Genomic DNA, 60,948 nt, shown 5'->3' on the forward strand with positions numbered 1-60,948 from the left:
ATGGACAGACCCTAACTTCCCCCAGGTTTCAAGGGAGAGCTCAAACTTCCAAGTGTAACAACCTTGGAGGGTAACGCAAGCTATGGACACTTGAGCCTGGGTTGACTGACATTTTTGACATAATTTACCGAGTGGGTGATGAATTACTGAATACAATGCCACTTTTCACCTGTTCTCTCTCCCCTTTTTTCCCTGACCATATACATTCATTCTGGCACCATAGGCATCATTGCTGACTAATTCTCTACCCTTTCTCCAAATTGTGTTTCCTAAATATCTGTGTTTGGGGGAGGAAGCAGAGATAGTTCAGTCAGAGATGATAGGATCACATTTAACACAAAAAGGAAAAGAAAACCCTAGTTTTTTAAGGTTAGAGAACATAATTTTAGATAATATGTTTCAAATTTTTCTGATCTGTCACCCTTATTTGAAAATAACACTCCGGGGTGCCTGGGTGGCTCAGTTGTTAAGCGTCTGCCTTCGGCTCAGGTCATGATCCCAGGGTCCTGGGATCGAGTCCCACATTGGGCTCCCTGCTCGGCAAGAAGCCTGCTTCTCCCTCTCCCATTCCCCCTGCTTGTGTTCCTGCTCTCGCTATTTCTCTCTCTGTCAAATAAATAAATAAAATCTTAAAAAAAAAAAAAATAACACTCCATATTTCTATATAATCACCTTTTGGCTTGTATAATAATTTTAGGCCACTTTAGACTTTAAAATATATTTCCACCTCCATATTTGAGAAGCATCTCACATAAGAGGTGGAATAGCTGAGTAAGATTATCATACGTATGTATCTAAAACTAAGTCAAGGAGCAGACCCCATATGTCAGAATTTATGATCAGCTGCTAGTAACAAAAATCTGAAAAATTCACACGGTGTATTTCTCATGTAAAAGAAGTCTAAAAGCAGATCATTTATGGTTGGTGGTTTATTTGTAGGGTCATCGGGGATCCAGGTTCCTCTCACGTCATCTTCTGCATGCAGCTTCTTCTCTTCCTGTGGCTGCTGAAGCACCAGCCATCAACTCTGCATTCCAGTCAGCAGGAAGGGCATAAAAGGGATTCTCTCAGCTAACTCGGGGTCTTTCATGGAGCCTTCTCAGAATGCACACATTTCCTCTTATATTTAATTAGCCAGAATTGAGTCACATGACCACACGTAGCTGCAAGAGTAGCTAGGAAAAAGGGGCGTGTGGGTGGCTCAGTCCGTGAAGCATCTGCCTTCAGCTCAGATCATGATCCCTGAGTCCTGGGATCAAGCCCCCACATTGGGCTCGCTGCTACTGGGGAATCTCCTTCCCCCTGCTCCTTTTCTTTCTCAATCTCTCAAATAAATAAATAAAAAAGTAGCTAGGAAATGTAATTCCAGGGGCCATTGTACACATAAAAATTGGAGTCCTGTCATCTAATAAAAAAGAATACTTATTTGGTAGGCAAACAATCTGTGCCAACAGTCCTAAATATTTTGAGCTCTGAATTGTTAAATGTGTGCTAAAAAACTGATCTACATATGAATGAATGAATGGTAAAGGGTGCAAGAAACAAAATTAGAACTAGGAGATACAGTGGTGTATGGATATTAAGAGATTAGGAGAATAGAGCAAGAAGAAAAAGCGGGAAGTGGGGAATGAGAATATGTAAAACTCCTGAGTTGGAGATCCCTTAAACTTAACAGGCTTCTTTTAATGATATTAAAAAGACTTGTGAAAAAAATACAGTTTAAATCCATTTTAATTTGGTAATAAGGGATATTTTTAAAGATTTGATTTATTTGAGAGAGAGCACAAGCAGGCAGAGAAGCGGAGCGAGAGGGAGAAGCAGACTCGCCGCTGAGTTGGATGCCCTATGTGGGGCTTGATTCCAGGTTTCTGAGATCATGACCTGAGCCTAAGGCAGACACTTAACACACACCCAATCAAGCGCCCCTAAAGGATATTTTTTAAAGAAAAAAAATTCCTCTAGATTCCTACCTCCCTAATTTGAGAATTATTTTCACTTATTTATATTGTCTATTTGGAGAGATTAATGTATATACACACACACATAAAACATATATAGAGGGAGAGAGAGAACATAATTTTAGATGTGTTCCAAATTTTTCTGATCTGTTCTATTTTATAAATCACCTTATTTAAATAAAACACTCCATATTTCTATATAATGACCTTAGAGCTTGTATAATAATTTTAGGTCTCTTTCGACTTTAAAATATCTATATCTCCGGGATGCCTGGGTGACTGAGTTGGTGAAGCGTCTGCCTTTAGCTCAGGTCATGTTCCCAGGTTCCTGGGATTGAGTCCCACATCAGGCTCCTTGCTCAGTGGGGAGCCTGCTTCCCCCTCCGCCTGCTGCTCCCTCTGCTTGTGCGCTCTCTCTCTGACAAATAAATACATAAAATCTTAAAAAAAAATTATATATATATATATATATTTTTATATATATATCTCCACTTCTATTTGAGAAGCATTTGTGGGATAGCCAAGTAAGAAGATTATCATACATATGTATCTAAGTATTACTATTTAGTAACTATATTTTTGTCTAATGAACACTGTGTTAAGCTTGCAACAAAAGAATGGCCCCTTTAAGACCCATATGCAAAGATTCCTAGCTAAAGGATCCTTCAGGGCTAAGGAAGCTACCTGATCAGGAAACCTGGATTTAAGTCCCAGCTCCGCTGAGCTCAGCAGCATACTTTATTTCTCTGAACCTTGGTTTCTTCAACTGTAAAATGGTTTGATTTTAAAAAAACATTCACGAGGGGCGCCTGGGTGGCTCAGTCGTTAAGCATCTGCCTTCGGCTCCGGTCATGATCTCAAGGTCCTGGGATCGAGTCTCACATCGGGCTCCCTGCTCGGCGGGAAGCCTGCTTCTCCCTCTCCCACTCCCCCTGCTTGTGTTCCCTCTCTCGCTGCCTCTCTCTCTGTCAAATAAATAAATAAAATCTTTAAAAAAAAATACACAAGTTATAGCGTACGGGTAAATGAAATTCATAAAGTGAAACCACCCACATAAGCACCACCAAAGTCCAGAAATACATTACCCATTCCCAGGAAGCCCCACTTGTGCTCCATCCTCCTTCCTGTTGTGACTTTCAACAGCAGATATTAGTTTTCCCAGTTTGAAGTTTATGTAAATGGAGTCATGAAGTATGTATCTTTTTGTGTCTGCCTTCTTTCACTATTATGTTTGTGAAAATTATCACTGTGGCTTATAGCTGTAGTTCATTTTTATTGTTGCATAGTATTCTATTGTATGGATAAACTTTACTTTTTGTATCTATCCTACTGTTAATGGACATTTGGGTTGTTTCCACTTTAGAGCTATGAAAATGCTGCTCAGACATGTCTTTAGATGCAAATATATATTCATTTCTGGTAGCTATCTCTAAAAGTAAAACTCCTGGGTCATAGAATGTGTATGTGTTCAGCTTAAGAGATATGCCAAAGAGTTTCCCCAAAATAGTATTACAATTTACACTCTCATCAAGAGCGTATGAAAGTTCTCATTGCTCCAATAATCTTTGCTAACATGTGGCACTGTGAATCCATTTTTTTTTATATCTATGAATAAACACTTGGGCTGCTTCCATATCTTGGCTATTGTAAATAATGTCACAATAAACATATGGTGCATATATCTTTTTGAATTACTGTTTTTGTTTTCTTTGGGCAGATACCCAAATGTGGAAGTACTGGATCATAAGGTAATTCTATTAATTTTTTGAGGAACTTCCATAGTGTTTTCCACAGTGGTGACACCAAATTACATTCCCACCAACAATGCATGGAGAGTTCCTCTTCCTCCACATCCTCACCAACACGTGTTATTTCTTGTCTTTTTGGTCTTGGCCATTCTGACAGATGTGAAGTGATAGTGTGGTTTTGATATGCATTTTCCCGATGATTAATGATGTTAAGCATCTTTTCATGTGTCTGTTGGCCATCTGTATGTCTTCTGTGGAAAAATGTCTATTCATGTCTTCTGCCCATTTTTCACTTGGATTATTTGGGGGCTCTGGTGCTGAGTTGCATAAATTATATATTTTGGATATTAACCCCTTATTGGATATGTCACTTGCAAATATCTTCTACCATTCTGTATTTTGCCTTGCTATTTTGTTGATGTTTTCCTTTGCTGTGCAAAAGCTGATTATTTTGGTGTAGTCTTGATAGTTTAATTTTGCTTTTGTTTCCCTTGCCTGAGGAGATATATCTAGAAAAATGTTGCTCGGTCCAATGTCAAGAAATTACTGTCTATGTTTTCTCCTAGGAGTTTTATGGTACTGGGTCTCACATTTAGGTCTTTAATCCATTAGTTTATTTTTGTGTATGGTGTAAGAAAGTGGTCCAGTTTCATTCTTTTGCATGTAGCTGTTCAATTTTCCCAGCACCATTCATTGAAGAGACTGTCTTTTCCCCCATTGGATGTTCTTGTCTCCTTTGTCAAAGGTTAATTGACCACATATGTGTGGGTTTATTTCTGGGTTGTGTATTCTGTCAGTTGATCTATGTGTCTATTTTTGTGCCAGTGCCATACTGTTTTGATTACTAGAAGTTTGTAGTATACCTTGAAATCTGGGATTGTGATACCTCCAGCTTTGTTCTTTTTCAAGATTGCTTTGGCTATTCAAGGTCATTTGTGGTCCCATACAAATATTATTTGTTCTAGTTCTGTGAAAAATGTTGTTGGTATTTTGATAGAGATTGCATTAAATCAGTAGATCACATGGACATTTTAACAATATTTGTTCTTCCAATTCATGAGCATGGAATCTCTTTGCATTTGTTTGTGTCATCTTCAATTCTTTCCTCAATGTTTTATAGTTTTTGGAGTATACTATGAATCCATTTTTAACAGGGTTTTCAGCATTGGGGTTGTGGTTGCTTAAGAAATACCCAATGACCTGTCATATTGACAAAATTCAAAAACCTGAAAACATACAGTTGGGGAGGCTATGTGAAAACAGGCACTCTCACACTTTGCTGTTGAGTGCAAAATAATACAATGCTTGCAAAGACACTCCCCTTTCTCTCTCCTCCCTCCTCTTTCTTCATTTTTCATTGTAGCATTATTTGTTAAAGCAAAATATTGGAAACAATCCAAATACCCATCCCTTACAGACTGGTTGGAAAAATTATGGTACGGCCGCATGATGGAGTATTGTGCCACTGCAAAAAATAAATAAATAAAAAGAGGGTTATTTCAGTGAACAAATAATTTCCAGGTTATTTTAGTAAGCAATAAAGCAAGATGCAAAAGAATGTATTTAATATGATAATTCATAGCGGTAAAGAAGGTAAGTGATTATTTTTGTAAGAGAAAGGAGAGTAGAGGAAAGAAGAAGGGAAAGAGGAAGGAAAGACAGGATAAATTAAAACTAATGAAAATGGGGCATGAGTATACAGTTGACTCTTGAACAATGCAGGAGACAGGATAAATTAAAACTAATGAAAATGGGGCATGAGTATACAGTTGACTCTTGAACAATGCAGGGGTTGGAGTACTGACCCCCATGCAGTCAAAAATCCATGTATAACTATTGACTCCCCCAAAGTTAACTACTAACAGCCTACTCTTGACCAGAAGTCTTACCAGTAACATAATTAGTAGATTTACACATACTTTGTATGTTATATGTATAATACACTGTATTCTTATAATACAGTAAGCTAGGGAAAATAAATGTTAAGGAAATTATAAGGAAAACACATTTATAGAACTGTACTGTATTTATTGAAAAAAATCTGTGTATAAGTGAACCCACACATTTCAAACCCATGTTGTTCAAGGGTCAACTGTATATGGAGTAAAGGAGTTAGGGACGGAAGCAAAACTCTGGACATATCCTTTTATATCATTTAGATTTTGAACTAAATGTTTTGCATGTTCAGAAAAGAAATGAAAAGGGATGAAAGGAAAACAAACCATGAAATGGAAAAACAAACAGAAACAAATGATCCTAACTGTATATCAAGTTTATAACAACTATAAAGAGAAAAGAATTCAAATTAATATATGTATTCAGTACTCTGACTATACTCCCCCTAATGGGATATAGTTCAAGAACCAATAAACAAGCAAAGCAAGCAAAGAAATTTTGAACTCCACACATCAGGTATATTGTTGCTAGTGATACGGCACTGTAAATGTGAAACTATTTTGTTTATACTTTAAGATAGAGCAAATTGGATGAATATATATGGATGCTGTTGGGAACCAGGTTTTCCGTGGGGAAAAACAGAAAGGAAAAGGAAAAACAAACGTGCAATGGTGTAAATGAAAACAAACAAACTGTGGACTTGTATTTGAATTGGAGACATTCTATAAAATCCTGAAGAAAATATAATCATTGATAGGGCCTAGAAGCAATGATACATCCCAGTGCCAATGAGCTTACCTACTGGTTTCCGCATACCATTCTCCACTGAAAGGAATCAGAGCTTCATGGAACAATGGTGGATTCTAGGTCTAGAGCAGGAAAAGTATAAAAGGAGCCTGGAATATCTTGTGCAATTAAGTAAAGTGCACAAAAAACTATTTCTTTTCAGGAATGACAACAAATGCGGAAGGAATGCACGTCAGTTTCCTCATTTGTTAAATGGGGATAATTGCACCTAACTTACAGAGTTGCTATTCAGAATGAATGAGGTAACAGGTGCAAAACGCCAAGTTGGCGTTATTGCAATTGCCCCCCTGCGGCCTCCCCGCGCCTCACGCCACCTGGAGAGGAGATTCCGCGAGGCGATCACAGAGGCGCGAGACCTCCGGGCTTGCTAGAAGGAACGCGGCCGGAAGCGTCGTCCCCGGGAGGCGGCCCGCGTGACGCACTTCCGGCCTTTGTAGCGGGGCTCTCCTCGGTTGCGGTTGTCAAGGACTCGGAGGTGGTGCCGTCTGGCCCGGTGGCCTCTCCTCCCGCGGATGCCCGGTGAGCTTCGGCGTCGGGCTCCGCCGAGGGCCTTCGAAGGGGCCGGCGTGTGCGCCGCGCCGCCGGGCTCAGTGTGGGAGGCGGGGCGGCGGCCCGGCCCCGGCCCCGCCCCGGGGTCTCTTCCCCGCGGTCCGCCGCCTGTCCGGGGCCCGGGCGGCTCGGTGCTCACCCTGTCGGCCGCCTCGGATATTTTCCCGCGTCCGGGGCTCTCTGCTGGGGCCCGACTTTAAGCTCTGAGCAGGGGTCGTTTTATATTCCGCCGCGGCCTCTCGTGGTCTGGTCCACCGACGGCAGAGGCTCCTGTGTTGATTTTCCTTTTTTGTAGCGAATGTTTAAACGGCAGTTGTCATGTTCCAGGCAGGCATCGTTGAAAGCACTTCACGAGTATCAGTCACTTCTCGTAACTCCAGGTGGTAGGCGCTGCTATTAGGTCAGCTCCCCCATCTGCCCCCTTTTTTAACGTCGAGGGAGAAAATGAGGTCAAGTCAGTCCCCCGGGGTCATGCAGCTGCTGTCGTCGGCGTGCACGTCCGGGCTGTCTGGCTCCAGAGTCTGTTCGCCGCGCTGACCCTGCGTTAGCGTTACAGCCGCCACCCAGGGGGTTACTTCTCCCACTTGAATCTGATCCTGCACCTTTGGGACCTCAGTAGTCCTGAGCTTCCAGTTAGGGTTTAAGATTGGAGAAGAAGAATCCGAAGACGGATCTGTCTTCGCGAGTATGTCTGCAAACTTGATGAAACAGCGATTTTATTTGTGTGTTCACCGTATAGTGCACGTTTCCGCACCCACTTACCACGCTGTGCTTTGGGCCGCGGAAAACATGACCTTGGCCCCAAGGGGAGGTAGCTGCGATTGATTAAGCCACCTTAAACCAAAAATTGCACATTATTTCTTTAGAAGGTGGTTGATTTGCAAGCTTATTATGTGCCAGCCTGTGTGCAAAACCAGTTTATGTGCATTATCTCATTTACTACCCTTGACAGCTTTACAGAGTAGTTGTCCTCATTTTGTACATGAGATTGAGGGTCAGAAAAATCACTCAGGTAACTTGCCCAAGATCACATTGTTGGTAAGTCAGGATTCACAACTAGATCTGCTACCTCACAGTACCTTCTACTTATTGCAGATAAATAAGAAAAATAAGAGCTGTGTTGTGTGTGTGTGCACTCAAAGATGGACAGAGAAAGTCTGAAAGGATCCATTCTAATCTTTGTGTCTACTTCTGATGAAGGAATTCTTTATTCTGTATGTTTTGGGTTTTTTTTTTTTTAAATATGAGAAGTAACTGCAGGATAGATTGTGACTGAGGGTGAAAGGTGGGGCTTATGATCTAAGAGCCGGAAGGAGGAAGAGGGTGGATGGAATGGGTGAGGAAGACCTCAGAGGATGTGAGATTCAAATCAAGGTGCAGAAATTGGGTAGGGTTTGGATAAGTGCAGAAGGGAAGACCATGGGCATAGACCAGGGATGAGGAAAGCCTGATGAAAGAATAGTGAGAAGAAAAGCCTAAGTGGAGCTGCCAGATTTTGCATGTGGAATAGAGAAAAACAAGAGTGGGGCCCCACAAGTGGGGCTAGAGATGTGACTAGTCTTGAGCCAGGCTTAGGAATGTGGGGATGCATCCAGTAAGTAGTGGGGGGCCTTAGATGGTGACATCAGAGGGGAGAGCGTGGGGATACGTTATGATAAAGACACATTTGTATTGCATGCTGCTTGGTCTTCACCTACATGCCTATCCTTGGTAAAGAGCATTTCGCCCTGAGAGTCATCGTAGATTTGGGAGAATTGAGCTTGCTGGGGCTCTAGGAGAAACCAGCTTTAAAATGCAGATGTGTTTTTTTTAAGTGCGAGAGATTATTATGCTAATTACATACCTGGCATGTACAGATGGTCCCCAATGATGAAGAATGATTTTTCAACTTAACGATGATGGGAAAGTGATTCACGTTCACTACTATGAATTTTGAGTTTTGATCTTTTCTTGAGAAAAAATTATGAGAAACAACTGATATATACATACAACCATTCTGTACCCATACAACCATTCTGTTTCTCACTTTCAGTACAATATTCAATAAAGTACATGAGATTTTCAACACTTAATTACGAAATAGGATTTGTGTTAGACGATTTTGCCCGATGTAGGCTAACATAAATGTTCTGAGCACATTTAAGGTAGGTGAGGCTAAGCTATGATGTTTGGTAGATTAGGTGTATTCGGTACACTTTCAACGTGTGATATTTTCAACTTTTGATGGGTTCATGAGGACATAACCCCATTTTAAGTCGAGGAAGACCTGTACAATGGGGTGGTGAACCTAAAAGAGATTAAGAACTGTTTGTGACCAGGAGGGCAGGGTTATAAAACAATTGGGAAGCCTTTTAGAGGCACTGGGTTGAAAGAGGAGCTACGATGTGCTGTGTGAGGCCGTGGGATTTTAGGCCACCCCACAGAAGCAAAATCAAGAAAGGAAAGCAAAAGGGAGCCTAGACTATACAGAGAATAGAGAGGATTGATCATAGTGAAACTGAGTAAAAATCTGAAACACCATATAGCAGAAATGATTTTCTATGAGCAGAGCTCAAAGCTTCAGCTGCATTTTCTGTGAATAGAAAATCTGTGACTTAAAACCAAAGTGGATGGGCAGCAAATAAGAAAAAGACATTTTTCAGGGCCTAGAAAGTTGACAGAGCAAGAGGGCAGAAGTAGGTGTTTAATCCTTTGAAGGCATGCTCGGTTAATTGAGAGCACATATTCTTCATTGACCTATTTGATATTTGCACCCCAGAACTTCCATACCCTAGAACAAACTCTGCAGACCATGCTTTAAGCCCCCTCATTGCTCCCTAGATTATTAGATAGCTTCTCTCCCTGCTTCCACTTTTCCCAAAGTCTGTTGTCACATCAGCCAGTGAAACTTTTATAGTAAATGTAAGTAAAATTTGGTCATCCCTGTGCTGAAAACCTCTGATGGCTTTCCACATGTCGTAGACTAGAGCAGAGTCCTTACGGTAGCATCTCAGTCTGTTCCCAAAGCCTGCTTTTATCTCTCATGACTGTACCTTTTGTTTCTCTGTGTAGCCATGTTGGTGGTCCAACTGGCCGTTCCTGGAAGAATCCAGGCATGCTCCTACCTCCAAGGACTCAACCTTCCCTTTGCACGGAACAGGTCTTCTCCAGATAGTCACGTGACTGCTGCTCTCGTCCCTTGGGTTTCTGCTCAAACTTTACCTTATCAGCAAGGTAAAGTTTCCTGACTCCTCCATACAGAGACCTTTCTTCCCCCTGCTCCCCATCTCCTTTACCTTTATTTTTCTCTATAGCATTTATCACTGTTTGACATCTATTTCATTACTGTCTGTGCCCGTCGGCTCCTTCCTTCATCCTGTTCCCTTCTTCCTGCCCACATACAGGAGAGATAGTGGGGTAGTGGTTGAGACTATGAATTCTGAAGTAGATTTGCTGAGTTGGAAATGCAGCTTCACCACTAACTGCATGTGAGACCCTGGGCAAGCGACTCAAACTGTTTGGGTCTCGGTTTTCTCATCTGTCAACATGTGGGTAATAACAAAACCTTACGGTTGTTTCAAGGAGTCAGTGAGTTAAAATATGTAAAACATCTAGTACAATGCCTGGTACCTTAAAAGCAATATAAATGTCAGCTGTTACTAATATTGTAATTAGAGTGTAAATTCCATCAAAGTAGGGACTTTGTTTTGTTGGCCATTTCTAGTGCCTAGAACAATACCTGGAATATAATGGGCTCTGAATAAATATTTGCTAAATGAATGAGTTGTGTGAGAAGTTTTGAAAGAAAAAGATAATGTGGAACTCAAAGTGATAGTGAGTCAGCACCAAGAAAAGTTGGGGGAAAAAATAAGAGCTCAGGAATCCTGTCTTTGGAGGGAAAAACCCTCTTGACTTTTCCTGGGGTGGTGACTGTAGACGTCAATGAAGTCAGACGTGTTAGAAATTTGTGGAGGGGATTATGTTTGCAGATTACTCAGAAGGATGCTTCCCCACCCCAGTGGTTTTTCCCTCCTTAATAAGTATAACTAATAGTGGGAATATGGATTTAACTTTTCTTGTAGTGTGAGCTGTGTTCAATAATAAATACACTGTCCTTAGTTTTTTTTTTATTTTGCCATGTGTGCCAGTACCTAAGAATAGTGTTGGATTATATTTACAGTGAATTATAATCATTTTACTTAAATTTGGAAACTTTTTAAAGCTCTGGGTCATGACTCATGGGGATCACGAAGTCTATGTGGTAGGCTGTGACCAGGGTGTTTTGTTTTGGGGTTTAAAAAAAAAAAAAGCAAGATTTAAGAAATAGGAGTATGTGTCACATAATTCAGGATACATAGTGTTTTGTGAAATTATTATTTCAGTTTCTTGTGTGTGTGTGTATCTCATGCACAAACATACATTCATGTGCACATGTATATGGGTGTTCTGGGTCTCAATATAAAATGTTTTTCTTTTTTTTTTTTTTTTTCATTATAAAATATTTTTTACTGAGGGTCCTGGTCAAAATCACTAGGCTACATAATATTCTTTCAGAAAATTGCTTTCATGGGGCACCTGGATGGCTCAATCAGTTAAGCGTCTGCCTTCGGCTCAGGTCATGATCCTGGAGTCCTGGGGATCGAGTCCCGAGTTGGGCTTCTCCCTCTCCTTCTGTGTGCGCTCTCTCTCTCTCAAATATATATATATATATATATATATATATATAAATAAATAAATCTTATAAAGAAAATTGCTTTCAGTAATTACTATCCTGGTTAAGATTTTATCGTAAGCTTTAAGTGGTTATAGACACTTGTCTCTTTATGAGCATTAATTTTATTTTACACACAGTTGCCCCTTCTCCATCCTCAAGGAGATTCAAAAATAAACAATTTCCAAGAAATTAAGGACAGGAAACAGCTCAAAGTCTACCTCTGTTTTAAAATACCAGATTCAATATTTCTTTCATTTTAACATCTCTGATTCAAGACCAGTTCAGTTGACTACTTTCTGATTCTTTTGCCATAGTGTTTTGATCACTAGGATTCATTTAATCTTTCAATAAAATTTGTAAGGAAAATAACAATAGTGGTAATTTACAAGATTTGAGAATTTACCAAGCTCCCAGCCTCTTGTGCTTTTTTTTTTTCTTTAAGATTTTATTTATTTGACAGAGACACAGCGAGAGAGGGAACACAAGCAGGGGGAGTGGGAGAGGGAGAAGCAGGCTCCCCGTAGAGCAGGGAGCCCCATGTGGGGCTCAATCCCAGGACCCCGGGATCATGACCTGAGCCAAAGGCAGACCTTAATGACTGAGCCACCCAGGCGCCCCAGCCTCTTGTGCTCTTTATCCATGATCTTATTTTATCTTTATCTTTTATCTCCACCTAGAAAGATAGGCCTGCAGAGGCTGTGCCTGGAGGACCAGGTCTCTATCCCAGATCTCTCCCACCCCAAACAGCCCTCTCTCCTCCATGCCTCAGTTGACTGGGGGGACTGGGCCTCTCCTCCCCAAGAGCATTTCCTTTGCTCCTCATCCTGTCCTTTTATCTTCTTTCCTTTCTCTCCCTTCTCCATTTTGTTTCTCTTTTCTCCCATTCTTAGTGTCCTCTGTGACCACTTGGCACCAAAATGCTGGTTTACCTCCATTCAACTGAAAACTTACTCTGGGTCTCCTATCTTGCCATTCAAATGGAAACCCTCTATGTTCCAGCTGACTTATTTGAGACAATTCATTCAGGATGATCAAAATAGTCCCTTCCTTTGATAAAACTGTGTGTGTGTGTGTGTGTGTGTGTGTTGGGACCTGGTTGGGGGAGGGAGGGTATTCTGTTTCTGTTTGCCTTCCAGTATCACCTGCATCAGAATTTGCTAGTCCTTGGGTGGTGAGTTTGATGAGTTCGTTATAGATTTTGGATACTAGCCCTTTATCTGATGTCATTTGCAAATATCTCCTCCCATTCTATCGGTAACATAATAAAAAAAAAAATTTGCGTAGTCCTTACCATTACTCGTACATTCAGTGTTATTCACTAGACAGTGACTGCTTTGTTACAGATACTCCCTGTGCCTGCCAGCAGAAAAGATTTTCAACATTTTAATATTTTTTTCTCTGCAATTATTTTTTAGATTTTGGGATTTCCAGAAGAAAAGATCAAAGAGGAATCATCGAGAATAGACTCTTTTTCTGAAGTGTTAAGCCGAAGATGGCCACAGCATTGGCCCTTCAGACTTCAGAGATGCAGGAAGGACTTCTGGCAGTAAAGGTAGAAGAGGAAGAGGGGGATTATGCCTCTGGGCAGGAATCTGGCCTGCCAAGAGATAACCCTCATACCAGAGAGCTCTTTCGTAGACGCTTCAGGCAGTTCTGCTATCAGGAGACACCTGGGCCCCGAGAGGCTCTTCGAAGACTCCAGGAGCTCTGCCGTCAGTGGCTGCGGCCCGAGACGCACAGCAAGGAGCAGATCGTGGAGCTGCTGGTGCTGGAGCAGTTCCTGACCATCCTGCCCGAGGAGCTGCAGGCCTGGGTGCGGGAGCACTGCCCAGCGAGTGGGGAGGACGCGGTGACTGCGCTGGAGGACCTGGAGAGGGAGCTGGATGAGCCGGGAGAGCAGGTGGAAGATGGGAGAACAGAGGTTTGTATCTGCAGGAGCAAGTGTGGGGTTTCAGTGCAGCAAGAGGAAGAGGAGGAGGATTTCTTTGCGCGTGATGTGGTCTGTTGTGGGCTCTCCATCTTTCTGCCTCTTTCTTGTTGCTGGTTTCTTGGTTCTTCTTTTCCTATATAGTGGACCTGGGAAGGCCCCCTTCCAAAGGTCTCTGATGTTTGATTCCTAACTGTCCTTAATTTCCACCAGGTCCCAATCTATGCTTGTGAACAGGGAGAGTTTGCGAAGGAGAAGGCAACTCGGGGAGCAGCCCAGGAGTTATCAGGTGGCCGGCTCCAGCCCTTGGAAGAGCTGCGTCCGTGCAATTCGCGAGAGCTGTGCCCGGCTCAGGAGATGGGTGAGGATCAGAATTTCCTCAGGAGGCCTCCCTCACCCCGAGGGTCCATCGGTTCAGCACGTGTGTTCGGTGTCTGCTGTGCGCCAGGCGGTGTGCTTGGTCCTGGGGAGCCCGTGACGAGCCAGGTGGACGTGCTCCCTGCCCTCAGGAGGTCTGGGTCTGACGGAAGAGGCAGACAGCCTCTGGAACTGAACGGTACAGTCCGCCTGTCTTCTTCCCGAGGGCAAAGTGAAAGAAAACAGAAACCGTGCTTATTCGTCCCCTGCCGCCCACTCTCCCGGCTGGTTTTTCCCTTTTTCCTCTGGAAACCTAACATTCACGTGACCCCCTTATTATTTCAGGTGACGAGGCTGGGACTTGGAATGTGGAGTTAGCTCCAAAGAGGGAGCTTTCTAAAGAAATGAGATGTCCTGTGGAAGTACCTCAGAAACTGAACGGTGGCACTGCTCGGATGCCTGAGTGTGGAGACACCTGTGACCACGAGGGCAGACTGGAAAGGCAGCAGCGGGCAAGCTCTTCTGTGGAGAGACCGTATGTCTGTGGTCAGTGTGGCAAGAGCTTCACCCAGAATTCCATCCTGATCGAGCACCAGCGAACCCACACAGGCGAGAAGCCCTACGAGTGCGATGAGTGTGGCCGGGCCTTCGGCCAGCGGTCAGGCCTCTTCCAGCACCAGAGACTCCACACCGGCGAGAAGCGCTACCAGTGCGGCATCTGCAGCAAAGCCTTCAGTCAGAACGCCGGCCTCTTCCATCACCTCAGGATCCACACGGGGGAGAAGCCCTTCCGGTGCGGTCAGTGCAGTAAGAGCTTTAGTCGGCGCTCTGTCCTCATGAAGCATCAGAGAATTCACACCGGGGAGAGGCCTTACGAATGTGAGGAATGCGGCAAGAACTTCATTTACCACTGCAACCTCCTCCAGCACCGGAAGACCCACCCCGCGCTGGGTCCAGCCGGCCCCTCGGAACAGGTCGGGCCTGTTTCCTGACGTCAGACCGCTAGCAGGGTCACAGGGTAGGTTCCTGCTTTGTCCCTGAGGCACGGTAATGGTAAAAAATAGTCTAATCCTCTTGAGGGGGAAGCTCCGAGAGAGCCAGCGAAATTGTCCATATTTTTTATGCTGAGAGAAGCATTATATCTCAAGTACATCTGTCAGGTTCTCTGGGCTCAACAACGTGCACGCTTTGCAATACTGAATCTTGTTGTGTGACTTTATCAACATAGTCTCCAGTCTGACACACGTCGGTGCAAGAGGTTTTCTAGGTGTACTTCAGGAAAACTTCTTCATCCCAGTTTTAAGAAACTTTTTTTTTTTTTTTTTTTTTTTTTTTAAAGATTTTTTATTTATTTATTTGACAGAGAGAGACACAGCGAGAGAGGGAACACAAGCAGGGTGAGTGGGAGAGGGAGAAGCAGGCTCCCCGCAGAGCAGGGAGCCCGATGCGGGACTCGATCCCAGGACCCCGGGATCATGACCTGAGCCGAAGGCAGTCGCTTAACCGACTGAGCCACCCAGGCGCCCTTAAGAAACTTTTTAAAAAAGTTTTTAAAAACTATATGCTGCCTGAACACAAAATTATGTTAAATAGTATTTAAAAATTAATTTAAAAATAATTGCAGTAAAACCTGTAAACGATTGACTATTGTCTGTTTTCATAAGATGTGATCATTTCTTTTTGACCTACAACAGGGGGCACATGAATCCTCCCTTAAATACACAAAAGGCTTTTCCCTACAGGAGAACTCTGTAGGGTTCCAGTAACTCAGTCTGCAGTTAGGATCCAAGAAATTGAAGCAACCATGGGTTACTAGGACCTCAGTGGCTGGATGTAGCAGATACTGCTCAAGATTTTAAATTTGTGCAGATCAAGAAACTTAGCTAAAAATCTGATATCTCACTTCTGATCTTTGTTACGAAAATATAGGCCTGTGCGTTTTTCCTGTGACTTACAAGCATTTTCAGTTTTTGCTTTCTTTAAGTCTTAGTTATGGAAAATTTCAAACACATACAAAAGTGGAAAAGTATGATCAGTCTTCCATGTTGATTGCTTTTTATAAGCTCCATGCTTCTCAGCATTACCTATTGATTACCACCAAGATTATGCATAAAAAAAAACTTCTTTCCCTTAACAGTAATTGAGTGTTTACTTTATACTAAGCCCAGGACACAAAGAATGGAAAATCTCTGGTGACGACAATCTGGATTGGAGTACCAAATACACAGCGGGTCACTTAACCCTAATAGAAACACTGTAAGGGACCTTAGAGATCACTTCTCTGTCCCCTTACATGATTGATACAGAAACGGAGGCTCTGGGAAGTAGCTGTAAGATTATGCGGACAGCTAGTTAATGGAGCTGGAGCTAGAACCCTGTCTTCTAACTCCTAGTGTTCGTTCTACTAAGCCACTGGAAGGATTTTATCTCCAGATAGAAATTACTAGCATATGGAACTTAAAAGATTTAGAGGGCACTGAGGTTTTGCTTTTTAGCTCAACAAAGCCTCCCATCCATGTGTTTCAATAAATGCACAGCTCCTCTGTTCAATTAACAGTGGAGTTTCAGGAAAGACCACTTATCCCTCATTCGGGGCACTTTATTTTATTTTATTTTTAAGTAATCTCTACACCCAGCGTGGGGCTCCAACTCACAACCCCAAGATCAAGAGCTGCGTGCTCCACCGACAGAGCCAGCCAGGCAACCCGATTACTTTTAACCTTTAAATTTGAATTTGCTTAGAGGGACTTTTCAAGAAAGAGAACTCCGTCTTCATCCAATTCAAGAATCAGAACAACATTAAAAGGGAGCCTATCTTTTGCCTTATATGTAGCCATTTTTCTAGTATCTTACGTATCTTCAATATTTCTTTATGTAAATACAAGAAAATGTGACTGTATATCCCCTTATCTCCTCTATTACACAGACAGGTGGGATACTGTCGGCACTTTTCCACACCTCGCTGTGCTCGTGAAACAGAGCCGTCTCGTTCTGTTTACAAGTGGACGGTATTTCATTTGTTGGTGCCCCACGGTTTTTAACACACTCCCATAGATGCACAGTCACTACTTTAAAAGGTCACAGATTGTTTCATTCTTCCCAAATGTGGTTCAAGCAAACTCTGTTTAAAATGACAACTTCCACATGAGCTAGGAAACAGAGCTTGGGCTGCAGTTGCACCTAATTCTTGTACAGAGAAATGCAGAAATGATGGGGGTGGTTTTCAGTCTCGTGTATTTGGCTCTATTGTATATCCTTAGTCATAACATATCAAACCACTTCTGCTGCCATTCGTGGCTAATTATAGGTCTTACCAAAAATCTTAAATTTTCTCAAGAGTGTATTTTAGTGTGTCTTGAGGTTAAATTATTTCCAAAAGAAATACATACGGATTTTAAAGTGAGGTTAAGGAAAATATAGTAGACTTAAGTTTGAAATAAAATCAACTTCTCCGGTAAATATATATTCCATATAATAATATAATACGTATACTATTATAACCCGAGTTTGTAAGTATCTCAAATGCCTCTGCATATGCCGAAGCAGCATGTTTGGATAATTCTATTATATCAGCTCTTAAAAGATTTAAAATCTGAACAGATCAGGATTTTAAAGGATGTATTTCTAATGGACTGTTTTTACACCTGCAGTTGAATATTGGATGTTTGGTTTGTTTTGTTCACAGCTTCTCAAAAATTCTGAATTTTCTTAACAACTGATGAAATACCAAGAAACAAAAGATGTTATATATGCTGTAGAGACATACACCGCTTAGAATGCAGTGATGGTTAACATGATTAAATGACTTAGAGTTCACCAAACTAACTACGTGTTCTCTGATACTAATTGCTCTAATTCGCTTACGCTAATTCTCTTATCTGGGTGCACACTTGTCATTCGTGGTACACTGATGTTTGCTGTAGCCTGTGGACAGTGGCCTCTAAGGGCCTCACACTGTTTCTGTCTCAGTTGTTTCCCTTTTACATTCCTGCATTACCCTCACTTGTCTCTTTTCTGTTTCTGCCCTGGCTGTTCTCATTCAACCCATGAAATCTCTGGCATTGATCTCCTTTCAGGTGCTGGGTAAACGAGTAACCATCCCTCCCTGTGCCTTCGAAAGTCCAGTCTGAAAGAGTAGTTAGTTTTACGGCTGAACAATTATAAGAAATATTAATTCAAATCCAATTAAAATGCCTTATTGGTCCTTGAGGGATAGTCCAGCACCCCTCTGAGCACTGTTAGGAGATTGGACAGTGTATGTCAAGAAATGGCTGACAGTTTTGCAACCAAAACCTGTCTGGAGCTGTAGATAAGAGCCCTGAAGACTGTCTTTCACTGTAATTTTTATTTGAAGTCAGGACTAAAGGAGAACCAAGTCTCTGTCCACATTTTGTATTTGGAAATGACTCCTATTTTCTATATCTGACAATACTTTTCCTTTAAAAAGCATAATTTATAGTGGAAGATTGTTTTATATTTTTCCTATGTGAGACAAAAGTTATCTCTGAGGATATTTTAAAATAAAAGTATATCTAAAGTCCAGGCACCTGGATGGCACAGTTGATTAAGCGTCTGCCTTCAGCTCAGGTCATGATCCCAGGGTCCCGGGATCGAGCCCCATTTGGGCTCCTCGCTCAGCTTCCTGCCCTTCCTCTTCCTCGGCCCCTACCCCCACTCGTGCTTGCTCACTTTCTCAAAAAAAAATCTTTAAAAAAGTATATCTAAAGTCAAAATTATAAAATATGAAGTACTTTCTCAGGAGCAATTTTGAAATATAAAATCTATACCAGTATACATGTGTATCATTGGTTAAATGTTGGGTTAGAAGTTGAGCGAAAAGTAGATTATTTGTAGAAGGAGATGGAGGATAGAGTAAAGTATTTTAGGCAGAGGCAACAGGGTGAGGAAGGCCCAACAAAGATAGGCTCAAGAGCCCTGCGTTTTCCAATTTGGCAGGTCATGGAGCTCTTATAAGGAAGCGCAGGAGTGGGGGCCAGATTGAGAGGTCCTTGAACACTTTGCTGTGCATTTGGTTTTTGTTTGGTAAGCATCATGGGATCATTGAAAGTATTTTGTTGTGCTGTAGGGGCTTTTTAACACAGAATCAGAGAATGTTAGCTTTAGGAAGAAATTTTGAATTTACCCATTTCATACCTACGTGAGAAAAGCGAAGCCCAAGTGGTTAAACACTTGTAGTGATCTATTTTTAATTGCATTAAAAATTTTAAGAACAAAACTATGGACAGAGATCATTGTGAATTATATGTAGTTTCACAGACACTTAGACTTGGAGCCTGGGACACATTTTAGGCGTCTCCAAGCAGCAACAGCAAAAACAAAATAGGAGGGAAAGAGAAAAGGGAAGAACAAAACGTGAGAACATAAAAAGGACTCAGACAGGCAAAATTACACGTTAAAACTGGATTAGACCAACAAATGGTGACCAAAGAGAAGGAAAAATAAGATGCAGAGACAGTGTTACCAAGACATGTGCTTTATCTTTGTAATAGCTATTACTAGAGATCGCTCTGTCTCTCAACTGGTGCATGTGTCTTAACAGTGAAAACAGTCCCACTGCTCTTCACTCCTCACCAGTTTCAGTGCTTTACATAAAAAGGAGGAGAAGAGCACAGTGTATAAATCACTGATTTTTGTTTTCAGGCCTCTGTGGAGCCACACCCAGGTTTCCATGCGAATGTCTCTGCTCTATGATGAAGCCACTATTTCTGAATATATACCTGTGTTAGAATCACCTGCGCTGTTGGAACTCCAGTTTCCTGGGCACTACCCCAGATTGGCTGAATGCTTCTGAGGGCAGGACCTGGGAATCTGCATTTTAGCTAGCTTATCAGTGGTTCTCAGACATAAGGTAACTATATATAATTTATTGCCCCATCTGGGACACTTGAGAATGAAAGGGCTTGGTATTCATAATGACACTCAGACAAGAGGCGTAACAGGATGGGTGGTTTTCCCACTTTGGGCATTTCCAGCTGAGGAGATAGAAGATGAGACAGAATCAGAAAGAATACAATGTGCTCATGAAAGCTAAGGTGGAACATCTGTGAAGGAGGCCAGCCACCAGCTTCCTGATTTGAAATAATTCTTGCTAACACATCTGTTGGCTTAGGTAAGAAAGGGTGGGTATGCCTACAGAAACCACACTCCCCTTGAAAGGATCCCCCCCAAACAACCACAACAATAAAAACGCTGCTGAGATAGCTAGTTGCCGAATGCGAAGCTGTTGCGATCCTGGTTGACCAGACGAGATGGAGGGCCTCTCGGAAGCAGAAGGACCGTCTCCGTGATTAGGAACTGCTGGCCTCGTGCGGGGTGCTCACCTGTAGACTGTGGAGGAAAAGTGGGAGTAGAGGGCGATGGGAGAGAACTGGCCGGAGGAAGGCAGGAGGTGAGCCATCGTAAGCAGCGAGGACGAATGCGGACCAGGTCCTGCGCGCGGTCCCTCCGTAAGTGACCGTAACTGACCCGCGTACTTCACCGGCTGCGGAACCCCAGCCCTGTTCCCGCCGCAGCTGACCTGCCCCGTGTCACCAGCGCGGCGTGCCCTTGGCTTTCTGCCGAGCCAGCGCGGTCGGGCACCTGCCAGGGGTTCCGTGACTCCAAAGGACGAGACTTGAGACTGGAGAGCCAGCCACGTGCCGCTTCGCTCAGGGCGGTGCTGAGACTGCTTCTGACCGCGGGGGCCCCGTGGACGGTGGGGTCCGCACCAGCGGGGTGTGCAGCGACCCTGCGGGCTGGGACCTGGGGAACGGAGGGCAGCGCGCACTTCCGTGAGAGCGGACAGGTGCCCTCGGTGGGGTAGGGCGCTGGGGGCCCCGGCAGAGTGGCGCCCCGGCCGGTGCAGCGCCGCCCGGAGGCGTTCGCAAGCCGCCGAGCTCGCGACGGCCGGCGGGAGCGGGGAGCCGACCCACCACTGAGAGGACGGGTCCTGTCGGCTGCCTAGAGAGGCGGCGCGCCGGGCGTCGTGACGTACTTCCGGGCCGCCGTCGCGGGGTTGGGCGGAGCCTGGCGCTCGCTCCGCGGGCGGGCTCCGCGCGTGCGCTCGGCTGCTGTCCCGCACGTGGGTCCCCGGGATGCGGCGCCCCTGTGGCCCGCCGCCTGCACGCGGCCTGGGGGCCGGCGGGTGGTTTTCTGTTCCCTGCGCGGGCCTGTGGTGCTGGCCACGGTCTTGCACGTTGTGCCGGGAGAGGCTTATCACTTTAAAATGGGGTGGGGTGGTGCGCACAGACCTTTGCGGAGCGGAGCGAGTACGTGGGAGTTAAGTGGCGAGGACGACGAGTTAGCGCGTCCATCAAGCACACATTTCCTGGCTGCGTATGTGTGCCGGTCTCTGTGGTGCAAAACGGGAATGAGCCGGATGGAAGAGGCACCCTTGACCTTACAGGGTGGACTGTTGCCGTAGAGCCGAAGCCCCTGGAGGAAGTCTTCTTCGTCCGTTCGAGGGCCTTCGGAGGTGCGGGGCGGCGAGTCGGGGGTCACGTCGCCCAGCCGGCGTAGCGGACTGAACCAACGGGAAGCGGTGGAGCGAGGCGGCGGGCCCTAGGGGGCAGGGGCGTGACGGCGCAGGGCCCCGCGCCGGGGGAGCGTGGGCGTGGGCAGCCGGGGCAAAGCGGAAGAGCGCAATTCCTGGACTGTTGCGAGGAACGCAGACGTTGAAGGGCGGGTGCTTCTCCACTTTTTTTTTTTTAAGATTTTATTTATTTACTTGAGAGAGAGAATGAGAGACAGAGAGCATGAGAGGGGGGAGGGTCAGAGGGAGAAGCAGACTCCCCGCCGAGCAGGGAGCCCGATGCGGGACTCGATCCCGGGACTCCAGGATCATGACCTGAGCCGAAGGCAGTCGCCCAACCGACTGAGCCACCCAGGCGCCCTAGGCCAGACACTGTTTAAAATATTTTATATGCAATCTCTCATTTAATCTTCAAATCCAGTCCATGAAATTCTATCATTACACCCATTTTGTAGATGAGAAAAGTGATGCGAGAAGTAAATCATTGGCTTAAGGTTAGAGCATAACGCAAAGCCATTTCAGAATTCAAATCCAGGCAGGCTAATCCAGTAACACACACAAAGCTGCTACGAGAATGGAAAGCATAAAAAGTCCGCGAAGACATTAAAAAAAAAAAAGGCCATCTCTGGATTTAAGGCTAACTACACCACAAGCATCGCTCTCCAGAACATGATTTTAATTTTTTAAAAGATTTTATTTATTTGACAGAGAGAGAGAACACAAGCAGGGGGAGCGGAGGAGGGTGAGCAGGACCCCGGGATCATGACCTGAGCCGAAGGCAGTCGCTCAACCAACTGAGCCACCCAGGCACCCTCTTTTTTTGTTTTTTTTTTAAAGATTTTATTTATTTATTTGAGAGAGAATGAGATAGAGAAAGAGAGCACATGAGAGGGGGGAGGGTCAGAGGGAGAAGCAGACTCCCCGCCGAGCAGGGAGCCCGATGCGGGACTCGATCCCGGGACTCCGGGATCATGACCTGAGCCGAGGGCGGTCGCTTAACCAACTGAGCCACCCAGGCGCCCAATGAAACTTTATTATTTTTTTATAAAGATTTTATTTATTATTTGACAGAGAATGAGAGAGAGAGAGAGCACATGAGAGGGGGGAGGGTCAGAGGGAGAAGCAGACCCCCCGCCGAGCAGGGAGCCCGATGCGGGACTTGATCCCGGGACTCCGGGATCATGACCTGAGCCAAAGGCAGTCGCTCAACCGACTGAGCCACCCAGGCGCCCCACTTCTCCACTTTTAGCGTAAGCTCATAAACTGAACGTATGCACGCTGCCTTGCAGAAGAGACCCGGCCAGGGGCTTCAGCTCCCCCAGCCCTGCTTGGCCACCTCAGTCGCTGAGTTCATCAGCATGCCAGCACCCAGTGAACTGTGGCATCGCACGGTAGATGGGAAGGGCTGCTCTACAGAGGGGCGATATCTGTCATCCTACTAGGCTTCTAGAAATATTCCAGAAGCAATGTGGTAAATGAATTGGAAGGGGGCGAGAGTGGGAGCAAGAGAGAAGAGACGTGCAGCTGTCAGAGAAAGAACCAATACTGTAAGTTGGTGAATAAAGTGGTGGCTATGGAAATGAAGAGTGTGCAATGGAATTATGTGGAGAAGGTAGATTTAACTAGACTTGAGGACTAAAGATTAGAAAGTGCTGAGCACACTGCGTGGCATATACTAAGCACTACAAGCTTTTTTAAAAAATACAGTCAGGGCGGGGCCCCTGCGTGGCTCAGCTGGTTGAGACTCTTGATTTTGGCTCAGGTCATGATCCCGGAGTCCCGGGATCGAGCCCCGCATCGGGCTCCCTGCTCGGCGGGGGGTCTGCTTCTCCCTCTGACCCTCCCCCCTCTCATGTGCTCTCTCTCAAATAAATAAATAAAATCTTTAAAAAGAAAAAGAAAAAGACCTGACCTGAGATCAAGAGTTGGATGCTCAACTGACTGAGCCACCCAGTTGGGTGCTTAACTGACTGGATGCTCAACTGACTGCCCCACAAATGTGCCATTTTAAAAGAAATGAGTTAAAAATAAGAAATGGGTAATTCTGGAGGAGGCATTGATCATGAGGGGAAAATGGGGAGTTAATTTTTGGTGGTGTTGAGATACACTACTGGGCGATAATGGTCCGGAGCTCCAAAGCAAGACTGGGGTAAGAGAATCAGATTTAGGAGTTCTTAGGTGACAGCATCTCAGGTCTCATGCTGCTGAATGGACAAGGTTGCCCAGGATGAATGTGGAATGAGAAGAAGGCTGGGTCTCAACTTAGGGTAACCAGACATTTCTTGGCAAGCTGAAGAAGAGCCACAATGTAGACTTAAGAGTGAGCTACTTGGAGTTCGAGCGGGAGCGGAGAGCGGACCCCAGCGAGCCCTGAGCAGCCCCGCCGCCGCCGGCGGCCTGGTTACCATCACACCCCGGGGGGAGCCGCAGCTGCCGCCGCCGGCCCCAGTCACCGTCACCGCAACCACGAGCAGCGAGGCCGAGACCCAGCAGCCGCCCCCGCCCTCAGCGCGGCCGACACCAAGCCCGGCACCACGGGCGGCGGCGCAGGGGGCGGCGGCCCGGGCGGCCTCACGTCGGCGGCGCCTGCGGGCGGGGACGAGAAGGTCCTCGCAACGAAGGTTTTGGGAACAGTGAAAATGGTTCAATGTAGGAAACGGATCCGGTTTCATCAACAGGAATGACACCCAGGAAGATGGATTTGTGCACCAGACTCCATGAAGAAGAAGAACCCCAGGAAGTACCTTCGCAGTGCGGGGGATGGAGAGACTGTGAGTTTGATGTGGCTGAAGGGGAAAAGGGTGCGGGGCAGCAAATGCGACAGGCCCTGGTGGCGTCCCAGTGCAAGGCAGTAAATGCGCAGCAGACCGTAACCATTAGAGACGCGGCCCACGTCGCAGGGGTCCTCCACGCAATTCCCAGCAGAATTACCGGAAGAGGGAGAGTGGGGGAAAGAACGAGGCATCGGGAAGTGCCCCCGAAGGCCAGGCCCAACCGCGCCGGCCCTCCCGCAGGCGACGGTTCCCACTTACTACATGCGGAGACCCTATGGGCGTCGACCACAGGATCCCAGCCCTCCTGGGCAGGGAGAAGTGATGCAAGGTGCTGACAACCAGGGTGCAGGAGAGCAAGGTAGACCCGTGAGACAGAGTATGTGTCGCGGTTAGAGACCACGACTCCGCAGGGGTCCTCCTCGCCGAAGACGGCCTGGCGAGGACGGCAATGAGGAAGATAAGGAAAATCAAGGAGACGAGACCCAAGGTCAGCAGCCACCTCAACGTCGGTACCGCCGCAACTTCAACTGCCGACGCAGACGCCCAGAAAACCCCAAACCACAAGATGGCAAAGAGACAGACGCAGCCGATCCACCAGCCGAGAATTCGTCCGCTCCGAGGCTGAGCAGGGCGGGGCTGAGCAAATGCCGGCTTAGCGTCTCTACCGTCGTCCGGTTTAGTCATCCAACACGGAGAAATGAGGATGAAATTCCAGCAATAAGAAATGGACAAGAGATTGGAGCCGAAGACCTTAAGTGCTTGCTTTTTGCCCACTGCCCAGATAAATAGAACCATCTGCATTATCTATGCAGCATGGGGTTTTTACTATTTTTACCTAAAGACGTCTCTTTTTGGTAATGACAAACGTGTTTTTTTTTTAAAAAAACCTGGTTTTTCTCAATACACCTTTAAAGGTTTTAAATTGTTTCATATCTGGTCAAGTTGAGATTTTTTTTTTTTAAAGATTTTATTTATTTATTTGCGAGAGAGAATGAGAGAGAGAGAGCATGAGAGGGGGGAGGGCCAGAGGGAGAAGCAGACTCCCTGCCGAGCAGGGAGCCCGATGCGGGACTCGATCCCGGGACTCCAGGATCATGACCTGAGCCGAAGGCATTTGCTCAACCAACTGAGCCACCCAGGCGCCCCTCAAGTTGAGATTTTTAAGAACCTCATTTTTAATTTGTAATAAAAAGTTTACAACTGATTTTTTCAAAAAAATCAACAAACGGCAAGCACCCGTTAATAAAGGTCTTAAATAATTGTCTTTGTGTATAAAAAAAAAAAAAAAAAAAGAATGAGCTATTTGACAAGCCCTTATATAATACTTCCTGAGTGCCAGGCATTGGTCTAAGCACTTTACAGAAACCAACTCATGGAAAACAGCCAGAGGATTGTAGTTCTTATAAGACTGGGAGTGGCCAGCAGTGTTAGGTGCTGCAGGGGCATCTGGTAAGCAAAGGACTGAAAAATACTCACTGGGTTTGTGTACAAAGCAGGCCTTGGTTAATTGACTTGGGCCCCCTGACTCAAATGTGGGACACATTTGACTGACACGCACACTCTTCTTTTCTGAAACTAAAGATGCCTTTGAAAGTATCTAGCAGTTGATTTGTAAATATAACTGACTAAATCTGTGACATGCAAATTTAAGCAGGCAAAGTTGTTTGCATTTTCTTCATTATCTGAATATTTCACATTATCTGAATATGTCACTGAAGTTTCTAGATCTAAAAGCCACTAGTATTGTTCTTTAATCCTAAAGTGACTGAATTGTCTTTTAATTTTTTGACATTAGTCTAATGATATCTTGTGCTTGTTTTATCTTTTACAGAGCATCTTTACCTTAAAATCATTGGCCTGATGACAGCGATTCACTCTGACTAAATATGTTTCTAGTTTGGAGTTCATCTCTGTTAACAGTGATGTGTTAGGTATTATCATGAGCCTTAAGCTCCCCCTACTGTTGTAGTGAGCCAGTCTTCTGAGCTGTTTTGCCCAGGAATGGATTCAGTCCAGCCCTTTCGGGCTGCAGAACAGAAGGGATGTCAACTAGTTATAGAATCTAGCCTGCACAGAAATGGTGCTTCTGACAGGAGTTCTTCAGACAAAACTTAAGGCAGTTCTGCTGGGAGGACTCCCTTGGGCCTCAGAAGTCCAGCTCCAGGCGCTCTGCCGTCGGTGGCTGAGGCCAGAGACGCACAACAAGGAACAGATCGTAGAGCTGCTGGTGCTGGAGTGTTCCTGACCATCCTGCCCGAGGAGGTGCAGGCCCGGGTGCGGGAGCAGCCCAGAGTATAGGGAGGACGCGGTTCCTGGACTGGGAGGGCTTGTCGAGGAAGCTAGATAATCCCTGAGGAAAGGTGAGATAAGGAAGAAATGATCCATCATCAGAAGGCAGGTATTCTGTCCAGAGAGAGGTAAGAGAGTTGAGATCTCCTCTCACATGTAGTGAGGGAAATGGCCAAGATGCACTGGCCAGAGTTGCGTTCCCCTCCCTATCCTTTAATCCCTGTCCTCGCAGGTCAAGGGAAACTCTGCTTTCTGTCCAGCTTTTCTATGTTCGCCATTAATATTGGGATCGAAGCTCTAGAACTCTCCGCATATATCACCCTGGTCAAATTTATCTCATTGTCCCTGGATCCTCATCCTCCTACAGGGACAGGAAGGGTCCCAGGGGCAGACAGCTTTATATGGCAGCAGCAGAGGACTCACTGGGGGTCCAGCTCCAGCCAGAATGGGTTAGCTCAATTCTGAACCTTGGGAGCTGCCTCCGTTCAGGAGAAAGGTGAGGAGATTCCACCGGGGGAAAAGATAGGAAATGTCTTCTTGTGTTTTTCCAAATGAACCTCATCACTAAAATTTTTGCCTACCTTTCCTTGATCTTTTGTTCCACCTTTAACCTGTTTCTCTAAGCACATCATTTTAACCTTGTGATTCTTCCTTCACTTCTTTGCACTAAAACTGTTGAAAATCCTGCTCCTATTGAATGGTTCAGTTTCTCCATTCTAACTCAATACTACCAACTTCCGTGACCCTGACCTCTTACCCAAAGGCGGGAAAACATTCTTCTACATTGAAGCCAATGGAAGATGATTCAAAAGCCACGTGCAATAGAGAAAATTTTAAACGTGCATTTTAAAAAAATTAGTATAGGAAACAAAATTTACAATTTTTATGTATGCCCAAATATAATCATACTGAACATATCAACTGCCACTACTCTTAAATTTCATATTACGTTCTGGACTCATTTCCAAGAGTTACATGTAATGCATACATACAGCTGATACAGGTTTCATTGTATGGCTATCAAATTACTTTTTTTTTACCTTTATTCAGGTCTTTATTCAAAATCAGCTGTCCAAAATGATTCAACCTTTATGGAACAAACAAATTTCAAGCTTATGCAGCAGACTTCTTGTCTTCCGTGGTGGGTTTCTTTCCTACAGGCTTCTTCTCAGCTGCTGGCTTCTGGGTATCTGTGGCCTTTTTTCCCACCAAAGGTTTCTTCTGCTTCTGAACACGAGTAGCCTTCTTTCCTTTCTTCCATACCATGGGCTTCTTGCCTGGAACCACCTTCTCATCTGATTTGGCTTCTAAGGCTGCTGCCGCCTTATCCATCCGGAGCTTGTGATTCTTGGCCTGGTGAAGAATGGTCTTCTAGCACATGATCTTTGCATACAGGTTTAGCTTCAACGTGATTCTCAGGTTTTTCAGTGGATTCCCGACTTTAAGTTTCTTTCTTTTTTTTTTTTTTTTAAGATTTGTTTGAGAGACAGACGGAGAGTGGGGGTGGGGGGTGGATGGGCAGAGGGAGAGAATCTTCAAGCAGACTCCCCGCCGAGCGCAGAGCCCAACACAGGGCTTCATCCTAGGACCCTGAGATCATGCCCTGAGCCCAGATCAAGAGTCGGCTGCTTAACCGACTGAGCCACCCAGGCGCCCCAGGCTTTAAATTTCTTAAGACCTCAACTAACTTTATCTTCAATCAACAAAGGAAGTTCAGGAAGTCCCTCAGTGCGATGATCTGTAGACATGGCCAGCACTGGAAAGGCTCATGCAGCCAGGGCAGAGCAGAGGGAATATCGCTTCTGTGTTGTTTTGGTTGGTGCAAATGTGCAGTCCCCGTGACACATATTTGCAAAAGCACCCTGGCCACAACGGCAAGTTCCATCATCTTGTACCCTGGGAATTTGAGCCACGGCTTGGCCAGTACCCCAAGACTCAGCACTGGTTTGATGACCTGCTAATTCACTGACAGCATAGAGTCATCTGTTGTTTTTGCACAAGTTGGTGTGAACAGAGTTCACAATATCAGGTCGAATGGGAGCCTTGAACACAGTAAGCAAAGTCACATTTTTGCCAGATGACTCCCCCTTTTCAGAGTACATGGATATCAGTGACAAGCACACACCATGGGGGTGGAGAGGAGAGGGCCATGCTTCTCTCAGCCTGGCGGTTCCTACAGAAAAAGCTATCTTTTAACTAGGAGGGTTTGTAAGTTACTTCTTTTTTCTTTTTTCTTTTTTTTACATACTACCAACTGAAAGCCACAAACTTATCTTTTTTTACTTTTTATTCTGAAAAAGTACAAATCTATATAAAAGAACTGTATAATGAATCTCCATGAACCTGCCACCCAGTTTCAACATTATCAAATCATGACTATCTTGTCTCATAACTACTCATTTCCATGTTATTTTTTCCATATAATTTTGAAGTATATCTCAGATATAATCTTTCAAATGTAAATATTTCAATATGTAGCTCAAAAGATGAATTCTTAGAGTCATGACTAGAAGACAGGAATTTCTTTAATGTAACCATAATAGTATTATCACACCTAAAAAAATTGTACCAAATTTCCAGTTGTCTCAAAGATGTTATGAATTTTTAAATTTCTTTTGTTTTAGCTTGTTTGAATTGGGATCCCAAGAAGAAAACACATTTTGATCCATTGATATATCTCTTAAGTTTCTCTTAATATATAGATCCCTCTTCCTTTTTATCTCCCCACTTGCAATTAACTAAAAACATCAGGCTGGGGGGCGCCGGGGTGGCTCAGATGGTTGAGCATCTGCCTTTGGCTCAGGTCATGATCTCCAGGTCCTGGGATAGAGCCCCGTTGGGCTCCCAGCTTGGCAAGGAGTCTGCTTCTCCCTCTCCCTCTGCTGCTCCCCCTGCTTGTGCTCTTTCTGTCTCTCTCTCTCTCAAGTGAATAAATTAAAAATCTTCAAAACAAAACAAGGGGTGCCTGGATGGCTCAGTCGTTAAGCGTCTGCCTTTGGCTCAGGTCATGATCCCGGGGTCCTGGGATCAAGCCCCGCATCGGGCTCCCTGCTCGGCGGGAAGCCTGCTTCTCCCTCTCCCTCTCCCCCTGTTTGTTGTGTTCCCTCTCTTGCTGTATCTCTCTCTGCCAAATAAATAAATAAAATCTTTAAAAAACAAAACATCAGGTTGGGGGCACCCAGCTGGCTCAGTCAGAGGAGCCTGCGACTCGATCTCAGGGTCATGAGTTCGAGCCACACCTTTTGGGTAGAGATTACTTTAAATAATTAAAAAAAAAAAAAACTAAACACACCAGGCTGTTTCTCAGAGTCCCATAGTGAGGACTTTGCCATCTGCATCTGGTTCTGTAGTATAATGTCTTCTGTTGTCCTCTCCATTTTCTATAATTTGCAGTAAACTGGGGGCTTGATCAAAATCAAGTTTAAGGTTTGGGAACAAGGTAAGTTTAACTTGGCAAGGTGGTGTGTTCTATCAGGAGTTTACAACATCTGGTTGTCTCTTTTTTTGTGATGTTAGCAGCTCTCGATCCTCAGTACCTATCCAGAATGTCGGTATTCTTATTCTGTCATCCTTCGTTTAACAAAGCTAGAATATTTATATAAAGAGATACTTCCCCTGTCTTCCTACTTGGTTACCCAGTGGTTCTTATAGAAGAAGCAAGGTAATTGATTAACTCCCTCCCCACTACCTTTTTTTTTTTTTAAGATTTTATTTATTTGACAAAGCACACAAGCGGGGTGGAGGGGCTGAGGGAAAGGGAGGAGCAGACTCCCCACTGAGCAGAGAGCCCAATGTGGGACTCGATCCCAGGACCCTGGGATCATGACCTGAGCTGAAGGCAGAGGCTTAACTGACTGAGCCACCCAGGTTGCCCTCCCACTACCTATTTTTAAAAATCGGTTTCAAAATGATGAATTCATTTTGCTGTCATTCTCTAAAACGGTGGCCAGTTGTTATTATTAATAATGGTATCATTTAGAACTCGTGGATTTAAACCTATTTCATATTTTTCAATCCATTGTACTTAACTATCCCTTATTGAAGCTCATTTGTCTCATCTTTGGGCAGTAGGAGCCTGTTGAGTTTGACTCCTCTATTTATGACATGAGTCTAGGCATTTTAATAGCTTTCTTGCTGTCTGGTATAACAAGAGGTACAGACTCATCTTCTAATTCCTTCCCACTCCTGGGATCATTCATTTTTCCAAGACCCCTTGATTCTGTTTAGTGGGAAACGGTATTTGAAGACCAAAAATAAGGTACTAGGAGTGTTCACGGCTTTATTGGACATTGTTCCTAGGCCTTGTCAGTGCTCAAAGCTAGGAAAAATTTAAGATAAGCTATGTATTGTGAATTCATATTGATAGTTCCAATTCAAATTCAGTATTTCAGGGTCTTAATCTGTCTTTCATCTGTATCTCCTTTTGGAGAATTCTCAAAGACACCAGGAATAATAGAGTACCAAATACTCATTTGCTTTATCCCACAATATATACACAATAGCCTCAATAAAAATATTAGCACCACCATCAACAAGTATGATTATTATAAACAGCTTCATGGTTGTGCCTGTGTTTTCCCATTCTTTTTGTCCTTAAGTTATAGATCTTTGGGATTAGAAATAATTCCTCTTCTGTGTGCTTATGCTACCAACAGGTACACATTTATAGTTCTTTTTTTTTCTTTTAAGGTTTATTTATTTATTTGACAGAGAGAGACACAGCGAGAGAGGGAACACAAGCAGGGGGAGTGGGAGAGGGAGAAGCAGGCTTCCCGCAGGGCAGGGAGCCCGATGCGGGGCTCGATCCCAGGACCCTGGGATCATGACCTGAGCTGAAGGCAGACACCTAACAACTGAGCCACCCAGGTGCCCCAACAGGTACACATTTAAATTCAGTTTGTTTCATTACTTGTTCAAGTTTAGGGAGTGATTTTTTATTTTATTTTATATTTAAAATGTTTATTTTTTTAAATTATATAAAGTTTTACATATGAAATCTGTAAAATATTTTCAAGGAAGTTCTCTTCCTGTTCCATCCTTCTGTTCCCTCTCTTCCCCATAGATAATCCTTTCTTGCTCTTTACTTTTGTGGTTTATCCTTTTATCATTTATTTATCATAAGCACATGTATACATACATATCCCTTGCTTTTAAAAATAACACAGTATAATTTAAGTCATAAACTCAGTACACACCTATGTTACATAAGACATTTTGTTTTCTTTCCTTTAGCATGTACTTTTTTTTTTTAAGATTTTATTTATTTATTTATTTGAGAGAGAGCAAGAATGAGAGAGCACAAGCAGGGGGAGGGGAAGAGGGAGCGGCAAAGGGAGAGGCAGAAGCAGGCTCCCCGACGACATGGGGCTCGATCCCGGGACCCTGAGATCTTGACCTGAGCTGAAGGCAGACGCTGAACCAATTGAGCTACCCAGGTGCCCCTACCATGTACTTTTAATGAGTGCTTGTTCAATGAGCAAGTAATTGAGTAAGGTGTGTGTGAGTGGGTGAGTCATGCTGAAATGTTCAGTCCCCTCTTTCAGATGATTTGGTTGAAATGGAGAAGATGCTTCCAAAGTAGAAGTCTGAAGAAATAACATGCCAACAGGGACCCATTGTCAGATTAGATGGAGGTATTCCTCAGTGCTTTCATTACATAAGTCCAGAAATATCAGGGAAGACTAGAAAGATACCCATGATGGCGTAAGTGTGATGAATGTGGAATGAGTTTCACTCAGAGCTCCATCCTTATTCAGCATCCGAGCTACACACTGAGGAGAAACTCTATGAATGTGATGAGTGTGGAAGAGCTTTTGTCAAGAGTGCAGGCTGCAGTGAAGATAAGACAGTTCACACTGAATTTGACTCACAGATGTGGAGGATATGGGACAATATGCAAACACTGGATTAGTTCATCACAGAGAAGCCATCTTGGAGAGAGACCCTGTAATAGAAGTGACAAGTATGGTAAAGCCTTGGAGAGCAGTCAGCTCTTAACCAGCACCAAAGACTTCACACCAGCGAGAAGTGTTACCATCTGAACAAGTGTGGAAGAGCTAATAGTCGGAACACAGAGCTTTTCCACTGTGTCAGAATCTGTGTTGGAGAAAAACTCTTTTAGTGTAATTGTAGTAAAAATTTTCCTGGACATTTCATTCCTTACTCAGTATCAGAAAAGTCACTCAAGAGAGAATGTGGGAAGTTGATAAATATGGATGGAAAGGCTGTGAACAGTAGCATCTCATCTAACACTAAAAACTTTTAAGTGTCCAGCATCTGAGACTGGCAAGGCAGAATCTCTCTTCATACCAGACGTGTAGGTGGTCTTTGATGGGAACTGGCCCTTCAGAATGTCCCTCAAAACCTGGTCAGATTCAACAGAGCAAGAGCAAGCCAGTTACTTTTTCCTTAACAGCCTCCTCAAACAAGCTACATTATTTTAGTGATTCAAAGGGCTGCCTATGGTCCACCACTTCAGATTTCCAGATGTTTTATTAGTTGTTCCTAAATACAGTTCTTACAAAAGCTTGGACTGTTGTTTAATTTTTTTTTAGTGAAAAGTTAAGTTGTGTATAAAATACAAATAGGAATATTACTAGATGGTTAATGTATTTTAAATGTTGCTGCAGTGATTTGTCAAGTCAAAAAAAACTTGTTCAGCGTCTTTTTAGTGACAACATGGTGGATCCTTGGGCCTTCCATTCCTATCTAAGTTATGATGTGTGACACATAGGCCCCAGCCAAGACCCCAAACAAGAAAGATGCATCTTTTTTTTTTTTTAAATAGAGGTGTATTAATTTGCATTAGGAAAACAGATCCAAGTTAGTCTTCAGGGGAGAATAAGCAAACTCAAATGCCCAGGGGATAGGCAGGTAATATAAATAAATAAAGCCATCCTAGAGTCAAAAACAAGTTAAAACTAAAACCATTATTTTATTTACATTGCATTAAGTTCAGGGAAATTGACAAGATTCTCTTTATTGATTTTGAGTTCTGCAGGAGAAAGGTGATCAGGTTAATTGTTCATTGCAACCACCGTAAACATAATGATCTTTTCATACTTTTAAGTATAGTACAGTTGACCTGAAAAACATGGGGGTTGGGGCACTGACCCCCTTCACAGTAAAAAATCTGAGTATAACTTAACACTGATAGCCTACTGTTGACCAGAGACTTACTGATATTATAAACAGTTGATTAACACATATTCTGTATGTTATATGCATCATATACTGTATATAAAGAAAAAAATTTTTATGATTTTTTTTTAAGTAATATCCACCCCTAATGTTGGGCTGGAACTGAACGACCCCAAGATCAAGAGTCATATGCTCCACTGAATGAGCCAGCCAGGGGCCCCAAGAAAATGTAAAGAAAATCATAAGAAAATACATTTATAGGTGGCCCCTGGATGGCTCATTCGGTTAACCATCAGACTCTTGATTTCAGCCCAGGTCATGATCTCAGGGTCATGGGATTGAGCCCTGGGAAGGGCTGCGCTCAGTATGGAGTCCGCTTGTCCCTCTCTCTCTGCTCCTCCCCCACTCGCTTGCTCCCTCCCTCTCTCTCAAGTAAATAAAATCTTTAAAAAAAAAAAAAAAAAAAGGGAGGGGCACCTGGGTGGTTCAGTCAGTTAAGCATCTGCCTTCAGCTCAGGTCATGATCCCAGGGTCCTGGGATCGAGCCCCGCATCGGGCTCCCTGCTCAATGGGAAGCCTGCTTCTCCCTCTCCCACTCCCCCTGCTTGTGTTCCTTCTCTTGCTGTGTCTCTCTCTGTCAAGTAAATAAATAGAATCTTTAAAAAAAAAAAGGGAAATACATTTATGGTACTGTACTGTATGGGAAAAAGTCCATGTATAAGTGACTTGCATAATTCAAGCCCTTTGTTGTTCAAGAAGCCAATGTATTCAGTAGTTCATCAGTTAGATACAAATTTTTGTTTAAAAAAAAAAAACTGGTTGTGGACCTGGGGAACTCAGAAACATTAGGCATTTTACCTTTTAAATAACATTTTGTAGAACTATTTGTCAAAGTATTTGAGTTGCTCAGAGCCAAACCCCTGGGACTCTTTTTTTTTTTTTTAAGATTTTATTTTTGTTTATTTGAGAGAGAGAGAATGAGAGAGAGCACATGAGAGGGGGGAGGGTCAGAGGGAAAAGCAGACTCCCTGCCAAGCAGGGAGCCCGATGCGGGACTCGATCCAGGGACTCCAGGATCATGACCTGAGCCGAAGGCAGTAGCCCAACCAACTGAGCCACCCAGGCGCCCCCCCTGGGACTCTTTGTTGAGGTTCCCCCCCCTCCAACTTTCCTTAAAGCTCTCATTGCCTTGGAATTGGTTCTATAAAAAGCCTTTGTCTCCTCTCCATCTTTGGTGGGGGGCTAAGGGGCAGTCTGGCTGAGACACTCATGGCCTGGCAAGGTGGCCACCACAGAATTTCGTTGCTAACCCGCCAGTTTCTTGTCCTTTTGGGGAGGTCAAGGCCAGGTCCCCACTTGGCTTGAAGGGACATTTTCAAAATTTTCTTCCTGTCACTGGGTTGTCGCTGCCTCTCATAGTTCCCTAATAAACTCAACTTAAAAAAAAGATGTAGCATGTCCTCAATACCTTTTTCTGGTTGGAAGTCAAGAAATCAATTACAAATTTAAAATTCCTTGTAGACTCTACCATCTAATCTAAGGAAATTTAATATCCTCAGGGAATAGTGTAACCAAGCTGTTATAGTAACATATATTGATGCATAAAAAGTTACCCGAAAACAATGGCTTAGAATAAACATCCATCCCATGATGTTTTGGGCCAGGAATTTGGGGAAGGCTCAGCTGGAAGGTTTGTCCATTTCATGTGGCATCTTCTAGTGACACTTGGTGGTATTCATCTGGCAGCTGGGTTTGCCTGGAAAATCCAAGACAGCTGCACCGCCATGCCCAGTGCCTTGGGGCAAGGACAGCTAGAAGGGTGGGCTCAGGGCCTCCTTATGTGATCTTTCCAGCAGGGCAGTCAGCCTGTGCCTGTGATGGCTCAGGACTCCAAGAGCAATTGTTCAAAAAAACAAAAAGTGAAAGCTGCTGCTAAAGGCTCAGGCTGGGAAACTCAAATAGCATCACTTTTGCTGTATTTTATCAGAGCAGTTATCAAACCCACTTAGACTCAAAGGGAAATGACCTAGACCTCCACCTCCTAAGGGAAAAATGCTGAAAAATTTATAGCCATCTTTAGTTTTCCAAAACACCCTTGTGCACCCAGATTTAAAGCCTGGGGGATAAATAATAATAAAGTTTTTTGGATTCTCTTTTCTTAAATTATTGTTCAACTTTTTTCTCCTTTCTTGCCTCCTTTACAACTTACCTAAATACACCCAACATGATTATGAGCTAATCAAGTGTATATATAGGTTTATTTTTTATACACAAAGTAACAGTGATCTTCGGAATTACAGTTTCACCATGTCTTTCTTGAGTCCTGGATCTCAGTCTGTTTTTTTTCCTCTTTTGATTTTAGAAGTACTTAGAAGGAGTATCAAAATACCACAAGAAACATTTCTTTTTTAAATGTTGGAATTACCTGGCTTATAAAGTGGCCAGATGTTATCAGTGAGTTTTCTGGAGATCCATTTTTACCTTTGGTGTCTGTTCCGCATCCCCGCATCCCTGAGGTCCCCCGTGCAGACCGGGGGAGCGCTGTTCCTGGGCCCGCCCCGTGTCTTGCGCGCTCCGTGCTCGGATGCGCTTTTCTGTGGCTGCACCGCACCCGTGACCGAGGCGGGCTGCTTCGCCCGGGCCCCTTAGTCCGGTGCTGGCCGGCTCCTCCGGGGTCAGCCTTCTGCAGGAAGCCGCGCGTCCTAGGGCCGACATTACCCGAAGACATTACAGAAAGGAAAACTACAGGCCAGTACTTCCCACGAGCAGAGATGCAAACCCCCCAGCAAAACCCTGGCAAGTTGACGCTAGTAATTTATAAAGAGAATGCCAGGACAAAGTGGCACCTACTGCATGTGTGCCAGGCCTCGCCCACCGTGGGGCCGAGGTCGCGGGAGCAGCGACAGGCGCAGGAGCTGGGGACTGAGAGTTAACGACACCCGCAGCTCGCCTGTCTAACTTCCCCGCCCTCTCCCTGCGTCGGCGGCGGAAGTGCGCGCGCGCGCGCGTCGTCTAACTCGCGACCTCGCGGGGCCGCGCGGGAACTGCCCGGCGAGCGCCCGCCCCCTCCCTGCGGCTGCGGCGGAAGTGCGCGCGCGCGCGTCGTCTAACTCTCGCGACCTCGCGGGGCCGCGCGGGAACTGCCCGGCGAGCGCCCGCCCCCTCCCTGCGGCTGCGGGGGAAGTGCGCGCGCCCGTCGTCTAACTCTCGCGACCTCGCGGGGCCGCGCGGGAACTGCCCGGCGAGCGCCCGCCCCCTCCCTGCGGCTGCGGGGGAAGTGCGCGCGCGCGTCGTCTAACTCTCGCGACCTCGCGGGGCCGCGCGGGAACTGCCCGGAGAGCGCCCGCCCCCTCCCTGCGGCTGCGGCGGAAGTGTGAGCGCGCCCACCGTCTAACTCTCGCGACCTCGCGGGGCCGCGCGGGAACTGCCCGGCCAGCGCCCGCCCCCTCCCTGCGGCTGCGGCGGAAGTGCGCGCTCCCGTCGTCTAACTCTCGCGACCTCGCGGGGCCGCGCGGGAACTGCCCGGCGAGCGCCCGCCCCCTCCCTGCGGCTGCGGGGGAAGTGCGCGCTCCCGTCGTCTAACTCTCGCGACCTCGCGGGGCCGCGCGGGAACTGCCCGGCGAGCGCCCGCCCCCTCCCTGCGGCTGCGGCGGAAGTGCGCGCGCGCCCACCGTCTAACTCTCGCGACCTCGTGGGGCCGCGCGGGAACTGCCCGGCGAGCGCCCGCCCCCTCCCTGCGGCTGCGGGGGAAGTGCGCGCGCCCGTTGTCTAACTCTCGCGACCTCGCGGGGCCGCGCGGGAACTGCCCGGCCAGCGCCCGCCCCCTCCCTGCGGCTGCGGCGGAAGTGCGCGCGCGCCGACGCCGCTCGCTTCCGGCCTTGGTGGGGCGCTGTGGGCGGTTCCGACTTCGGACCGCCTGGAGGCCGCGGCCTTTCGTACCCCGGGAGTGACCCGTGTGCTGGCCGGCGCGGGCCGCGGGTGAGCGAGCGTGCGGCCCTGTCCCGCCCTCGGAGAGTCGTGAAACGCGGTGTGGCTTGCGCGGGGGAAGGGCGGACACAGGCCCGAGGGGCTGGAGTCCGGCGTTCCTGGCGGCAGGGTTTCCGCCGGACGTCCGGCCGTTACAGGAGAAAGGCGACTGAGCGAGGGTGTGTCGACGTTCTGTTGCTATTTATTTGCTCTAAATGTCGGTTGTATTCCCTTTGATTGCCCTTCGTTCTAGGACTCAGTGCAGGTGTTTCCTACCAGGCCGTTGTAAAACCCTCAGACCACTTCGCAGCTTTTACTTAATCCTTCTCTTTAGATTAGTCTGTTCCTAAGTCTTTTGTAATCGGAGTATTTCCATGAGTATCGTAAATTAGCCTGGAGGTGGCTTGCAAAGCACAGAAGTAAATTATTAGAATTTGCAAATTTTGCCTACGGTGTAGCTTGTGTGAAAAGTGAGGGCTTCTCCCTCAGGTCCACCCAGGGAGGACTTAACAGGGAATCTTGCTTGCGGCACCGATGAAGCTTCTGCACAGCTGTGATGGCATCTGCTTGGGCTCTCCCGGCCCACGAGGACCAGGATGAGCTTTTGGAAGTAAAGATCGAGGAGGAGGAGAGGGAGGAGTATAAGGACACCACCGGACAGGATCAGAACCTGCGAAAGAGCAACACCCACAGCAGGGAGGTCTTCCGACAGTACTTCAGGCAGTTCTGCTACCAGGAGACATCTGGGCCCCGCGAGGCGCTGAGCCGGCTGCGGGAGCTCTGCCGTCAGTGGCTGCGGCCCGAGACGCACAGCAAGGAGCAGATCGTGGAGCTGCTGGTGCTGGAGCAGTTCCTGGCCATCCTGCCCGAGGAGCTGCAGGCCTGGGTGCGGGAGCGGCACCGGGAGAGCGGGGAGCAGGCGGTGACCGTGCTAGAGGATCTGGAGAGGGAGCTGGATGAGCCTGGAGAACAGGTGAGAAAAAGAGATCTGCTTAATGATTGAGAAAAGGTGAATTAGGGATTTCTAGGCCAGAGCGAAGTACAACTTCGTTTCACAAAGTGTGTTTTTGACACTTCGGTGCATCAGGCCCTAGCCTCATGGAAAGTTGGTTAATGTAGTTCTAACTTATTTATGGCTTCTCTGCGGAAGGATCATGTATTTCTGTACTAGGCCTACAGAGTTCTATTTGATGAAATGCTCAAAAACATTAGAAAGAGATTTCTAAGACCAAATGTTTGAGAGGTCATGGTAACGGGGTGGTCAGCAGTCTCTTGAAAGGGACATTGCTTCTGTTGCACAACAGTGTATCCCATCCCCTGCCCTGCCTCCATTAAAGGATTAAACGAAGGAGAAATCAAAGTCCCCACCTTGGAGGAGTGGGAGGTAGGAGCAGAGTGGAAGGTTAGGAGGGAGGGGCCGGGCAGGGATGGGAGTTACTGGAAGCAGGAGAAAGCCCTTCGGTTGGACAGGTGAGGTGTGAGTAGAGGGGTTGAAAACAGAGTCCAGGGCCTTGAATATCACCTCTGGAATTTACATTTTATTCTGTAGGACACAAGCGTCTAATGTTTTCTCTTTGAGTCTAAATGAGCTTCTCTAACCCCAGGATGTAACCAAAGTATGTAGGATCTTGTTCTGTTTTGTTTCAACATGATAAAAGACAGTGGTTCTCAACCAGTGGCAATTTTGTGCCCTAGAGGCATCTGGCAATGTCTTGGGACATTTTTGGTTGTCGTTTGGGGGAGGTGCTACTGGCATCTAGTGGCTAACGGGCAGGGACGTTACCCAGTATCCTACAGTGTATAGGACAGCCGCATACAACAAAGGATTATCTGACCCAACTTGTCAGTAGAGTCAAGGCTGGGAGGTCTTGCTAGGAAGAGTATAAAACAGGGAAATAATAAAACAAGAAGTGCAGCTCAGCACTGGGGCGCCAACACTGGAAGGGAGGAGCCTGTGGCAGAAAGATGTGAGTTTGAGAGAGCTGTGACGGTGAGACTACAGAGGACGAAGCATGTCGTAAGTATTAATTGGAAACGATGACAGATCAGTGGATGAAAAAGGAAGGATGAAGGGAAATCTCTGTACAGAGCAGTCACTTCTAGGCTGAGTACTGGGGACTTCCCGCTTGAGAGACTAGCGTGATTCAGGTGCTCCTAACAGAGTTCCAGGGTGTAGGGGAAGGTGGATTGGGGAAAAGTTCATTTGTTCAGGAGACATTTACTGAATGGAGTTTTGTACCAGGCACCATTCTAGGCACTGGAAACGGAGCCGTGAACAAAGCGCAGACGTTGTTGCTGTCTCATAGATAGATTCTAGTCTGAGAGGAGGCAGACAGTAAACTGGGGGTGCTGAGTCACCGGAGAGTTTTGAACAGAGAAGAGGTTTGACCTGACCTAAATTTTAAAAATAATCACTCTAGCCGCTCTGTTGGAAGAGTTGTGCACGGGGGCTGGTGGTGGGGGTGCGGGAGGCTGGGGGGTCAAAGATAGAAGCAGGGAGACAGGTTCAGCACCAATCCAGGCAACAGGTGTTGGCGGCTTGGACTAGGGCAGTAGCTGTGGAAGTGGTGAGATGCGATTGGATCCTGCCTGTTTTGGAGGTAGCACTTGACGGGATTTGTTTTTCTGTAGGATGTGGGATAGGAGAGAAAGTGAGCTCAGGATTCGGCTAAGGTTTTTGTTCTGAACGTCATGACTTGTGGATTCGTCATTCATGGAGATGGTAAAGGCTGGGAGAGAGGAAGGTTTGGAGTCAGGACAGGGATCAAGGGTTACTAGGTATTTGGATGTGTTGATTTTGAGATTCCTATTAGAATCCATCTGGAAAAGTTGAGCAGGCAACTGGGTGTAACAAGCTGGGATTCGGTGGAGGGATCTGTGCTAGAAATGAGAATAGAGGCAGTGTGCGGTGATTTCTTATTTACAGAATGTAGCCACTGAAGGGGATTGGGGAGCAGTTTGAGGGCCTGGTGTAGCCCTGCGCTCTGTGAGGTGCTTTGTGTGCACGGTGCCGTGTAGTCCAAGTAACCAGCCCCTGCTCACAGAGCTCCTGAACTAAGACACAGACTAAGGAATGAGAGTGGTCCCAGATTCCTGCGTTTCACACCCTGCTGGGGAAACCTGTTATTTTTAAATACAAGGGGAATGATTCTGTGCAGGCATGGAAGCTACAGAGTGGCTGAAACTGCTAAATAAATGAGTTTGTTGCAGGAGCAGGGGTCAGGGGTGCAGTGAGGGAAGGGATGGGGTCGAAGGCGAGAGTGGAGATACGCACCTTGAATGAGAAAAGGCCTCTTCCTCTAAGTGGAAGGGAAAAGGTGTGTATGGGGGGGAGTGATGAAATGAAGGGTGGGTGGTCTCTCATGTGACCATGACCTTGGACAAGGAGAAAATAAGGTCATCTCCTGGAAGGAAGTGGGGTGGGGGCCTGGGAAGGGCAGTCTGTAGGGAACAGCTTCTGGAGCCTACATGGAAGAGATTCCTCTCCCTCCTCCTCCCCCTGTCGCTCCTTTGTTTCCTTCTGCCTTTCTCCAAGCATAAATGAAGTGATGGTGGTACAACCAGCCTTGTTTAGCTGTGAAGAACAGGAGAAAGGAAGATTTCTTAGAGGAGGTGCCGTGAGGAGGGTTATGGCAGGCTGGTGCCTGGAAGGAAGTTGAGGTGTCAGAGAGCTGGGTGTCACTGCCATGATTCGTAGGCTCTTATTTTCTGTTCACAGACTGAGTGTATGAGCTGTGTCTCGTTTGCCGCAGGTCTCAGTCCACACTGAGGAACAGGACCAGCCCTCGCAGGAGATGGCCCCTCTGAGAACAGAACAGGAGCCCAGCATGTCCTTCCCACCCCTGATGGCACAGCTCAAGTGTGAGTCTCCAGAACCTGAAGCCCAGCTGGAGGAGCAAGGTAAAGAAGACAGACCCGTCGTGGGAGGAAGGGGAGGATGGGCTAGCACAGGACACCAAGCCTCTGTAGTACTCTGTACTGTTTCTTATCATCAGAGTCAGGAAGTCTCTTGGGCACAGACTCTCAGCCACTTTGGTTTGTCACTCTTCGGTTTATCAGTACAATGGAAAATAACTATCAGAATAACTAAGTTAAGTGATCTCAAGTAAAATAGTGCAAGAATTCAAAAAAAGTATTTTACTTGAGATCGCTTAACCTAGTTATTCTGATAGTTATTTTCCATTGTACTGATATCCCTGCTTTTCCTAGCCTTTATCCTATCAGACGGTACTACTGTCTTCACTTTGGCTGTATCCTTCCTCCTTCAGTAAACAAGCCTCTGCCCCACGATGTCTGCAGTTTTCAGATGGTTCAGGAAAAAATGTATGTATGTGTATGCTGACAAAGAGAGGAAACAACGAAGCAAATGTGGCAGAATGTTAAAAGTTGGTGAATGGATGAAAGACCCCTTATCTTCCTTGTCTCTATTTTGTCTATATTTATTCTTTCCTATTCAATTTTTTAAAATAGATAAAAATTCATACAGTTCAAAAACAAAAACTTAAAATTATCAGTGAAAAGTTTTCATTTCACTCTGTTCCCTTGGCTGTCTGGCCTCCCAGCCCTGAAATAGGTTGTCACTGTTTTAAGTTCTTATGTGTCCTTCTCTAGAGATACATACGTTTTTCATATTCTAGCAAATACCTTTTCTTCTCTTTATCATAAAGATAGTAAAAGCTTGCAATTTTTTTTTTAAAAGATTTTATTTATTTATTTGACAGAGACACGGCGAGATAGGGAACACAAGGAGGGGGAGCGGGAGAGGGAGAAACAGGCAGGAGGAGAGAGGGAGAAGCAGGGAGCCCGATGTGGGGCTCGATCCCAGGCCCCTGAGATCATGACCTGAGCCGAAGGCAGACGCTTAACGACTGAGCCACCCAGGCGCCCCAAAAGCTTGTATTTTTTATTTCTTAGCAGCTTAATAGTAAAATGTATAGATGAACCACACAGTTAACTTATCCATCCCCCAAGTTATCCCCAGTGTTGTACTGTAACAGGTGGTGCTATGGTGAATGTGTGTAATTCTGCAGTATAAATTCCTGTATGTGAAATTACTAGGTTAAAGGTTAAATACATTTGTAATTTTGATAGATGTTGTCAAATTGCCTTCTATAAAGTGTGGGTCAGTTTACACTCCCACTGGCAACATGTGACACCCATTTCATGAACACAGTGTTACGTCGTACTGATGGGCAGGATGATGGGTGAAAAGGCTTTCCCACACTCCTTTATTGTGTCTCAGTATTGTTTAAGTTTGCTTTTCCCTTATTACAGTCAAATTTTCCTTTGCCCAGTTTCTATTGGGTTTTTGGTCATTTCCATAACAATTTTTGGAGTGCTTTACGTATTGTGTCTGTCCTGTGGTCTAATGCCATTTCATCGTCCTGCAGAAACTCTAGGTTTTTATGTACTCTAGGTTCTTATGTATTTTTCACTGACAAATCTTATGTTGGAAACTAGTTGACTTGGCAATCCATTGTAGTTTCAGGTGTTGAGACTGGAAACGAGTCCAGGAATTTAAAGCAAGAAGTTTCTGAAGAAATGGAACCATATGAGAATATGTCTAGATTTGAAAGTGAAGTGTCCCAGCCCGCTCGGTGCAGAAAAGCTGATGAATCTGAAGCAAAAACAGAAGAATCATCTGGACACTCCAGGAAAGGTGAACAATCTACAGGTGATGAAAACAGAGTCAGTCTGACTGAAGAGCAGAGGGTCTGTCTGGGAGAAAAACCTCACGAGTGCAAGGAGTGTGGGAAAGCCTTTCGTCAGCACTCGCGTCTTCTAGAACATCAGAGGGTCCATACTGGAGACAGGCCCTACAAATGCGAGGAATGTGGAAAAACTTTCCGTGGGAGAACTGTGCTTATTCGGCACAAAATAATACACACCGGAGAGAAGCCATATAAATGTACTGAGTGTGGCAAAGCCTTTGGCCGGTGGTCAGCTCTTAACCAACATCAGAGGCTTCACACAGGAGAGAAGCACTCCCACTGCAATGAGCGCAGCAAAGCCTTTAGCCAGAAAGCAGGCCTCTTTCACCACCTCAAGATCCACACAAGAGACAAACCGTACCACTGTACTCAGTGTAACAAGAGTTTCAGTCGGCGCTCCATACTCACTCAGCATCAAGGAGTTCACACTGGGGCAAAGCCCTACGAGTGCAGCGAGTGTGGAAAAGCCTTTGTTTATAACTCGTCCCTTGTTTCCCACCAGGAGATCCACCACAAAGAAAAGTGCCATCAGTGTAAGGAATGTGGGAAATCCTTCAGTCAGAGTGGCCTCGTTCAGCATCAGAGGATCCACATTGGGGAGAAACCTTACAAGTGTGACATATGCGGAAAAGCCTTTATTCAGAGGACGAGTCTTATAGAACATCAGCGAATTCACACTGGGGAGAGACCCTGTAAATGTGATAAGTGCGGGAAGGCTTTCACTCAGAGATCCGTCCTCACGGAACATCAGAGAATCCATACTGGAGAGAGGCCCTACAAGTGCGAGGAGTGTGGGAATGCCTTCCGTGGAATCACCAGCCTCATTCAGCATCAGAGAATCCACACTGGGGAGAAACCCTACCAATGTGATGAATGTGGCAAAGCCTTCAGACAGAGGTCAGATCTTAGTAAACACCAGAGAATCCATACTAGAGGTGGTCCCTGTAAATGTAAAGAGTGTGGGGAATCGTTCAGGCAGACCTCAGCTCTCATTCAACATCAGACTATCCACAGAGGAGAAAAGTCTGTTTCTCTGTGATGGCTACAGGGAAGCTGTGTCACAGAGTGCGGGCTGGAGAGAAATCCCGGCTTTGAAGTCATTTAGGGAAGATGCCAGTCACTGTTGCTCTAAGGAAACCTTAGCTATTTTATAAAGAATTCCCTGTGTGCTGCCCGTTCTGTCAGGTGCTGTGGAGATCAAGAAGCATAACACCAAGTTCCTCTTCTCCGAAGTTTACAGTTTAGTTGGGGATAGCTAAATACCACGTGTGAGGTTAGGTAAGACTGCAGGGGGACAGGAGAATTGATGGCGCGAGTCCCGTGTCTTGGAAGTGGCTTGTGGTGCACAGTAAGTGCTGTCCATCTGGGAGGACGGACCACCGACACCTCGGGGTCAGGAAAGATCTTACGAAAAGGGTTGGGTGGGCAGAATTGGAAGGCAAAATGGAAAGCATTTAGGGTGAAGGAAATGCAGGCAGAGTGCTCGTGGTTTGGCGGCGTCCGAGCCGACCTGAGGTCGAGGGTCTGTCCGGTTGGGCGGTTGATGGCGGTAGGCTGGCTGCAGAGCTTGGGGACAGACTGCGGGAGGGTGCGCGTGCCTCTTAGCACTTTTCTGACTTCATTCCTAAAATCTCTCTAAATTAAAATCACTGTCCATTGGAAAGGTGAGGACTCTTGCAGGTGGAGATGGTGACATAGCTACCATGTCACACAAGGGAGAGACCAGCCCCTGAAGAGTAGGTCTCCGACTTCAAGTCCTGTCCGTTGCTCTAGGGATCCCTCCACTTCACTGAGCGTCAGAATTGCGTGTGGAGCTCGTTTAAAATGCCCACGTCCCACTCACAGACCTTCTGCCTCGTTAAGCCTGGGATGGGGGCCGGGAATCTTCATGTTTGTAGCCGGTCACCTGATGCTGCAATTCGAGAAGCCGCGCATTGAATCCCAGCTGCCTTCATGGTTGCCTGTGGAGCGCGGATGCGTGCGCGCAGTCCCGTCAACAGGCACGGCTGCTGGTTTAGAGCGGAAGGGAAGCCGACGGAGGAGAGGTGCAACCGGTACTTTAGAGAGAGGCTGAGCGCCGGCCAGCCACCAGGGCTTCAGGCTGGCCTGCTCGCCCCTTCGCATTTAAGGGTGTCAAAATAGCCTCCTGACCTGCATTCGAAGGCTGCAGGGGCCATCTGAGCACAAGGCTGTGTGTGTTTAGTCAGGGGAGGGTGCTAGTATTCTCTCCTTGGCTCCTGACCTCTCTTTTCCCCCGATCACGTAGTTCTCACGTTCTGAATTCCCCGATAACTGCTCTTCAGAACTGGTTTACAATTTTTTTGGTTTGTATACCTTCTTGAGCCCATAAAAGAGCCAAAGATTAGTGACTCTGTCCCTTGGGAGTTGTGAAAACATGAACCGATAACTGGTTGACTTTACTCCTGTTTTACTGAGTAAACAGTTCGGTCCTAGATGAGGGCCTGTGATGATTATTGTGGGCGGTCGGCAGCCACAGAGAGGCGCACATGGCTCCTGGTCTGTTGATCTTTTTATTTACAGAGACTATTCTTAATCTTCACTCAGCTGTCCTCCAATTTCCCTCCCTTGCTACCTTGCCACAGTAGACTCTGCAATTTCTGGGACTACCTCCCCACCCTACCTCATCCCACAGGACTCCAGGATCCTCTCCACCCCTCACCTCTAGCTGGTTAGTGGGTTTGAAGTGGTGAGACAAAAGGGGGAGGGGAGAAATGGGTAATTGCCCTCCTTTAACTACTCTTAACTGCCATTGTATCCAGCCCTGGGTCTCTATCCCATCTCCTCCCTGCTCCTGTAATGTACTCTGCCCCCTTTCCCTTCGGCCCTTGTCTCCTATCCCTCTATCCGTAGCCCTATCCAGAACATAAGAGTATCAGCACTGGCTTGGAACCACAAGGGTTCCTGGAGAAATAGCTATGTAGCTTTTAAGCTCTAAGTGTGAGCACATTTTCCCATAAGAAGAATAATGGTATTAGTACTATAATTTAGGCATATAATGACACGTGTCATTTGCTTTTGGGATTGGAATTTACATGACCATGGGAAAACATCCTGAGTTCACAATAGAAGAAAGCAAATGAACATTTGAAAAAACAACTCAGAGTCACAAGTTGAGGACTCTCTCTTTAGGTGTTTATCCTAAGACCAACATGGGAGCTGCACACATGAGACACTGAGGCAGCCAAGGTTGGGGAACTAACCTTTTACATCCAGAAAACAGTTTGTTGCCCCGAGTGAGCCTGAGAGCTTTGAGCTGTGTGTTCCTGCTCCCTTCCCCAGCTCACCCTGCCTTGCATTTCTCACTCTGGCAAGCTCCTCGCTGCTTAGTGATGAGAACCCATATGAGCACGTCCTCTTCACCAACTAATGCTATTCGTGCTTGTCACCTGATCTGATGTCAGACACGGTATCCAAACTGAAGTTACTCTTTGACCTCTCGAATCCTACTGCTCACTGGAACACGATTCTTACTTTAAACTTGCTTTCTGTTCACAGCGCTGTTACAGGTTATGCAGTTCATCTTCTGCTTAACACGTTCTCAACGCAGACGCGTGCCTCCATTGGCCTCTAACGCCTTTAATTGCCTAATATAAAGGAGCCATAGATAGAGACCCAGAGCATCGGGATATGCCTGTGATATAGCATACAGTTCATAACTTGTTTAAAAACAAAGGTGGGAGTTTTGTTCTGGTTGTTTCTTGTACTTAAATATAGTTGCAGTACCAAGAAAGGGTGGGGTGGGGTGGAATTTCCAGGTAGGCATCAAAAGGGTCAAACTATCCAGGATAAGGAGAAAATAGAGTATAATAACTGGAGCTAAATTGGCAACACAGAAGTAGAAGGCCCTGAGGGGCAAATGGAGGACATAACAGGTTCGATATGAAGTTGGGGAATGTGGCAAACAGAGAATGATGAAGTCCAGAGTGCATCTTTCTGGATAAAACAGGACCTAGGAAATCAGGGTCCTTTGAAGCGGCTTACCTTTGTGGATTTTGAAACCATCAGCAATAACAGGCAGTAGGATGGGAAGGAAAAGTGTGAAATTGAAGCAAGTCCAAGGTAGAAATAATGGCAGTCAAGAGTAGTAACAGCCAGGTGGAGGAACTGGTGTAACACCTGAGTCACAAAGCAGTGGCTTAGAAATATCAATAAGGATGAGAGTGAGATTGACTGGCTTCTCTTTTCTAATTGATTCAAGGTAAACAAGATACTGAGTGTTTAAGACGAAAAAAGTGAAGGGGGCTTTGAATGAAGAGTAACCTGACAAACGGGTTTAGGGGGTGTAATAGAAAGGACCCAGTTGTAAGAAGAGGTTGCTGGAATTTTAGGTGTGAGATAAAGCTACTGAGGAAACAGAATGGGATTGAGCAGGACTCTGAATTGAGAAATGTCAGTTATGGGGTGAGGCAGTGGAGAGCAGGTCTGCACCCCTGTGCTCTGAGCAGAAATAGCCTCTTGTTATTTGCCATAGATTATTCATCATAGAGTTCTTACAGTCAAAACAAAGCCCTTATTGGCGTCTTTGGGAGTCGAGAATAGGATTTGTTAATAATATGTAACATATACGGCTTACTAAGGGTCGGGCATTACCAAGTGGTTTATTTTCTTCTTAGCTGGGGAAACTGAAATCAGTGAATTGAAGCTGCCTGAGGTCACAAAGTTAGTATATAGTGGGGCCAAGCTTTGAACCCAAGCAGCCCAATTCTAGAGCCCACACTTCCTATTTCAGTTGAAGGTACCCTGTGTTGCAGTGGTAATCAATGTCCTGAGTAATGATCTGTGGGAACTTTTCTACTGTCATTTCTGAAAGAGACTTCAGAAACTCCAGAGTCCTAGGTCCAAGCACCCAAGGTAATATCACCACCCTCTGCACACCAAATCTTGGATGAAGTTTGGTCAATGTAATGTGAACCCTAATGCTTGCTGCCTACACAAGGAGGGTGTCCACAGGAGACATTCCACTAAAAATGGACTCTTTATAGGAAAGGATCACCCTCTATTCTGACAGAATATGGGATTTTTGGCAGTCCTCATTAATACACATCATAAAGTTGATGTCCGGTTATGGATCTATCCAATAACCCATATTATGGATCTATTCTTGATGAGGGTTTTATATTTGTAGCTAACACCACTTCTAAGATTAACGGAAACAGAATTATATAAAATAGTTCTTTCAGGTGCCTCTCCTAACTCCACAAGCCCACAATTTATTTGAGCAACAAGTTGCCCTATTCAGTTTAGGGATAATCATTTGACAGCCTTTAATTAAATATTCTCAACTTTCATCCTTTCACACTGAAAAGTTCTCATATCACAGCCCCTCTAGCAGTTCATTTTACTGGAATTTCTTTGGGTCCTCTCTCATAACCTAATGTTTTTGGGTGTAATTGGTAAGGAGTTCTTGCACATTTTTTATACACACATTATATATATATATAAAGTATATATGTATGAACATATTTTATAAGAATATGTGTTGTACGTAGGTTTTATTTTATACATGTAATTTGATTTTGATCCAGCCATGGTGAGTAAACTCGGCTGAGTAGCTCCTCGGCTCACATTTTAAGACCATCACCGAGAGCCAGCGGTTTTCCCTCGATTTCATGGAAACCCCTGACTGTTCACTCCGAGGTCTGAAAGCCCATCGGTCAAGGCTCCCAGAGCTTTCACCCCGCACAGCTGAAGGCGTACGTGTTTGTTTCACGGATCATCTTAGCCCAGACGGCCTGGTCCTGGGTATCCCAAGAAGGGCCTCCAAGGGATGTTACTTGTCACCTGTGACTTAGGGTTAGCTCTTGACTAATTCCTCTCGGGGCTTGATAGGCGTATCTTGCTGATCTAGTACCTCAGCGGGCCTACTGAAGTGGTGACCTCCTCTCATACCCGCTAAGAAACGTGACGGGTTTCTGTCGTCGACCGGATTCGGGCGAGTGGCTGACCTTCGTTGTGTCGCGCTCTCCCCGTAGGGCGGTGCCGCCTGGGCGTTACGTGGGGGCCGGTGGGTTGTACGCACAGTGCTTCGCGCGGGCAGCGTTGGCGGGACCGCCGCGTGGTGCGCCGCCCGGGTCCGCGGGTCCTCCTTCCTCGGGGACGGCCGTGCGAGCGCGGGCCCCGCTCAGCTGCGGGCGCCGCCCGGAGGCTCAGCGGGGCTGGGACGCCGCTAGGCAGCCACCGAGAGGAGAGGGCCTCCAGGTTCCTAGAGGAGACCGCGCGGCGCCGCGGGGGGGCGGGGCTGCAGGCGGCCCGGAAGCGCGGGCGCCGCGGGGGCGGGGCGCGGGGGCGGGGCCTCTCCGCCGGCTGCCTGGGGCGCCGCGGCGGGCCGCGGTGGGGGAGGGGTCCGACGAGCGAGGGTCGCAGGGGGAGTCGAGGGCGGCTTCGGAGTTCGGAGGGGTGCCGGGACACCGGGACTGTTGAGGAGGAGGTGGTGTGGGGTCGGTCGGGGAGATGCCCTGACTGCTGACCCTCCCTGCAGTCGATGAGGCGACGCTGGGGGCAAGAAGCGGCCTAGAAGCCCCTCGGTGCTTGTGTGATTTAGCGACGACTTGATGTCTGTACCGCAGTATCGTCCAGTTGTCCGTGGATTGTGAAAGCATTTGTAGTTACTTTTAAATAAACATGAGCTGTCCTTGTTTTCTCATCTCTGATGTTGTTTTCTCCACTGTTTCTCCGGGATTCTTTGAAGGGGAGAACCCAGGGGAAGAGGGTCATGGTCTTTCAAGTTTTATTAACAAACATTTAGGAAGTAAAAGATTTCAGCGCACGGTGCTCGCTAATGATTTGCAAAGTCCCTCCCACTCACTTTATTTAGCTTCCTGACAGTTCCTTTTTCTTTCAGTGCCTTGTCCGGGTAGTGAATTCTTGAGTAAAACAGCGGAACAAAAATTAGAGCTTCTGTTAACAGTGTTCTTTTGTGCCCCAGGAAGAAGACTGGCTACAAGGAAACACTTCTGAAGAACCGTTGTGAACCCCAGGCTGGCGTGAATCTTCTCCTGAGTGCCCTCATTCCAGAATGGCGGTCCTCCTGCCGAAGGGTCCCTAATAGTGACTGACGGCAGAGGGAGAGGGCCGTGCCTGGGACCACGCTGGCAAAGAAGTCACGGACAGTCCTTCAGACTTCAAGTTGCTGCTGCCAGGAGACAGCTCCCTGGGCCTCCCAGGGCTGTCGGAAGACTCTCAGAGCTTTGCCCATAGTTGCTGAGACCAGAAACAGACCAAGGAGCAGGTGCTGAAGCAGGTCCTGACACCTCGCTGGGAAGCTGCAGACTCGGGCAGGGATAATACCCAGAATGTGGAGAAGAGGCATCACTTATGCTAGAGAAGTTGGAGACAGCTTGGAGGGAAGGCCATCAGGTGGGAAGGGTTGGGATAATCACATAGGTTACGGCTTGAGTAGTGAAGGTCTTCTGGAATAGCAGAGAAAGTAAAACTGAACTTTAGGATCCACTACATGTCCCTGCAGCCAAAACCCAGCACCTCCCTCATGGGCTTTAATTCCCCTTGGTATTCGTGTGCACCACTGGGAAGCGTTTCGTTACTGGGTTGTCATTGTTGTTTGGGCGACTTCAAATTCAGTTTTCCAAGACCAGCTTCATCCCATTGCCTTTAGGGTACAGGCTAAAGAATAGAACAAGAAATGCTTATGGCAGAGAGAGTACTTTGGAATCCAGGGTTTCAAGTGCAGCCTGTTAAGACCCTGGTCATAGTTTGACTTTGAGCATTATTGCCTTTTGAAACGGAAAGCGGATGAGAAAGGGTGTCTGCAGAGAAAGATGAGATCCTTGAAAGGAAGCTTTTTAGAACTCTCAGTAATGTCCTTTCCCTTGAAAACTTGCCCCTACCCACCTCCTTCTCATTATCTGCCCGATTCTTGAGGTAGAAACTCCCAGCCATATTTGTGAGTGGTTTTGTTTGAATTGTTTTGACCTGTCAACTCCTTTAACTTCAAAGTGCAGCTTTCTTCCTGTGTTTTAGTCCTGAACGTTCCTGGAAAAGTTATTTTCCCCAATTTAGTTTTTCCATATCAAAACAGTATATATTTTGAACTGTTCTAGCTGTTGCTTCAAGTTAACTTTTATCATATACCACTGTTCATTGACTGACTCAATAAATATTTGTGGAACATTTTGCTTGTCTATAGTAGTGGCCTGGGTACATTTCAGTTGGCATAAATGGTCCGTTTAACTCACACTAACAAATTAAAATTTCTCTTGATTTCATGACTCCCGTTTTTCATCTCTGGATTCAAACTTATCTCCTCTTAACTTTTTTGATTATACCTTCCTGATTCTCTGTCACATTTTGTGAGAAAATCCTCCATGTTCTTCCAAACTTTCTGCCCAGCTGTGTCTTCTCACTCAGGCTGGAACCTTGCATGCCTTTTTGGGCACTTTGCCAAATTGAGATGACAGTTTAGATACATAGAACAGGCATGCACTTTAGGTAAAACTGGGTTTTATTTTTATCACTGTTCTTCATCTTAAGTTTCAGCAGAAGAGACAACCAACATTTGAAATGTCTGTGCATTTTTTTTTTTTTAAGGTGGTGTTACTGAGAATGAAAATAAGGACTTGTCTCCAACACAAAAAAAATTCTGAAGATTACAAATCATGTGGTGGGATCTCTGTAGAACTTCAACACCTACGCAATAAGTGTAGGAAAAGTTTTAGTCACTGGTGACTCCTTACTCAGCATTAGGGAGTCCAGATGCCGAAGAGAAGAATCTCTTTGAGAACAGGTTTAGAAAGGCTTTTGTTTAGAGTGGGTCCCTCCTTTCCCACCAGGAGATCCACCACATGGAAAAATGCTCAGTGTAAAGAATGTGGAAAAGCTTTCAGTTATGGTGGCCTCATTTTACATCAGAGAATCACATAAACAAGAGACTGCAGAGATGTGATGACTATGAGGAGGACTTCATTCAGCACAGAAGCCTTAGAAAACCTTATGTGGAGGAAGGAGGAATGCCTTCACCCACAAGTCAGGATTGACAGTGCACCAGAGAATCTACACAGGAGAGAAATCTTATAAATGATGAATGTGGAAATGCTTTGCATGGAGTCACCAGCTTTATTCAGCATTGAAGAATTCATGCTACAGGGAAATCCAGACAGTATGATGAGTATGGAAGTCTTCAGACAGTGGTTGGATCTTGGTAAACATCAGTGAATCCATATCAGAAAAGTTCTTAAAAATGAGAGGATCGTGGGAAGTTGAATGGACAGAGACCAAGTCTCCACAACAGAATCTCCACAGTATTGGAAAATTAATATAATTAATGTAAATGGGCGAGTTATATGGGGAATGGGTATTCTTAGTTGCCCAATTTAGCGAGTAAAAACATTCAGCGAATGCCTCAGGTCAAGAAAAGGAAAGGCCAGCAGTTCTTTTTTGCTTTCTAGAGTCTATAGATGTAAGCAACCAAGACTTTTGAAATAAGTTGCTTCCTTGCATCCCAGGACTTGGGATACTGTCTCCTGGATGACTGTGCATACATGTTTTCCCCAGGCCTGCTCTAATCTTACAGCTTTAATTCATTCAACAAGAGTAGATTATTATCTACTGTTAGATTTTATTTTCTTTACGGGCTAAATAGGTTTGTGTTTGTACCCCAGGACACAAAAATCACATTTATAAAGTTTCAGTACATGCAATGAAAGTAACCACATCATTAATTTGTTGGACACTTTCCTAAATTTGAGACTGCTTCTGTGTTCTCCAGCATAAGGTCATGTAAATGTCCTTCAGAGAAATATATTTTCCAGCTTTGGTTTGATTGTTTTTTTTAAGATAGTGAAAGATAATTAACATACAGCCTATTGACAGATAATGATGGAGATATTTTCCCTTACAGATAACACATAATGTTGTGAAGGCTAATACTTTAAGTAACTTGCTTATTATCCTTTTTAGTTCTAAAACAGGCAAAAAGAATCTTTAGAAGCTCTTCAGCAAGTTGTTAATATAGCCCAATCTCTATGAGAGATAATGAGGCTTACGTAATTTATAGGAGATCACTAAATATAGGAAACATAGATTTTAAAACTCTGCAGTGATTATTTCAGAACTCTGAGTGTATTTGTTGTATATTCCTAAATTTTTTTGAATAGGTATTACAGGGGGTGCCTGGGTGGCTCAGCCAATTAAGCATCCGACTCTTGATTCCAGCTCAGATCATGATCTCAGCGTGGTGAGATGGAGTCCCATGTCGAGCTCAGTGCTGGACATGGAGCCAGCTTAAGATTCTCTCTGTCCTTCTCCCTCTGCCCCTCCCCGCCGTATGTGCTCTCTTTCTCTCTCAGAGGGAAAAAAAAAAAGTCATTTTAGAAGATGGACTGCATTTGGGGTACCTGGGTAGCTCAGTCAGTTCAGCGTCTGCCGTCTGCTCAGGTCATGATCCCAGGGTCCTGGGATCGAGCCCTACATCGGGCTCCCTGCTCATCGGGGAGTCTGCTCCCTCTCCCTCTGCCCCCCCCCAACTCGTGCTCTCTCACGCACTCTCTCAAATAAAATCTTAAAAAAAAAAGAAGAATGACTGCATTCTGTAAAAGGCCTTTATAGCATCTACAGAAATCATGGGGGTTTTTTTTCTTAATTTTATTATTATCTTGTATTATGTGAAAGGATTTTCTAATATTGAACCAATCTTGCATTCCTGCAGTAAGTCCTGCTTAGTCATGGTGTATTCTTTTCTTAATATGTTAATGAGTTTGACTGTTCATATTTTATTTAGTACATTTTTCTTCAATGTTTATATGAAATTGGTCTGTAACTTACTTTTTTTTTTTTGTACTATATTTTCCAGGTTTAGGTTTCAACATTTTAATTGCATCATAAAAGTAATTATATTTTTGTTCATTTTTAATACTGTAGAACAATTTATAGAGCACTGGAATTAGCTGGTCTTTGAAGGTTGAATTCTGATGTAAAGCCATCTGGACTGGGTGCTTTCCTGTGGGATAGTTCCTTGGTAACTTTTTCTGTTTCTTCTACAAAACCGGTCTGTTTAGGCTTTCTATTTATAATGAGAGTCAATTTTAGTAATATATTATTTGCTTAGAAAATTCTCTGTTTCCTCTAGATTTTTAAATTTGTTTGCCTTGAATCTGCAATATAATCAGTTACAATTTTTAAAACAGCTTTATGGAGGGAAATTGATACACAGTAAATATAATGAACTAATGAATATAATGAATATAAATATATTCACCACAGTCAATATAATGAACATATCGATCGCCCAAAATGTTAACGTGTGTGCCTTGATAATTCCTCTCTCCCACACTTCCCTGCACCCCACCTCATCTCCAGGCAACCTCTGCTCTGCTTTCTGTTGCTATAGATTTAGTTTGCATTTTTTAGAATTGGATAGGAATGGAATACAGTATGTACCCTTTTTTTTTGGTCCAGCTTCTTTCATTCACCATAATTATTTGGAGATTCATCCCCGTTGTTGCATGTATCAATAATCCATTCTTTTTCTTATTGAGTATTCCATTGTATGGTTACACCACAGTTTGTTTGTACATTTACCTATTGATAGACGTCTGGGTTATTTTCATTTGGGGGCTCTTAAAAATGAAGTTGGCACAGACATTTGTGTACAAGTCTTCGTATAGACATATGCTTTCATTTCTCTTCAGTAAATACCTAAGAGTGGGATGGTTAGATCTACCTGCTAAGAATATTTTTTTTTAAAGAAACTCAAACTGTTTTCTAATATATACATATATATATTTTTTAAAGATTTTATTAAGCAGGCTCCCAAGGAGCAGGGAGCCCGACGTGGGACTCGATCCCAGAACCCTGGGATCACAACCTGAGCCGAAGGCAGACACTTAACCATCTGAGCCACCCAGGTGCCCTGTTTTCTAATATTTGTTCCCTTTCACACCCCTACCAGCAGTGTATGAGCTTTCCTTCACTACACATTGTTGCCAGCACTTGGTAAAGTCAGTCTTTCATTTTAGACAACCTAATAGGTGTGTATCTTATTGTAATTTTAATTTGCATTTCCTAATGACTAATGACATTGAGCATCTTTTCTTGGGATGATCTGTCATTCCTATAAAGCCTTTTGCTGAAGTATCTGTTCAAGACTCTGCCGATTTTTTCCTTGGGCTGTTTGTTTTCTACACTTATATATTCTGGATACCAGTCTTTTCTCAGTGCAAGTATATATGAATATTTCTCGCAGTCTGTGGGCTTAATAGTGTGCTTTGAAGAGCAGAATTTTAAATGTTCATGAAGTACAATTTTATGTTGTTTTTTTTTTTTAATGGTCATGTCGGTGATACGGCTGAGAAATCTTTGCCTAACCCAAGGTCACAAAAAATGTTTTATAATTGCTTTTATTTATTTTGTTTTTTAAAGATTTTATTTATTTGACACAGAGAGAGATAGCAAGAGCAGGAACACAAGCAGGGGGAGTGGGAGAGGGAGAAGCAGGCTTCCCACGGAGCAGGGAGCCCGATCCGGGGCTTGATCCCAGGACCCTGGGATCATGACCTGAGCCGAAGGTAGATGCTTAACAACTGAGCCACCCAGGCGCCCCTATAATTGCTTTTAGATGCTGTGTAATATTTAGTTTTTTTCAACTGAATTGCCTTCAAATGTTTGCTGAAACGTTCATATTCGTGTGAGTCTATTTCTGGACTTTGTATTCTGTTCAAATGATCTATTTGTCTACCTTTACACTAGTACCTTTCTCTTTTGATTACTAATGTCTGTACAGTAATTCTTGAAATAGGGTGCATTGGCCCTTCAACCTTTCAAAGTTGTTTCGGCTATTGTAGGTCATTTCCATTTCCATATGAATTTTGGAAACAGCTTACCAATTTCTACCAAAAAGTCTGGGATTTTACTTTGGATTGCATTGAATCTATAAATCAATTTGGGGAGAATTGACATCCTAAGAAGACTAAATGTTCTAACACATGAACATGGTATATTTCTCCATTTATTTAGATCTTTTTGAATTTATCTCAGCAGCATTCAGTGTATAGGGTACACATATAATTAGGTCTTAATTTGTAGCTTACCTGAAAAATCTTTTATTAGGTGTTAGGTTAATTCACATTTATTGATATGATTGGACATATTTTATCCCAACTGTCAACTTATTTTTTTTTTAACTTTTTAATGTTTATTATGTCATGTTTGCTGTATTTATTTCTTCTGTATATTTTGCTCTTTACTTTAGAAATATTCTTAGTATTTAGAAAAATAGGTAGTTTTATTACAATGGTAACATTTGTATTCATAACATTTTGAACGCCGTCACTCTTATCTAGCTTTTTACTATTGACTTTGTCAGTTTTTGTTTCCTTCACGTCCAGTCCATTGCCTGTATAACAGTCGGCTTATTCTCCTTTCTCCCATTTTTTTTTAAAGTTTACTTATTTTTTACTGGTAATCTCTGTGCCCAATGTGGGGCTCAAACTCACTACACCAAGATCAAGAATCTCGCGCTCTTCTGACTGAGCCAGCCAGGCACCCCTCCTTTCTCCCATTTTTAAGATGTATTATTTCTACTTTGTCACAATACAGTGTTTACATATTTACCTTCTACCCTTGATGCCCCTTTTGTTTTAATTTTAGATACATATTAAAATATTCTTGATAATTTTGGAGTATTCCAAGTCATATGGTTGAATAAAGCTTGTTTCCAGGTGACTCCTCCAGAAAGACTCATGGACACAGAAATCCCTAAGTTGTTCTAGATTTCAAACTATTTTTCTAATCTTGATACTTGAAGGACAGTTGAGCTGAATATTAAATTCCTGAGTCACACTTAAAAAAATTTTTTTTTAAGTAAGCTTTATGCTGAGTGTGAAGCCAGCCTCAGGGATTGAACTCATGACCCTGAGGTCAAGACCTGAACTGAGGTAGAGTCAGTCGCTTAACCACTGAGCCACTCAGGTGCCCCTCTTATTTTCAGTGTTTTAACAATATGAAGTTTTCTTGGATTATGGGCTTTAATATTAATTTTGTTTCATTGTTTTATTTTTCAGGGACTTCATTGGCCCAGCTTCCATTTCAAACACTCCTTCTCAAATACTTTCTACTTTCTTCTTTCCTTTCACTTTCATTCTCTTTGTTTTCCTGCCTTTCCTGCCTCAGTGCACCTTTTACAGTTTATGGTTTATGTTTATAGAGTTTCCTTCCCTAGGCATATTTTAATATAGTGTTTGTTTCTGAGGTGACTCTTTCTTCCATTTCTTTCCTGAGTTCAGTCAGCCCTCTTCATTTCCTCCTAGTTTTTTGATCCATCTTTTTTTTTTAATTTGAGGGTTGTTTTTTTTTTTTTTTAAGATTTTATTTATTTGACAGAGAGAGAGTACAAGCAGGGGGAGCAGCAGAGGCAGAGGGAGAAGCAGGCTCCCCACTCAGCAGGGAGCCCGATGTGGGACTTGATACCAGGACCCTGAGATCATGACCTGAGCCGAAGGCAGACGCTCAACTGTCTGAGCCACACAGACGCCCCCTAATTTTTGAGTTTCTGATTCAAGGTGTTTTTCTTATCTCCAGTTCTTGTTTGAGATGTTCAGTTTACTTTGCAATGCTGTTTCATTTTTCTTTTTCTTCAAGGATTTTTGGGGGAGTGGTCTAGGTGATTCTTACTAGTTGAGGTGCATTGGTTCTGATTTTCTCTTTCCATGTAGTACCTTTTCCTAGACTTTTCCATGTTTTTTCCTATTTATAAACTTAGGGTGTGTGCTGGATTCCTTATTCAATGGTCCCTTCTGTCTGTGTAACAAAATCCAGTTTCTTTAGTGGATTATATTATGCGGACTCTGTGATTACTGGTTTTGAGATTCTTTATGTGTATATGTCTTGCAGGAATCTAAAACTTTTCCTCTTTCACTCTATATCCCTTTCACTACACGTTTCCCAAAAAGTACTTCTTTTTTTTTTTCTTTACTCCCCTCCCTGCCAAAGTATGTCTTTTGAAGACTGCCACCGTGAATTACATACCCTTTTAAGTCCCTTTCTTAGTGTTCTCATCTCCTAGTATATTTTTCCCAATTTTCACACTTAGGATAGACTCCCTCCTTCTGGTGGTGATTTTAGAGCAATTTTTAGGGCCACTACTAGTTCCCCTCTTCTCTCTTCTAGGACTTTCTCAGACTGTTTCCCACCACAAAGACTTGCTATAGGGGGATTCTGGTGTTTTCTCACTTTGTATTCCAGGTAATTTAAAGTTTAGGCATTTTCTGTCTTCTGGTATTTTGAAGGCATAGTTTTTGTTTAGTTTTGTTTTCCTTATTCTACATTGTTTTTGGAGGATGTTTGGTGACACAGATTGAAGCAGCTGTCATTATACTCCATTAGGGGGTTTTCCAAAAAATGAAATGGAAGCATTTAGAACAGAAAATACCAGAATTCACTCATAATGACAGTACCGTTTCACAATACTTTTGTTCCAGTATTCTGTATTTGTGTGTGTAACTGTCATTTGTAAAGTTATCATTTTTATAGGTCACATTCAAAATAATTTAGAGAATGTTGTACCAGATAATCTCCTAACCCCCTCCAAATTAGACATCAATATTTTGAACCCTCAGTCTTTACATTTTATTGTTCAGCTTCCTTCTGCCAAATCCATCTCAAAGAAGTACTGTTTTGTCAATCAACTTTGATAGGTCCATTGTGCTGGGTCAAGCATTTGTTAAATGCAAAAGCCAGGTAGAAAAACATGATCTTCTAACCTCCAGGGCACTTACTAATTGGGAAGAGAGAACTTAAAACCTCAAGAATACCTATGGAGCCACTGCCATCATGTACAAATGACCAACTCCCCCTCACTCCATACATCCCTTCATGATACAGTTTTCTTCACTGGTCTGTAGGTATGAAGGAAATCCATGACCTGGAGCCCTGACATTTTATTCAGTAGTGTCTTTCTACTGTTTTTACCCTACAAAATAGAATAATGATGTCTCATCATAAGAGCCTTCCCTTGTTTGGAGGAAAGGACAGTAATGCTTGGGCAATGCTGTCAGCCATAACAGAAGAGGTAGAGTGGTGATACATCATTAGACTTCATGCTAAAAATGAGGTAACTTAGATTTCTTTTTTAAAAAGTCCTTTTAAATTCTTTTTTAAAAATTAAGATTTTATTTGAGAGAGAGCGTGCATACGCACAAGCAGGGGAGAGTTCAGAAGGAGAGGGAGAAGCAGATGCCCCGCTGAGCAGGGAGCCCAGTGCAGGGCTTGATCCCAAGACCCTGAGATCATGACCTGAGCCCAAGGCAGATGCTTAAATGACTGAACCACCCAGGCACCCCAAAGTCTTTTTAATTCTTTTTTTTTTTAAGATTTTATTTGTTTATTTGAGACAGAGAGGATGAGAGAGAGAGAGCACATGAGAGGGGGGAGGGTCAGAGGGAGAAGCAGGCTCCCCGCCGAGCAGGGAGCCCAGTGTGGGACTGGATCCAGGGACTCCAGGATCATGACCTGAGCCGAAAGCAGTCGCTTAACCGAGCCACCCAGGTGCCCAGTCTTTTTAATTCTTAAAGATTATTCATTCATTTATTTATTTGAGAGATTGCAGGAGTGTGCATGCACAGGATGGGGGCCACGGGCAGAGGGAGAGGGAAGAGCTGACTCTGCACTGCAGGGTGGCACTTGATCCAAGGACCCGAGATCATGACTCCAGCTGAAACCAAGTTGGAGGCTCAACCGACTGAGCCACCCAGGCAACCTGTAACTTAGATTTCACATGGACTATGAGATTCTGAAAGGTCAGGGGAAAAGGGCTGTTTGGACTGGTTGGGGGCTAGGAGTTGCCATGAGATGCAAATCGGAAAAGACTAGATGAACAAGGTCTTTCAAAGTGTTTTCAAATATCTTAAATAGGGCGCCTGGGTGGCTCAGTTGGTTAAGCAACTGCCTTCAGCTCAGGTCATGATCCTGGAGTCCTGGGATCGAGTCCCACATCGGGCTCCCTGCTCAGCGGGGAGTCTGCTTCTCCCTCTGACCCTCCCCCCTCTCATGTGCTCTCTCTCATTCTCTCTCTCTCAAATAAATAAATAAAATCTTTAAAAAAAAAAAAAAACAAATATCTTAAATAGGCTTAGTTTAAATCAAGTACTTCTCAACCAGGGTGATTTTGTCCCCCAGGAAACATTTAACCATGTCGAGACTTGTGGTTTCATAGCTGGCAAGGAGGCGGGGGGTGGGGGGTGGGGGGTGGGGGTGGGGGTCAGTGGGGAGGGGCAGATTAGTGGTTGGGAGGGGAGAGGAAGGAGCTACTGGAATCTAGTGAGTGGAGGTTAGGAATGCTGTTAATCCTACATTGCACAGGACAGCCTCTCACAACAAAATTATTCAGCCCACAGTGTCAATAGTGCTGAAGTTGAGAGACTCCTGTTGAAATGAAGGAAACTGGCAAGAAATGGAAGTAGGAAATACAAGTTTTCTTGGTTGAAATTCTGGTACATTTCTAGCTTTTTAAATGTACTACCTGATTCCTTAGGCTGCATTCTCTTGACCAGGAAATAAAGGACTGAAACTGTCATCCTCTGACTCCATGTCCCCACCATTATTGAACTTAATACCCCACAAGGTTTTTATGTGG

At 44.9% G+C, this 60,948-nt stretch overlaps 2 protein-coding genes, 1 long non-coding RNA gene and 1 pseudogene across 17 annotated transcripts in view; 3 read left to right on the forward strand and 1 right to left on the reverse strand.

Moving 5' to 3' along the window:
* ZSCAN23 (zinc finger and SCAN domain containing 23) overlaps positions 1 to 15,577 on the forward strand; it is a 21,749-nt gene extending 6,172 nt beyond the window's left edge. For 6 of the 9 annotated variants that reach the window (XM_064597062.1, XM_054505688.2, XM_064597063.1 and 3 more), the window contains 4 exons: positions 940 to 3,706; positions 13,067 to 13,572; positions 13,792 to 14,134; positions 14,281 to 15,577. In XM_064597062.1, coding sequence (XP_064453132.1) covers positions 13,144 to 13,572; positions 13,792 to 14,134; positions 14,281 to 14,927 — 1,419 coding nt within the window. In that variant the 5' untranslated portion in view covers positions 940 to 3,706; positions 13,067 to 13,143 and the 3' untranslated portion in view covers positions 14,928 to 15,577. Of the gene's footprint in view, positions 1 to 939; positions 3,707 to 6,797; positions 6,929 to 10,037; positions 10,172 to 13,066; positions 13,573 to 13,791; positions 14,135 to 14,280 lie in introns of those variants that run through there. The other 3 variants (XM_064597064.1, XM_045866213.3, XM_045866214.3) reach the window with 3 other exon arrangements.
* Positions 15,578 to 23,737: 8,160 nt separating this feature from the next.
* On the forward strand, positions 23,738 to 25,499 carry LOC123837156 (Y-box-binding protein 1-like; annotated as a pseudogene).
* Positions 25,500 to 28,530: 3,031 nt separating this feature from the next.
* Positions 28,531 to 36,923, reverse strand: LOC135365515 (uncharacterized). Its single transcript, XR_010413462.1, has 2 exons — positions 36,095 to 36,923; positions 28,531 to 32,473 (listed from the first exon to the last, which is right to left on the reverse strand). It is a non-coding gene; the product is annotated as an uncharacterized LOC135365515 (long non-coding RNA).
* A 259-nt stretch (positions 36,924 to 37,182) lies between these two features.
* ZSCAN12 (zinc finger and SCAN domain containing 12) lies at positions 37,183 to 59,676 on the forward strand. Of its 7 annotated transcripts, XM_064597059.1 has the most exons (6): positions 37,201 to 38,608; positions 41,388 to 41,535; positions 43,118 to 44,243; positions 50,293 to 50,723; positions 51,912 to 54,336; positions 55,113 to 59,676. In XM_064597059.1, the coding sequence occupies exons 1-4, from the start codon at positions 38,192 to 38,194 to the stop codon at positions 50,420 to 50,422; spliced, it is 1,821 nt and encodes a 606-aa protein (XP_064453129.1). In that variant the 5' UTR covers positions 37,201 to 38,191; the 3' UTR covers positions 50,423 to 50,723; positions 51,912 to 54,336; positions 55,113 to 59,676. The 7 variants fall into 7 exon arrangements, 6 of the variants coding, with proteins under 6 accessions (XP_064453125.1, XP_064453126.1, XP_064453131.1 ...); XM_064597057.1 differs by having other exon boundaries at positions 51,912 to 59,676; XM_064597060.1 differs by having other exon boundaries at positions 50,293 to 50,607; positions 51,912 to 59,676.
* Positions 59,677 to 60,948: the final 1,272 nt, after the last annotated feature.

The sequence above is a fragment of the Mirounga angustirostris genome, unplaced genomic scaffold, assembly GCF_029215605.1.
Source record: "Mirounga angustirostris isolate CCGP_5_RB_7025 unplaced genomic scaffold, mMirAng1.0.hap1 SCAF_8, whole genome shotgun sequence".
NCBI lineage: Eukaryota > Metazoa > Chordata > Mammalia > Carnivora > Phocidae > Mirounga > Mirounga angustirostris.

What these genes read in the sequence shown, in the direction of transcription:
- ZSCAN12 (XM_064597055.1), top strand. Translation starts at nt 38,192, where the DNA reads ATGGCATCTGCTTGGGCTCTCCCGGCCCACGAGGACCAGGATGAGCTT. An exon ending in TGGATGAGCCTGGAGAACAG is followed by an intron (nt 38,609 to 41,387) that starts GTGAGAAAAAGA and finishes CGTTTGCCGCAG; the next exon opens with GTCTCAGTCCACACTGAGGA. An exon ending in AGCCCAGCTGGAGGAGCAAG is followed by an intron (nt 41,536 to 43,117) that starts GTAAAGAAGACA and finishes AATCCATTGTAG; the next exon opens with TTTCAGGTGTTGAGACTGGA.